General features: G+C 32.5%; 1 long non-coding RNA gene across 1 annotated transcript; it reads right to left on the reverse strand.

The window, feature by feature from the left end:
* Positions 1-4,124: 4,124 nt before the first annotated feature.
* LOC124368896 lies at positions 4,125-40,192 on the reverse strand. The gene is made up of 4 exons (XR_006923019.1): positions 40,073-40,192; positions 37,889-37,998; positions 27,723-27,832; positions 4,125-5,626 (listed from the first exon to the last, which is right to left on the reverse strand). It is a non-coding gene; the product is annotated as an uncharacterized LOC124368896 (long non-coding RNA).
* Between the last annotated feature and the right edge of the window lie 20,756 nt (positions 40,193-60,948).

Genomic DNA, 60,948 nt, shown 5'->3' on the forward strand with positions numbered 1-60,948 from the left:
ACATGGAGGTTGCACTAACAATATTTTGCAAGGAGTTTTTTTTGTTTACATATATATACATACCTGTAACATTCATACGATGAAAATATTGCTTTAACTACTAACATGGTCAATATTTTTTCCGTAAAATGTAAAATTCATTAAATATCAAGCCATATAGTTTTAAATTATTGTTGTAAATATTTTAACATGATTGAAATCATTTAATTTACAACACACTTACATTTGTAAGTTAATAATAATTCTGTCTAGTGTTAGTTTGACCTATATTTTATTGCTAATCATTCTTGATGTTGAATTTTGTTTAAGTTGAACAAGAGATATAAAGAGCATAAATTAAATATTTATAGTAATATTTATAACGCATTTATGTTATAAAACGAAATTGAAGCAGAATAAATAAATACACATGTCAAAATGTATACAAATTTGTAGTTTATTCTTATAAATATATATATATATATATATATATATATATATAATTATATATTTAATATATAAATAATATGTATATATAAATCAAATTGCAGTTAAAAACCAGAATAGTTTGAATTTTAGATATCATTAACCTGACATTGCAAAACATCAGCTTCAAACCAGTATAATTTGGCACGTAAGTTACTCGTATAATGCGCAGATTGTACTTAACCTTTATCTTCAAGTTGGTAAGTATGGTAAGGTATGGTTATGTAGAAAAACCGTTGGGGTAAATACTTCTGCAAGAAGCTATACAAACGATAAAGATCCAAATACTGCCACACTCTCTGAAAACCTTAACTTTCTCCGCTTTTAAAAATGTTCAAAATTGAATTTCCATAATGTAATACTTGTGGTAGTCATTGTATCTTGTATTGTGTTAATGCGATTGTTCATTATGTCCACCTTTTTTATGTGTGCAGAAGACAATCAGTGTTGTCACTTCATTGTTATATTGTTCTACAAGCGTCATTCTTTGTACGAACTATTAATGAAAGTTTATTAGTTAAAACTTATGCAGTATGTTTGCACCTGACGATTTGACAACAAAGCCTTTGTTACAACGCTGACAGTAAACAGGCACTTTAAATTATGGTGTCAAAAGCAAATTGAGCAGAGCTGTTAGAGTACAGAAGATAGGTAACCGCTCGTCACAGCAGGAGAGCAGAGTAGATCAGCTAGCTGGTGTTGAACTGACAGCTATCTGTTCGCGACCCAACACTCTGTTCTAGGTATTGGAAGATAGAATGTTCTTAATTTTTAACAGATGTACTGCATAATGTTTTATATATTCAGGCTCTTATGTATTCATATATTTTTAGATGAAACCCTTACTCTTGACTTAGATCTTTTTGTGAACATTTTGTTGTAAATTGATAAGCTACGTATTACGAGCTCGTACATTTTATTTTAAGCCACATATCGATTTGGATATTCATCATTACTCATATTAAAATGTATTATTTTAATTGCGTTCTTTTATATTTGGATTGCAAATATATTGATTTATTTAGTATGGGTTTTATATTTCATACGTTTGTATAGCATGCAAATGTCTGCATGTAAAAGCAAAATTATTAATTATATGTTTTAAATTTTGTTTATGCGTTTTGCATGCATACAGAGCAGCCAACAACATTCGTATTGAAAATCAATGTCCTTTCTTAGACTAAACTTATAGATATTTTCAGCCCTTAAACACGTCTGTGGCTACTAAGGGGCTTTATTTTCTGACTTGTTAAACATTATTCAATTCTTCTTTTACCAGATACAAAGCTGTTTTATCTCTGGAGGATCCCAATTAATGTTTATATTTCTTGTACATTTATTTAAACTAAAACTGCGTCAAAGTTTGAGTCTTGGATTCGCTCTGTATCACAGTTCATAGCATTTTAAAGTTTAACTGAGTATTTTAATTTTTTCCATAAAATAAACATTAGTCTTGATTTTACTCTGAAAAGTTATTGCAGTACAATGTATTGTGTTTACAAACATATCGACATTTACATTTTACACAACAAATTGATATTACATTTTCTAAATATGATCTGTTTGTATAGTTTCGTATGGTTTTACGCATTACAAAGCAATAAGATTATTTTTGGAGGAATTAAAAAAGTGTGTTCATTAATGTAAAAAAGTCACATCTTTATGTGACATAATGAGGAATAAGTCTGAATTGGTTGTAAATTTACTAGTTTGTCCACTTATTGCGCTAAGGAATAAAAAATAATTTTAAAACACTTAACCTGATTTATCCTAGTTTATTCCGTGTATTCTGAGTTAAATGCACTTTTACAGAATTATTTTTATTAATAGGAGGTTTGATGCAAGCAGAGGCCAAGTTTAATTTTGGAAACTATATTAACTCTTATAATTTAATCAATCAGGCAATTTAAATTGATTGTTATAGTATCTCAATTGTCTATTGTAGTAATATAACAAATATGCATTGGTATAAAATATCCAGTGTATATAAATATATTTGGATTTTCAAAAATAATTAGAGCCTGTTCTTTGGCATGTAATTTGTTATATAATATTAATAACTCTTTTTATTTTCCACTGCAAAATTGATAGAGTTAACAAAACAGCAGGGACTAGAATGTATAGATGTGTATACAGGTATAGAGAATTAAACATATTAACCCGTAACAAAAATCACTAACTATTTATTGTGGTCATTTTATCTTTTATCACGAGACCATCTGAGTTTGCTCTTAGAACCTATGCTCTGCAGAAAACGTATATATCTTAAACAAATTGGCATAAATGTGTCATCTGTGTAATACTCATAAACAAGAGAATAAACGCAAGAACATGAACAAACCTTACAAGTTTAGTTTATACAGTTGTTACTCCTTTGAAGCCACATGATCATAGTGTTCCATAAAAACACAAAACATGCCTCTTCTTACTTTGGATTAATGCACACAGTTACAAAGGCAGTCTTCTGAAAGTCGCAATCTCTATTGTGTCATATTATTAGTACAAAACGTAGCACACATGGATTGTTTAGAACAAAACAATTCACATCTTTGGATTTTATTAACACAAGGCCTTAAAACAAATAATGGCGTTTTGAATTGACTAACTTCTAAAACATTATTCTGATACTACGAAAACTAAAATATCCCTAGTTTTGATTGACACATAATCTTGAATCTATAATCACGATCACAGATAATCCGTGCGTTCTATAACAATATTCGATGATTTTCTGTACAAAAACTAAACAGTCAATGTTTCTCTAACAGTCAGTGTTTTAAATAAAAAGGACATTAAAGATTTCGCAGCTCATGTTTAAGTACCATGTCCTCCTAAAGCGACAAGGGAAAAATATTGCAGAGTTTAGATACTCTTGTGGTCAATATGGTACTCTTCAATAATCCCAGTAAATATTATGTTTTTAGTGAGAGGAGAACAATTCCTTTAGTCCAAGAGCTGTCCATGATTTACTTCAGATATCCTACAGCAAATTTTGATTTCTTTATCGGGATTCAAATTTATTCGCTAGGTTGTCGACTGCATAAATTGCCCTAAGAGATAAACTAGACAGAGTAATATATAGATCATTATCCAAGTTATCATGATTTACCTCAATGATGCTGTAGATAATGTTCCTCTTGGAGACCGTGACACCCATCTTGCAGCAGCTAGAAAAGATAGGTGGGAGAGGTGGCACTTCTTGCAATCAAAATGCATCATGCTTGTGTGGGTTCTATGAGTTTTTTTAGTCATTTTACTGTTAGAACATCACTTCAGTGATACGATAGGGTAATTTCGTAATACAACAGCATAGCGTTAGACTTGTGAATTAATTAAATTAAGTTTCCTATAATTATTAAATTATATTTATTTTAAAACTATATATTATAGTTATATCGCATTGTTTGCGTCATATTCAGTAATTTATAATGATGCAAGCTCTATTTTTGAACTGCATTAATTTAATTGGCAGTTTCTAAATTTGTAGTCGCAATTTCAATTACTTAAAAACATTGAGAGTTTTCACCTTGTTAAACTTCATGTTTTCAAAAGTAGTATTATGAAAAAAATAATGTGTTATGTTTCAATTCAATGTTAGCTTACGAATTCTGTGCTAAAAGAGTAAGTTATCAAGAACTGGTTATTAAAAGAACTCAATCTGAACCAAAACATATAATTTACTCAGAACAACTCTTAAACTAATGTTCCATACAAAGTAAATGTAAAGAGCAAATACAAATAAATACCTTGTATAGGTTTATGCATATAATAAAAAATAAATTATAACCTATGATGTAATTAATTTTAAAAAGTGTAAGTAAAATTTATAAAATAGTCCGTTGCAAGGTATAGTCGTGAGTTTCGTATTCATATTCATATTCATTAGTCTACTTAAGACGTTTTAGGCAAAATCTGTATTTTAGTGGTAGTAGAATGTCTTCACATATTGGTATAGCTGCACTGTAGAAGGAACCAATGTTATAATGTTTACTTAACATCTTGTGTATAAATTAAATACATATGCTCGTACATATATTAAACTACTGCTCCATAACAAAGTAAATGTAAATAGGAAATACAAGTAAATACCTTTTATAGGTCTATCAATATAATATTTAAATAACACATAACCTCATGTATTTAATGTAATAATATTATAGATAATATGTATAAAATAGACAGTTGCAAGGACTCTATTGGCTGACATTCATCAGATTATTTAAGACGTTTTAAGCAGAATCTATTTTTAGTGATAGTGAATATATTCAAATATTGATACAACTGCACTATAGAGGGAACTAACGTTATAATGTTTAACCTAATGTGTATAAATCCAATACATATATATACTCGTAGTTAACTACAATTTTATATTCACATTTCAATCAGTACGTTTTGCTGTAAAGTTGATAACAAAATTCTAGTTCAATTTTCAGTAGAATTCGAAATTTCAAATTGTTGTACTCCATTTACGCATCACCAGTTGAAAACTTAATATTTTCACTATATCTTATTTTCTTCCAAGCCTTGCTATAAATCAAACAACTGTACAGTAGTTAGTAAATACGATAATTAAGTGAAAACTGCTTACTCGTAAATGTTCATGTTGAAAATTTAAGTTAACAACTGTATACTATACACATAACTAACATAAATAATACATAAATAACATAACAGTCTGTTTTCAATTTGAAGTTTGTATCACTATTCTCAACTGTAATTTTGGACTTTATCACATTCCCTTGCATAAGATTTTAATAACTATTTTACTCAAACATGATAACTCTCATAACAGCAAGAATAAAGGATATGCAATAATTCATTAATGTATATTGTATAGCATTTTGGAATATTTTATCCGTACCAAAAGCTGCATGCCTTAATATACACGTAGACTAAGAACTGAATACAGAGTTCAACGCTGATCACGACCACCGCCATGAAAATGAGTACCGGAAAGTAGGTTATGATCACGGCTATCACCCCTACCATGATGTTGCTTTTATACTTGACGACCAGCGATTTCAACAAGGTAAGGATAAAGACCACCAGTTCGTACAGGTATACGAGCGCAAGCCAAAACCAGATGCCGATCAATAAAATCGTCAGCAACATTGATAGAGCTGCGAGTATCAGCATCTTGCCAAAGTCTCGCAGAAACCTGAAAGGACATAATTCATTAGTCAAAACAAAATACTAATTTTCTATGAATCTCCTAATGTTCCTTCATTTATCATATTGGCGGCATTTTTGAGCTTAGACTCATGAGAGCAGTGTTATTTGAGATCCCTTACTTTGGATCTTATAGTTATGGCAGTTTCATTTTTAATATATATATATATATATATATATATATATATATATATATATATATATATATATATACTTAATACGTCTTCAAAGGAGGTTTAGTTTTTCATACGTTTACCAGTATACCTTTCCGGTATATCTCTGCAGGTTTACTTGAAAAGTACAGCGGAATGTGTGTGGCGGGCCTAACTTGTCAGCTCGGCCATTGGTGGTGGTTCAGAAGTCGCCATGAAGCCGTTCAATAAATATTGGATATATTTTTAGCCTGCACGTTACACTATTTCTGTGGTAAAAAGTATTACTTTGGTTTCGAGCGAAAATCCATATTCGCACGGTTAAGTCAAAGGAGTCCATCCCTAAAAGTGTATACACCAGGAAAAGTAAAATGACACCGGTAATCAAATTTATAGATTAATCGATTATGAATTGTAAACACCAAAAAGTACCTTGCTTAAAATACGAATGTAAGTTGGTTGGATACGTTTTTATAATTTTTACCACATAGTTACAAAACAATATGAAGTTAATAAATCCTAGGTTTTGACAGAAAATATACTTTAACACCAACGTCTTGTCCAAGTCTAAGACCACGATACGTCGTGTCTTATATAATATAATACCACGATACGTCAGTATAATATAAATAGTATCTACTTCAGTCGTGTTATTGTCAGTGTAATACCAATATTATCTACGTGGGTCGTGTTATTGCCAGTATAATACCAATATTATCTACTTGGGTCTTGTTATTGGCAGTGTAATACAAATATTATCTACTTGAGTCATGTTATTGCCAGTATAATACTAACAGTATCTGCTTGATTCGTGTTATTGCCAGTATAATACCAATATTATATACTTGGGTCGTGTTATTGCCAGTGTAATACCAATAGTATATACTTGAGTTGTGTTATTGCCAGTCTAATACCAATAGTATCTACTCGAGTCGTGTTATTGTCAGTGTAATACCAATATTATCCACTTGGGTCGTGTTATTGCCAGTATAATATCAATAGTATCTACTTCAGTCGTGTTATTGCCAGTGTAATACAAATATTATCTACTTGAGTCATGTTATTGCCAGTATAATACTAACAGTATCTGCTTGATTCGTGTTATTGCCAGTATAATACCAATATTATATACTTGGGTCGTGTTATTGCCAGTCTAATACCAATAGTATCTGCTTCCGTCATGTTATTGTCAGTGTAATACCAATATTATCTGCTTGTGTCGTGTTATTGCCAGTGTAATACCAATATTATATAGTTGGGTCGGGTTATTTCCAGTGTAATACCAATAGTATCTACTTGAGTTGTGTTATTGCCAGTCTAATACCAATATCATCTACTCGAGTCGTGTTATTGTCAGTGTAATACCAACGTTATCTACTTGGGTCGTGTTATTGCCAGTATAATACCAATAGTATCTACTTGAGTCATGTTATTGCCACAGTGTAATACCAATATTGGCTGCTTGTGTTGTGTTATTGTCATTTTAAATACCAATATTATCTACTTGGGTCTTGTTATTGGCAGTATAATAACAATAGTATCTACTTGAGTCGTGTTATTTCCAGTGTAATACCAATAGTATCTGCTTGTGTCGTGTTATTGTCAGTGTAATACCAATATTACCTACTTGGGTCGTGTTATTGCCAGTCTAATACTAATAGTATCTGCTTGTTACGTGTTATTGTCAGTGTAATACCAATATTATCTACTTGAGTCGTGTTATTGCCATTTTAATACCAATAGTATCTGCTTGTTACGTGTTATTGTCAGTGTAATACCAATATTATATACTTGGGTCGGGTTATTGCTAGTGTAATACCAATAGTATCTACTTGAGTTGTGTTATTGCCAGTCTATTACCAATAGTATCTACTCGAGTCGTGTTATTGTCAGTGTAATACCAATGTTATCTACTTGGGTCGTGTTATTGGCAGTATAATACCAATAGTATCTACATGAGTCATGTTATTGCCAGTGTAATACCAATATTGGCTGTTTGTGTTGTGTTATTGTCATTGTAATACCAATATTATCTACTTGGGTCTTGTTATTGGCAGTATAATAACAATAGTATCTACTTGAGTCGTGTTATTTCCAGTGTAATACCAATAGTATCTGCTTGTGTCGTGTTATTGTCAGTGTAATACCAATATTATCTACTTGGGTCGTGTTATTGCCAGTCTAATACTAATAGTATCTGCTTGTTACGTGTTATTGTCAGTGTAATACCAATATTATATACTTGGGTCGGGTTATTGCTAGTGTAATACCAATAGTATCTACTTGAGTTGTGTTATTGCCAATCTAATACCAATATTATCTACTCGAGTCGTGTTATTGCCAGTGTAATACCAATAGTATCTGCTTGAGTCGTGTTATTGCCAGTTTAATACAAATCGTATCTACTTGAGTCGTGTTAATGCCAGTGTCGTACCAATAAATAGTATCTACTTGACAATACTGCCTGTGTGTCCTTTGTGATCCCAATAATGTTAACGACGTCGAAATTAGTCAAAAGCTTGTAATTCATAGGTCTCCGGTTGTTCCAAATTATCTAAGCAAAGATCGTAATCCAACTTTGATTGGTTCTTCATAATCACTATCCATCACAATATACCGATGCATATTCTATGCGAGAAAATTTGAATTACAAGCAGTTCATACGAAATTAAAATTTGAACATTAAATAATTGCGTAATATAGCTTCTAGATTCTTAACGTCATTATATTACATTATAAAGAAGCGCACAACCACCTATCTTTAAATTTTGAAGTTTAAAGTTATATTAATCTTTGGAAGAAGCTCGCTATACTTTTTTGCTCAAATACAGTGTATTACAATCTTTTCTTTGGAGTATATACAGATTGAAACTTGAACTTTAGTCACGTACTTTCATGTTTAGACAAGCCGAAAACTAGGATAATTCTTAAAAACTTAGACCTGGGGATTTTAAGATAACTTAAATATAAACCCACAAACGAGGTTTTATGACCGGAGACGATGTAAAAATAAGAACATATATTTGATATTTTGATGTTTGTAAATCTAAAAATATAAACTTGTATTGAACAAAAAATAAGGCATGTTGTTTAAAAGTGATATAAAAATAGCAGACAAGTACTATATAAAGTAGGTTTTACTACTGCACTCTACTGGCATAAGCTTATAGAGAATAATTATCGTAGTAACGATAGCCGAAACGATGAGAAACAATAGAGCGATTAAGTAATGCCGGGTTCAATCAGATGCGTAAATAAGATGCGAAACAAATTAACTGATATAAGCATAATTTGATCTTCCAAAGGAAATGAATTGTATAAACTTTTCCATCTAAAAACGTCGCATTGCTTACACAGCTTGATATTGAACACTTTTAGGCAGACTTACTAAAACATACTCTTCGTTAACAAATTCCAACAAGGCAGTATGGCGTTTATACGTTTCAAGTGCTACTTTCACAATATAACACTGTTTGTGTACTTAAAATGCTATATTTGGTCAATATTGAAGAAAAACTAAAGTATTTGACTTTTCGTGAAAGAGTTACACATGTACTTCCAAAATTGTTATGATCAGCAGGTGTAGTCTGAAACGAAAGCGGAATGGGTCAATATTGATAATAAGTTTGTTTATATTCAATTTATTTGTGTTTAACTTGTATGGGATGAAACACTGTATTATTCTTTCCTGGCCAAATACTTTTCCCCTATCTAAGAAAGCCCCTGCCTCTAATCTGCATAATAATTATGTTCAAAATTTCTGATTTTGAAAAGTTCATTAGATTGCACTAGCGCTTCTAAACGATCCGATAGTCAGCAGAGGGGAGATCAAACAGTTTCAACCATTTAACTATTATAGAATATTACAGTTTTCGGCTTCCCATGAGCTTCTATGATTATTTTCTTTAAGCAACTCCTTGATTCCATTGCAACTGCAAATCAGTTCCATCTGACGTGATTTTGATATATAAGAGAACTAGTGGATAAAAGAAACTAAATCACGATCAACATCAATGGCATATTCATATTTTATTTATGTAGTATAAATAAAATTATAAAATACAATATGATTACTATACTATTTTGTAGATTCCAACGCTACAGAATTACCATGAAACGTATAGCTAAATGAAAACTATATGAAAAAGTCTCTGCAGTTGCAATTTTAATGCGTAACACTGCGGATAATATAGTAATAAAATATACTAAAAATGTTTCGATGATTACATTAACACGTGCAAAACAAATAAACAAAACAAGCCGTTAAAATGATTATGAACAAGTCAAGCGTGGGCGGACAGAGTACTAAGTACCATCAAATTGGTATTTACGATAAGCTAAGGGAAATAGCGAGAATCGTTAGTTACTAATCTGGCAATTATCCAGACCTATTAACGTTTTAAAATAGGACAGCATGGATACACAGTACGTATGACGGGCTATTATAAAGTGGCAGAAATACAGACATTACTATGCCACCAGTAGAATATAGAACGCCACTGGAACAGATAACAGATATTGACTTCCAGGAACGTCTAGAAGACTCACTCTTGTCCACTCTGGCGATACTCCTAGCTGTACTTTGTAAATCTCTTGTTTTATTGAGAATACATAAAACTAAACGCATTTCATCCTAACATTTGCATATTGTAAATAATAAAATAAAAACTAATAAATTGAATAGTTCAATATTTCAAATTATTATTTAATTCTATATTTTTGTTTGTATTGATAATAATAAGCTTCTATTTTTATCTCAAACTCAAAATATTTTATGCTTCAGTAACTACAAAAAACATTTTATACAACTGGAATGTTTTGTGATGTCAAAAATTATATTTCAGATGACCGAACTTGAACGAAAACGTTTCATAGAATCTTCACCTTTATAATTAAATAAACCTTAACGTATTTAAGTTTTATATTCTACAAATAATCGTTACTGGAAATTTATTTGTAATGGATAAAGATGCAAAATAGCATTTTACGTTATTACAATCATTATAAATTATATGTTCAAAATTAATTTTCTCTATCAAAAACTTCCAAACATTTTCATTTGACTAGCCGTAACCTACTAATTGGTCATTACGTATCCTCAGATATTATAATACCCTTATGAAATATAAAAGATTATGATTTTCAAAAATGTTTCTATATGACCTGTCATAAACACGTTGTTGTAATACTTACATCAAAAATACAAATTACTTTGTCCAATAACACCTACATTATTGGAACGGTGTTCCACTATTTGACATTTTATACTCGCAATTGCAACATTAGTAGATATTGTTCTGCTTAATTGAACAACTAGTGCCTGTAACTCTTGATTTGCTTTTATGTTTGCTTATATGTACACTTAATGGAATTAACATTGGTTTATTTTCATTATCAAAGTACATACAAACTTTTTGAATCCTTTAATTGGAAAATACTCAAACAGGGGTCGTCGCACTGCATAACTTTATAGAGCTTTCTACAAGTTCTAATGCACGGTTATGCTCCGTATTTGTCATACAACTTTTTTCATATCTTCTACGTTTAAATCTCACTGAAAAGTTATATGAAGTTCTTTTCAAGTGGGAATAGTTTTCATGCCACTTCTTGTCTTTTAAAATCGAATCATATTTAATCAACTATGTTTTTGCATACCTATGAGGGTAAAGTGTCAAAAAGTAAAATTTTGAAAACAAACCAAACTTGATCGAATTAGACTTAGGCTACCTTATAATTTATTAAAAACAGTGTTCGAATTTCTAACAAAGTAACTTAAAATTTCAGAAAAGTCTATCCCGTAAAAAACTTAAAACTATGATTTAGCTCTGATATACCCGCTCCCATCGGTTATGCTTAGTTTTCCATTGTTCTGCTACAGTCTGGGGCATTTTAACGTTGGTTAACACTGAATTTGAAGAAAATTCTGGGCCACAAAATAATTAAAGAGGTACGTAGACCTTTTTAGAATGCAAGGAAACGACTACCACTGCACCGCGTTGAGGCGTTTAGGGAATGGGGCAGCCAGCTTTGGAGAAGTATAATTATATTCTCTGTCCGCCCTGTATTCTTCAACAAGTCCTCCTTCCATCATAGTACCAAAAGAAGAGGGCAAAATTAAATAATAAATTTTGCCTCTAATACGTATAGGAATATAATAATGAAGTTGGCTAGGTATTCTACAATTGGAGGGGTATTGAGTTCACAATGCGTATGCTGCTTTGTCTGTTGGAACAAATTTCTCCCCAAGAGACTATCAGCATGTAACATTACCTTGTTTCAAGTTTGTTACTGATGATATATTGTTCGTAAGTATGGCAGGACAGGAAGGAAGATGGTAGAGTTCAAGCCTCGAAACGTGTTACACGAGATTTGTAACGAATAGCGATGGTAAACGCCTGAAATCGTAAGTACCTGTAACTGATCTAAGAGGACCTTAATCGGCTTATGAGGATTACAAGTCTTATTACAAGTGTAAGATCTGGAGTGGATAATATTTTACAAAATCATAAAATTAACGCATAGTTTTTGTTATTTTGGGAGCGGCATTACTGCGTAGTACTGGAATCTATTTGAGAAGGGCTTTTTATTCGGTTTATTACACTACAAGCCTTGCTCAAGTATAAATCCATGTACTATGAACACTGTTTAAGTAGACGGGACCACAGTATTTAGTTGCAGATTACGTTAAGGATGAATGTGTCAAGTGTAAGAGCCTTGCACTCACTCCCCGATTTAATCCTTTCAATTATTAAACTAGTCTCTAAAATACTGGTTGTTTTAAAGTTTCCATCCGTATATAAACTCTCTTATGCACAGAGATCAATTGATTTACTTTGCGGCATGTTTATACGACTCCAAAAAAATTTCATAGTTTGGAGGTAAATCCAAAAGTTAAGTATGAAGCCATAGCAACTGACACATGATGTTAAATGTATTATTTTAAAAAGAAGAATGCCAACAACTAGAGGGGGGATCAAAAATTGTCATACGTAAAAAAACCTCAATTCCCATAGTAAATCACTTCATATTTAAACATAACAAAAGGTAATGGGGGGGCTTTTATGACACCCGAATGACGAAATGCAAATATATCTTTATATATATATTTCTTGTGTGCGTGTGTATGTTAATGAACTCCTCCTAAACGGGTGGACCGATTTTAATGAAACACACAATAATTACACGATGATACAAAACAACACACAAATTTGATAGCAGCACAAACTGTCGGGAAAACCTGGAATTAAAATAGAAAAACATTTGAAACTGCGATCGTAGCGCATTCTGCTGGATCCAATTTAAAACATACCAAGATAAAAAACAATTTATTTACAAACAAAAAATTAACTGATCAATCGCTGCACACTTAATATTTACGAATTTCAGTTAAAAGTGTATTTTACTAAAACTTCCAATTTTATATCTGGATAACCTCTATTGATATTCCTGATTAGCCTATCTAAACTACCGAATTTCATTATATTTATTTAAAATTACAGTATAGTATAAGAACTGGCCAACAGAATTTAATTTAAATCCAATTAATAATAATAATAATAATTTCTTTATTTCTCTTTCTTTCTTTTACATTTTACATATATATGTATACACAATTCATTCATAATACCAGTCTGTCCTTGATTACAAACTTAAGACTATAGTTTAAAATTAGACAAATAACAAATAAAATAGAAACACTATGTACATTAACCAATAGTTTTGTATGAAAGAGAAATCTCCAAGGCTTAGCCTGATTGGAGAATTACACATTCAATTTACATTGTAAAAGCGGTAGCAGAAAGTTATTACAAAATAATCAAAGAAACAAAATTTATTAAATAATCTAAACTCAGATACAGTTGGTACACCACAAGCTTAAAATTACATCTTGTTATAGGCTAAATTGGTTACAGAATTAAAGATCTATTTGTAGAGAATAATAAACAGGAATAGAAAAGGAACAATGTTTAATTTCGAAAGTACAAAATAAAAGCTTTGTGTGAACATAAATTATAGTTCTTCTACGTAACTTCAATAAGATTTGTTCCCTCCCCATCTTTCCCTGACCATACTGAGAAATCAGCAGCTGATAAATAAGATAATTATTTTGGAACCGTCAACCTCAAACTGTTCACAACCTGTCCTGAGTAGATAATGCATAATAACCTAAAATTATGTGATACATTATATGATTATGTGATGTGTTTTGAGTGTTATAGTGTGTTGTGATTAGTTAAAATTTGGATGTTTGATAAGTGCAGTGGTTGTGCTGTGAGAATTTAGTCTACGGTAAGACGAAGTTTTCTTATTTCATAGTACATACAATTAGTCAATCAATATACAATACAATATACTTATAAACAATCATGATAGGGCTTTAAATAAAATCTCACATACATCATGACTAAGTGACAATATTGAACAAGAGAGACTCAATACTCTCTATTTCCAAAACCCAGTTTTTGACTAGTTTATGAAATAAATTCAAACTATTTACTTCTTTAATATTGTTAGGTAACTTATTATAAAACTTTGGAGCAAGAAAGCAAAATGTTTTAGTGAAAAAGGTCGTTTTCGGCTTCGGAACATAGAGATCATTTGAGCTTCGTAATTTCTGTTTATATACAACCATTGAATTACAGTTTCGGCTTTTAACAAAAAACAATTTCAATACTTTGAAAACATATAACTGCCTCAAATTGAAAATTCTTTGATGACAGAATAAAGGAGATGATGGGTGGTCAGGTGGTTTTTTACATACTATCCTTAAAAACTTTTTTTGCAATACTATCAATGGTTTTAAGTTTGTGACATAAGTCCCACCCCAGCTTATTAATCCATATTGTAGTCTGCTATGCACTAAAGAAAAATACAACATTCTCAAAGTAGCCCCATTGCACAGATTTTTAACAAAATAAAATATTCTCAATATGTTATTTATTTTATTTTTGAGGGTCATAATGTGGGTTTTCCAACTGAGATCAGAGTCAAGAATAATTCCAAGATATTTTATTGACTGACTTCCACATATTTCTTTACAGTACAATGCACACTCATTAGCCTCAGTTAAGCAATCAGGGCACTTATAAGTAATTCCATTGATAAATTCTTCGTTTCCTCTTAGGCCAAAGTTGACGTATTTAGTTTTTTCAGCACTCAGTATCATATGATTTTCAATGAACCACCATCCAAGACAGTCTAAATCAGATTTAATTTGATACTCTATTATATTAATGTCATTAGAAATGTAGGTTAGGGCTGTATCATCGGCAAAAGATATAATTTGCCCTTTGAATTTACCATTGCAGAGATCATTTATATATATTAGAAACAATATTGCACCGAGCACCGAACCCTGAGGAACACCACAATGTATAATTCCAAAACCACTTAAATGGCCATTTACCCTAACACTCTGCCTTCTATTTTTCAGATAGCTTTCAAATAATTTATAGACGATTCCTCTTATACCACAATCATGTAACTTTTTCATTAAAATATCGTGATTAACTGTATCGAATGCCTTTGCAATATCTAAAAACAACCCTGTAACCTTTTCATTATTATTTATACCATGTGAAACTTTTTCCATAAAGTCAACGATTGCTACTTCAGTACTGATTCCTTTCCTAAAACCATATTGATTTTTGCTAAAGAACTGGATTAGGTCTAAATACGAAATAAGCCTCTCTTTAATTGCTTTCTCATATACTTTAGACATTGTGGATAGAAGGGATATTGGTCTATAATTGCTGCACATTGACCTTAAATCTTTCTTATGGATTGGAATTACGACCGCTTCTTTCAGTTTATCTGGAAATACTCCTGTTTCAAAAGTTAGGTTAATAATGTAAACTAGCACATGTACATATTTTTTATAAGTTTCTTTCAACAATTTAGAACTCATTCCATCAATGCCAGGTGCAGTGTTACTCTTTAATGATTGAATGATTTTTGAAAGGTCATTTTCAGTTACAGGCGTCAAAAACATGGAATGAGTCATTCTTGTTTGCTCAAAACTATTCTTCAAAGGACTTTTACTGAAATTATCGGGCTTTTTAATATCATTACACATATTTTTCGCCACTGAGAGAAAGTAGTTATTAAATTCATTTGCAACCTCCTGCGGATCACTTATCTTTAGGTTGGGCAGTTCCAATATAATGGGAGATGGATATTTAGTCTTCTGGCCAGTAATTTCGTTTAAAACCCTCCAAGTCCCCTTGGAATTTCCCTGATTTTCTTCAAACAAATTTTTATAATATCTATCCTTAAGATCTCTTATTTCTATTTGTAAATTATTTCTAAATTCTTTATAAGTGTTGCAGTATTGTTCATTATTTGGATTGTTTTTAAATTTTTTTCCAGAGACGATTTCTAGTGTTGATCTTTTTACATATTTCTGTACTAATCCAAGGTTTTAATCTCTTGATTTGTTTCTTATAAACGACAGAATATTTACTTTGTTCAATTATAGTATTAAAGGTTTCATGAAAATGGTTGTAGGCCACATTGGCATCTCTCGTATCAAAAACATTGCTCCAATTAGCATTATCTAATAATCTAAGTAGCTCATCATTGTTGATGCGATAGGTGGGAGTGTCATTGATCTTGGACTTATCTGCAGCTGGTGCACTGCTAAGTAAACAAACACCTGTCATACAATGATCTGTTATGCCGTTTTCTATAACTTCTGTTGCAATTTCAATATTTTTTCTATTATGTATGCGTATATAAATGTGGTCAATACATGTTTGAGACCGCTCAGTTATGCGAGTTGGTTCGTTAATAAAAGATTCCATTCCGTTCTCCGATAATACTGTTCTGTACTCATCTATGACTAAATTGTTCTTATCCAATAAATTAATATTCATGTCTCCTATCAGCATTAAGTTTTTGCAAGCTCTAATATGGTTTTTTCGTAGGTAAGTTTGCAGCTCATTGACAAATACATTAGCAGTATGACTGTGTAGTCTGTACACAGCAATAATATGAAAATTTGTCCCCATAACATCAATAGAAAAATCAATTACATCAGCTGACACAAATCTCACCGGATATCTTACAAAATTTGATATGCTATCATTAATAAATACAGCTATGCCACCAGACTTAGAATTTTCATTTGCTTGCAAAATTAAACTATAATTAGGAATTGAATACAATGTTTTTTCTGTCTCAGAAATCCAAACTTCTGACAGGATAATTATTTTCGGTAAATACGAAAACAAGGACATCTCAACCAAAAACGAATCAAAATTTGCTCTAAGGCTACGAATATTTAGGTGCAAAACAACTAACCCATTTTTTTGGTCTAAATTACCCAGAACCTAAAAATAAACAAACAATAAAAATTCCTACACTATTAACAATAGTTATTCACACATGTGATTTGTATGCTACTTAATTTGAACTTATCTGACCAATTTTGACTGCAGATTAAAAATGTAAATTACAACAAATTATTTTAAATCCATTAGTTTAAAACTTGATTATCTAAAATGTTAACAATAGTTATTCACACATAGAAACACAACCTTTTGATTTGTATGCTACTTAGGTTATTTGAGGTAATGCGACCAATAATCTCTATTAATGTACTATTACAATTTTAGCACTCACACAATAATTACACGATGTTTTTATTTTTTATTTTCTTCTTTTTGCCTGTTGGCTGGCCTTTATAAACTTATAACGCGGCCACGTAGTACACTTTTTATAACTTCATTCTATTATATTTTAATGTTATTTGCCGTATTTACTTTTGAAACTACAAAACAACACACACACATTGATAGCAGCACAAAATGTCGGGAAAACCTGGAATTAAAATATAGAAACATTTGAAACTGCGATCGTAGCGCATTCTTCTGGATACAATGTAAAACATTCCGAGATGGTCCACCCATTTAGGAGGAGTTCAGCTCCATACACACGCACACAAGAAATATAAATATAAAGATAATGAAATTCGGTAGTTTAGATAGGCTAATTAGAAATATCAATAATTTGATTGCGATGTTGGCCGCTTATTGTAATTTAGCCTTTAAATAACTATAATCTAATTCATTTAGTCATTTTAGTAGTTTAGATAGGCTATTCAGAAATATCTATAATTTGATTGTGATGGTGGCCACTTATTATACTTCAGCCCTATACGGAATACTTATTTAGTATTTTTGATCAATTAAATTCTATTGGCCAGTTCTGATACTATACTGTAATTTTAAATAACTGTAATGAAATTCGGTAGTTTAGATAGACTATTCAGAATATCAATAATTCGATTGTGATGGTGGCTGCTTATTATACTTCAGCCTTTACATAACTATAATCTAATTCGGATAGTAGTTATATTGGCTATTCAGAAATATCTATAATTTAATCGTGATGGAGGTCACTTATTATACTTCAGCCCTATCGGAAAATCATCTAATTTGTTTGTGTATACTCCTGAAGGATTAACAAAAAATATTGTACATTCAATGGTATTACGATACATTAAGTTGTAAATTGAAAAAAATAGACCTGTTATAAAATAGTTTGTTTCAACTTTTTTACCTTCAGATTAAGTAAGTTTTAATTTAAAACATCCTCTACATTTCACATCACTCATGTTATACTCACACACTATCGGTTGGTCGAAGTGTGATTAAATGTACATGTGATGAAGTTAGATATTGTAATAACTTTTTAATAGACATTTTTATCAAAACAGCCCAGTTTGTTACAGATTAATCAAAGTTTAAAATTTTTGAATTAAAGACGTGTGTACAGGACAACGTCTGTCGGGTCTGCTAGTATATATATATATATATATATATATATATATATATATATATATATATATATTTACGGAGGTTCTTATTTAGTAATTTTATGTGCTCTGTCAATTCTAATAGGTTGACAAATATGACACCTAAGTACTAGTAAAGATGTTTTCTATAGATCTAAATTCACATGTAGTGTCGAGATAATTTTCACAGCTGTGAATAACAAGATCTTGAACAAACAAGTTTTTTAGACAGCGAGGTTGGTATATATTATTTAGTTAGTTTTCAGAATTTTTAAAGAAGGAACAATTTATTGATTAATTCATTTTTTAGCATATGGAGATCTCTCAAAGCTTTTATTTGAATTTCTTCTTCTCATGTTTTTTTTTAACGAACAAATAATACAGTTACATCTGCAAATAGAAAAATTTTACTCATTACGTTCAATTTATAGATGTTGTTAATGTATATTAAAAGTAAAAATGGTCCCAGAGTACTGACTTGTACTACGCCGTAAATAACTGGAAGGGGTCCGCTCTCTGCTCTAAAAATGGTCACATACTGTTGCCTATTATTCAGATAACTTTGAAACCATGAGAGGGCCCTGCCACGAACCCCTGTCGTCTCCAACTTACTAGTAATTTATATTTGCGGACAGAATCAAAAGCTTCCTTTATATCTAAGAAAATTAGCGTAGCACGGTCGTCACATTGGATGACATCATTAATTTCTTTATTAACTTCAAATAAGGCTTCTGAAATACTTTTGTCCGGTCTAAACCTATACTGGCACCCACATAAAATATTATCCTGAATAACCTATTCTTTCCAGCACTTTAGAGAATACTCTTAAAAGAAATATAAGACGGTAATTATATATGTCTTTGTGATCGTTGGCTTTATACAGATGAAATACTTCAGCAGTTTTAAAATTTTCTGAGAAAAAGCCGGTAGTACAGGTGAGATTTTATTATGTGTAAAAAAGCTGTAAATTATGTGTTTTCTTTAAGCATAAGACCCCAGACACCGTCACGACCCGGAGCGGATCCGCCGCGCATTCCAGTCAAATATCGTGCGAGATCATGTTCAGTAACAGTGTGAAAGACAAAGTCAGTGTTAAATTCTAAGTCCGAGTCACGCACCAGCGGCTTCCCACTCGCCAAATTGTGGCCTACTGAAGCAAAAAAGTGTTATATTTACTCATGATTTGTGTAACCCGGAAAATATTCATCAGTATGAAAAGGATCTTTATTATTTATGCCTTCAAAGATAATTCGTTTTTGATCATCCAAAACAATTTTGCATTTCCTCCAATTACACTCATCTTTGATATATAATATTGACTCTTTATATTTTTCAAGGTTTTTTTTCAATTTTAATCTATAATTTCGGTAGTCATTTATTAAATTTACATTAATAGGTTGATTTTTTACTGATTTGCTTAGTTTGTCTCGAATTTTTAATCAAGCATATCACACTGGACATTATCCAAAGTTTTAATCTTATTGAAAGAGATGAAATATGTTTTAAAGGTTTATTGGATTGGTGAACTTTGGATTAGCGAGAAAATGTTTACCGAACTCAACAAACTAAAATCGAAATCCAGTCTGAGTGAATAAGATTATCGGTGAGTGGAGTACTATTAACGCAAGTGGCGAGAGTGGTGGCTTTGGTAGTGATAGTGATGGTGGCAGCAATAGTCAGAGCAGTACTGTAGTGGTCAGTAATACTCTTCTGGAACACTGCTGACTTGACGTTGTTCATAACATGGTATCTGACAAATATGTGATCCAGAGAAGACCTGCTGTGATCTGTCACTCGTGTTGGTTTGCCTATACAATGCACTAGTCTTGCACGATTAGAACGTTTAAATATCTGTCAGTTATTATGTAATTCTTTATCAAGTCAATATTTATATCTCCAATCAAAATACACATTACATTTTTAAGTATTTTACCATAATATTCTTTTAAGTTCGCTAAAGATCGTGCAATATTACTCCCAAATGTCCTGTATAACATAGAAGATTGAACAATTTGTTGATGAATGTAGAGTCCAAAGCGAAGCCGTGCACCTTTCCCAAGGTTATCTGTCAAGTAGTTGATAGTCTTTTGTTTATAAATATTGCTCTCTCCTCCCCGCACAACCAGCACTCCGACAACACAATCAATTCGAGTTCTTCCTTAAAAGGATCGACTAATAATAAAATATTAATTAACTAATAAATCATAAAAACCTTTTTTTGACCGTAACCATGCTACCACAAACCACCCGCACTTACCGTAGAATATCCGACATTAACAAGAAAATATATCGTTTTTACAGATTATACAAAATTAAAATAGCTGCAACTATCGACGTGTTATTAAACACCACAACATATCATAAAATTTAACATATAATTGTATTAACGAACTTTATAGATTAATTTAATTTAAGAAACACAAAAAACTTTTTTATAATATTTAAAATGCGTTTAATAACTAAGATATTTCTGTATACAATTAATAAGCTTCAGCATAGTAAATAGATTTATGTCAACAATGTTTTGAATAGTTCGTGGTAAGCGTTCTGAAATCAATTGTTAATGTGCTTCCATTAACAGTTTTTATGCTAATATTTATATAGGGCCTATCACATTTCTGAACATGTAGAGGTAGTTATGGCCCTTATACAAAGTGCTGATGGATTCTCAGTCGTAATACCATCACTAAACATGTCTGAACCCCATACGTAAATAACGAGGACATGGCGGTGTCTGGGGGGGGGGTAAACTACTAGCTCAAACTTCTACTTCAACTTACTCGCAAATACTCCCTTGTACAATTTAAAATCTGTGGCCCAGTCTAGCTATTAAAAATCAGATAATATATATGTGAAGAGTGAGGATATTTATTTTATTTGAAGTTATTATTTATTGCATATTTATTTATTTTAACTATTATTGAATATTTCAATTTATTTTAACTTATTATTGCATATTAAACTTTTTTTAACTTATTACATATCTAATTTATTTTAACTGTTGTAATATTTATTTATTCTGACAATTTCATAATTTTAATATGTCTTTCAAAATTGAACAAACAAAAACTGGCCGACCATGCATTGTGTTCAATAACTGTAAATACAGACAACAAAGGACATTAAAAAACGGTGACGTTTCATGGCGTTGTCTGGGGAAAAGCTGTGGTGCGATTATAAAGACGGATCCTGACACTACTACTGTTACTGTGTGTAATACAAAACACAGTGGCGCACACCCAGCCACCATGAGACAACTGATGTCTCCACAACACGGACAAGCTACCGCGTCCCCCGCGCCTGTGCCCGCGTGTTCCACGCCTAGTCTCAGCATCTCAACGCCACCTTCGCCTGCACCATCCAGTCTACCGAGCAGTCCTTCAACACCTGATTACTCCTCACCTAGCCCAACACTTTCGGATGATTTGGCAGTGGAAAACAAGTTACTGAGGGAGAAAATAGCTGATCTAAACATACGAGTAACGGTTTTACTGGACCACTCAATCGAATCGGATATTCGTCTTCTCCAGTACACTGACCTAGTGTTTGTCTCCAACAACTCCAGTTCCGCACATATTACCGCGCCGCGTGCCGCCATGACTGTAGACTGCGCCACACAGTGTGAACCTCCGATATATCTCGGTAATCCAGACGATACTGTCGTAACAGTGGACACCTGCGTGCAGTACGAATCATTGGCAATCCCGGCCGTGTGTGACAGCGAACAGTTTTGTGTGAATCGCGATCTAGTTCACAGCCTCAAAACGACAGTTGAGGTTTTAGAGGCAGAGATTGTAAGCCTTAAATATGAACTAAACCTATGTAAGCGTGAGGAACGTACTAATGAAGATACCTGGACAAAAGTACAAACCAAAACTTCGAAAGTGCCAGCTAATTCTAAAAGTAAGTACGATGATGTTAAAAATAAGAAAGCTATTATAAAGGCGTCAAACAAAAAACATACCTCACAGCAAAAAACGATTAAAAAGCAATACATTGGCTTCAACACGGTGGTAATTCGGGGGGATAGTCATGCACGCTACATCGCCGGACTGTTGGGGGAGATGGTTAACTCCGAGGTGACGGGCGTTTGCAAACCTGGAGCGAGACTCTGCGACGTCATCGACCACAGCCCGACTCCACCGGTGGCCGTTACCCGCTGCGAGTTACTGATAGCGGGTACCAACGATCTGGCTTCAGGTGAATAGCAGAATATATACCGCCACCTGGAGAATTATATGACTACCAGACCCGCCAACACTAGCATGGTCATCTCTACTCTGCCATATCGCCACGACCTGCCCGGAGATGAAGGCATAAATCAAGATATCGGCCTCGTGAACGCTTACATCCAGGAGTTGGCCGTGAGACACGACACTCGATTCCTGGATTTTAACCAGTTAGACCGGAAGATGTTCACGAGGCACGGCATGCATCTGTCCCAGCGAGGCAAGAGAAAACTAGCTGGTTTGATACAGCGAAGCCTCGCCAAGATGCAGAAGCTCACCTCGAGGCCTTCTCCTAAGGTGCCACCTCCATCCTCGGGTGAGCCACCTTCATCAACTATGCAGTCTCCAAGCGTCGCCACCGCGGAGCCGCGATGTCTGCCGATGACCGTGGTCCCCTGTGTGCCGCCCAGCCCGGCTACACCCTGGACATCACCCCACAACAGCTACGCGGAGGCAGTGAGATCTCCACCTCCATACGAACGCTCTACAGTTGTTGTTGATGAAAAATCGAACTCTGTTTTTTTAGGGACCCTACTTGGAAACAGCGGACAAAATTGACAGACAAAACCCAATTAAAACTAACTAACACTAAAAAACAAACTAAAGTAAGACTGCTCCATCAAAATTCTCAATTTGCAACCAACAAACTGGATCAAATCCAACTTATGTGCGAGTATCTGAAAACCGATCTCCTTGTATTAACCGAAAGTGGTTTCAACATGGAGAACGTCGCACTGTGCAAAATTCCGAATTAAAATTGGCTTCCGCGTTTTGTCAAACTCACTCCAAAGGAGGAGGCGTTAGCATTTTTCTTAAACAAAATTTCTAGTTAACCCCCTTTCGATCCAAGAATCAATCGAAAAAGATTTTGAAGCAGTCGGGATCAAAATTCAAACGCATCAATCAAAATTAGTCGTGATCTGAATTTATAGGTCTCCTAGTGGGAATGTAGACACTTTTTTTCTAAATTCGAATAATTATTGACATGCCTGACTATCCAACGTCAGGAATTTGTCGTGATGGGGGATTTAAATATTGACGCGTTGGACAACACTCACCATTCCACAATTCGATTAGTCGATTTACTTAGGTCATTTGACCTGGAGTTGCTAGTCAGAACTCCGACGAGAGTGACGGCTACAACACAATCTGCTATCGACAATATCATCACCAACCACTCAAGTGTCGCGGTGTCTGTAGTGAATACAGCTGTCTCAGACCACTATGCCCAAGAAGCCGTCATTAGTGGGGTACAACTCAAAAGGGAGCCCAAAATTAAACAAAGAGTAAGAGACATAAGGCCAGAAAACATCGCTCATCCCAACACTTCTCTTTCTAAAGAAAGATGGGATTTTATAAATTCATTTCAACCTGTAGAGCAGCAGTTTATATTGTTTAACAACACTCTAAATTTCCACATTAACATTTGCTGCCCTACAAAAACTATCAATGTTTGCGAAAAACTTCCAAAAACAAATGGATCACAGCGGGTATTTTAGTTTCTAGAGAAAAACTAAAATGTTTTTCGAAATTTACAAAAACACTTCAAACGAACAATTTAAAACTTTTTTCAAGAATTACAAAAAAAACATACAGGAAAGTGATCCAAGCTGCAAAAGCATATGATGTCTTAAAATCTATTCTCTCTTCCAAAAACGTTTCAAAACAACTTGGGGCATCATTAATAATAAAACGAAAACTCACTAATCAGTCAAAATTAAAATTGGGTCTAGGCTTGTGGAAGATGAAACGGAGATTGCCGATCAGTTAATAACTTTTTTGCATCCGTTGCTGATGGGTGGGGTCCTCGGCCATCTGAACCTCAAGTACGCCCCTTGAGAAGACAGAGCCCCACATTGTCAATGGTGTTGTCGCCCGTCCGCAGCGCAAAATTCCTGACAGAACATTCACTATCGCGGCCCGTTATCAGCTGTTCTACGAAGTAAGAAAGTATTTACTGGTCTGCTGAGTGATCATTGCAGAAACTCGCTTGGTTAAGTTTCGGTCGAGAAACACGTCAACGATAGTTAAAACAAAATGTCATATTCTTTATTCTTACATTCTATGGCTGATTCTCAACTTACCTTTTTATACTAATTTATTATTTGATCACGTCAAGATAAATGTACTGTAATAAAGTACAAGATAGAGTAGTGAAATGAATAATTATTTTGACAAACGGGTTAGCTCATTCTTAATTTTACCCTACACTTATGTTTATTAATTTATCACTCGTTCCTATATCATTAACCTATTGAAGACTTGGCTCAGCGAATGGATAAAATTGAACTGGCAATCTTTGGGATCTTTATCCCAACATTCTAATCACCGAGCTGAGGAATCCCGAAAATTTTATAAGCAAAATAAATATCCCTTACAAAATCTAAAGAACATATACCAACAAAAAAATTAAATGTATATCAGTAGCTCATATTACCTCATATTTAGTGTTTGTTTTATCTAAGTACAACAATTTTAGCAATCATATACTCTTGTAGCCCGCTTTGATGGCCGGAGGAATTCTCATCACAGAATCCTCTGAAATTTGATCTGTTGCCTGATAGGTACTATTTCAAATAAGTTTTTGTAGGAGTAGCCATAGACCGCACTGATGGCCAAGAGCATTCGTGATCAGATCTTATTGAATTTTAATTTGATGCAAAATAGGTACTATCTAGATGGATATTTATTGTTCATTGCCATCAAGGGTGGTAGACTTGGTAGAGTTAGTACGTTGAGAATAATATTTTAAAAGATATAAAAATTGAAAGAAGTATTCTTTCAGTACTTGCATTCTTCCCGTATTCGGACAATCCTTCTTCCCATAGTTTAAAAACTACGAGAAAAATACATTTTAGCTGGAAACAAAAGCACTATTCTCTTGAAAGTGCCTAAAAATTAATCTCAATTATATAAATATCGGTGAGTTGTCGGTATATCAGGAAGGAGTTAGTACATACTCAGAACTGATAAATACACATTATTCCCGTCAGAAGATCATAGAATATGAAACGCATAGCTATAACTATGTAGAGTAGTAATATATTTTATGGTATTTAAAAAGTTTGTGTAATGAATAACCACAATATTGTAATTTAAAAAGAGCAAACACTGCAAAAACCGTTACTTCCATACTTAAACAGCGATAAAAGCAGTGGAACATATGTTGCCGCTGAAAGCAAACAAAACATTTGTCTCTGTACCAAACTATTGCTAAAATCTATTAAAAAAATTTTTTTTTAATCAGAGAACAGTAAAACAAACATACTCAGAACAAATTGACACACATAAGGTAAAGCATTTTAGTAATAACCATTTATAAAATAGTAATATAGTTTTTGATGTTCCAAACAGATAATTAAAAGCAATATAATAATTAAAGCAATATATATACATATTCAAAACAAGTGGCCAAAGAAAGAATACCTTTGTACAAGATCTGAAATTAATTTCTTGCTTACAAGCTGAAAGACAATATGTATTTGTATTGTAATTATCTTTCAAAATTGTATTCCTTCCTCAAAATACCATCACCATTGTTTGATTTTAAAGTTTTTTTATAGTCCTATATAGCTTTGCCCTGTGTATTGTCTTCATCCTTATAACACTCTTGATTAGGTTGGAGGGGTCCAATTTAAGGCATATTCAAAATAATTATTACATCGTATATAAATATAGATGAATGTAGTATGGTTAAAATGGATCCCTTAAAACCTGAATTAAGTTGCATTTAAGGTATGCCTTTATAAATTAAAAATATATTTAGTTTTTAAAAAAGTTTTAGTTAACAGTGTTAGAGAAATTCGAATTTAATTTATTTCAAAATATACTTCAGTGAAAGAGTACCATATTAAATTAATTTTTTTGCTAATCTCAAAATGTTATAGTTTCAGAATTAATATAGTCCACTTGGCTGAGTATATTTGTATTATATTATCGTTTCTGTAAGTATATAGATAGGAAATACATATCTAAAAAGGCACACTTAAATATAAACAATAAAAATATACCTTACTGATTGACAGTTGAGAGATGAATAGTCCACATAATTGCTTTTTCATACTTACTTGCACGTGGTGTTGCTAAAAACTGTCTCTTAAATTTAAAAATTTACTCAAATTAATCATACAACAAACTATGCTTTATTAATGTAATCAAAAATATTCTTTCTTCGGTAACATATGTTAATTAATTCCCAACAAAATTAATTTCATACCATGTGCTGCTCAGTCATCAGGCCTTAGGATACCTACTTTTCAATTTGCATCTTGAAGGAAATAATTATTTATTTAAGTATGACAACGTTTTACCAATAAAACTGTGCTCTATCGTTTGAATGGAAAACTGTAAACTTTTTTATTGCCAATATATGATATTTTAAGATTACTTCTAATAATAATACAAAAAAGTTTATCTAAATGCTTAGATTTTTTGGTTAAAGAATAAAATAAACGGAAAACCAGAAAATCGGAAGTCAACACCTGTAAAAAGGCGATTTTTATTCAAAGCTCCCAGGGGCAACAATAGAGCTTACAACCAGAGCTTGGAATATTAAAGTCTTTATTTTACATTTACGAATTGCTTTTCAAGTTTAATATTTCCCTTTTAGATTGCAATATTTCGGTGTGTTTAATCTGAATAAGATATTGTTATTAGCATTATTGCAAGTGCTGCCAGTTTAAAATTTATTTCAGATTCGTTATTTTAAATACAAGGTTAATCAAATAAGAATATATGTAGAATTAAATAGTAAAGTCTCTTATTAGTTAATTTTGTTTAATTTTTGACACTAAGATTATAATTCAATATCATTGGGAGCTAGGCGCACATACTTAACCAATATCACAACATTATAAATAACCATAACACAAACCCTCTTAAAACATATTGAGAAAAAAATGTACGTACTCGTGAAATAACTGTGAGAGATCAATTTTGGCGAAAGGCGAAGAACTGAGGAAGTCAAACCGTAGATTCAAGCTTGAAAGTATTCTGCTCGTCAATCTTCTTCCAACTGCCTGAAAACATAGAAAGTGTAGATAAAAAATAAATACAGCAAATCATTTGTTTTCTGTTACTGCTAACAAAGGATCTACAAAAAGCTACCGCTGGAAAAAAGAATAGCTATGTACGAAAACTCCTTTAATTAATAACCGTTCAACATTTTTCCAGATAATTAGAGAGCAAATAATGTCGTTATCTTTTTTTATATTAAGTTAAAAATACTATTAAGATATTGGTTACAATTACACATTTGCTGACATTTCATGTCATATAGCAAAAATATATTGCTGTATTTTTTAATAATCGTCTTTTTTAAGTAAATTACATTGAAGCCTACTCAAAAATACATAATTCTTTTCGATTGTAACCGACCAAGAATTTTCTGGACAGTTTTCAGAGCAAATCACATGTAATGAAGTGCACTTATTTAATATATTACATTATAAATTATATCAAGGGAGTACAAAAGTCTCATACGAATACATATATTATTTCCATCATCAATGTTATCCTTAAATTGATTAAGATCAGAAACGGGATTAAAAGACTGCCATCCTCCATGATGAGAGTTCGTTACAAGAACACATTTACCGCTATTTCATATCAGATAGCAAATAAACTGTTGAATTATCTATTAACATTCTTTTTTACATAAGGCTTGAGAAAATTTCATCAAGCATTACTAAAAAATACATAATTCTTTTCGTTTGTAAACAACCAAGAATTTTCTAGACAGTTTCAGAGCAAATCACATGTAATGAAGTGCACTTATTTAATATATTACATTATAAATTATTTCAAGGGAGTACTAAAATCTCATACGAATACATATATTTCCATCATTAATGTTATCCTTAAATTGATAAGATCAGAACGGGTTAAAAGACTGCCATCCTCCATGATGAGAGTTCGTTACAAGAAACACATTTACCGCTATTTCATATCAGATAGCAAATAAACTGTTGAATTATCTATTAACATTCTTTTTTACATAAGGCTTGAGAAAATTTCATCAAGCATTACTAAAAAATACATAATTCTTTTCGTTTGTAAACAACCAAGAATTTTCTAGACAGTTTCAGAGCAAATCACATGTAATGAAGTGCACTTATTTAATATATTACATTATAAATTATTTCAAGGGAGTACTAAAATCTCATACGAATACATACATTTCCATCATTAATGTTATCCTTAAATTGATATAAGATCAGAACGGATTAAAAGACTGCCATCCTCCATGATGAGAGTTCGTTACAAGAACACATTTACCGCTATTTCATATCAGATAGCAAAATAAACTGTTGAATTATCTATTAACATTCTTTTTTACATAAGGCTTGAGAAAATTTCATCAAGCATAACTAAAAAATACATAATTCTTTTCGTTTGTAAACAACCAAGAATTTTCTAGACAGTTTTCAGAGCAAATCACATGTAATGAAGTGCACTTATTTAATATATTACATTATAAATTATTTCAAGGGAGTACAAAAAAATCTCATACGAATACATATATTTCCAATCATTAAATGTTATCCTTAAATTGATAAGATCAGAACGGGTTTAAAAGACTGCCATCCTCCATGATGAGAGTTCGTTACAAGAACACATTTACCGCTATTTCGTATTTTCATATCAGATAGCAAATAAACTGTTGAATTATCTATTAACATTCTTTTTTACATAAGGCTTGAGAAAAATTTCATCAAGCATTACTAAAAAATACATAATTCTTTTCGTTTGTAAACAACCAAGAATTTTTCTAGACAGTTTCAGAGCAAATCACATGTAATGAAGTGCACTTATTTAATATATTACATTATAAAATTATTTCAAGGGAGTACTAAAATCTCATACGAATACATACATTTCCATCATTAATGTTATCCTTAAATTGATAAAGATCAGAACGGATTAAAAGGACTTCCATCCTCCATGATGAGAGTTCGTTACAAGAACACATTTACCGCTAATTTTATATCAGATAGCAAATAAACTGTTGAATTATCTATTAACATTCTTTTTTACATAAGGCTTGAGAAAATTTCATCAAGCATAACTAAAAAATACATAATTCTTTTCGTTTAATAAACAACCAAGAATTTTCTAGACAGTTTCAGAGCAAATCACATGTAATGAAGTGCACTTATTTAATATATTACATTAATAAATTATATCAAGGGAGTACAAAAAATCATACGAATACATATATTTCCATCATTAATGTTATCCTTAAATTGATAAGATCAGAACGGATTAAAAGACTGCCATCCTCCATGATGAGAGTTCGTTACAAGAACACATTTACCGCTATTTTCATATCAGATAGCAAATAAACTGTTGAATTATCTATTAAACATTCTTTTTTACATAAGGCTTGAGAAAATTTTCATCAAGCATAACTAAAAAAATACATAATTCTTTTCGTTTGTAAACAACCAAGAATTTTCTAGACAGTTTTCAGAGCAAATCACATGTAATGAAGTGCACTTATTTAATATATTACATTATAAATTATTTCAAGGGAGTACAAAAATCTCATACGAATACATATATTTCCATCATTAATGTTATCCTTAAATTGATAAGATCAGAACGGGTTAAAAGACTGCCATCCTCCATGATGAGAGTTCGTTACAAGAACACATTTACCGCTATTTCATATCAGATAGCCAATAAACTGTTGGATTTTTCTAATAATATTCTTTTTTACATAAGCTTTGAGAAAATTTCATCAAGCATTACTAAAAAATACATAATTCTTTTCATTTGTAACCGACCAAGATTTTTCTAGACAGTTTCAGAGCAAATCACACGTAATGAAGTATACTTATTTCATATATTAGATTATAAATTCTATTAAGGGAGTAAAAGGTCCCCACCCAAATACATATTTTTTTCATAATTATTGTTATTCTTGAATTGATAAATTCAGAACGGATTAAGATAAGAGACTTCCATCCTCCATGTTGAGGGTTGGTTACAAGAACACGTTAATTGATATGCCATATTAGATAGCAAATAAAATTTTCAATTTTCTAATGGCCCTCTTTTGTATAGACGCTCTTAGTAAAGTGTATTCAAGTATTGTTAAATGAATCAAGGATTGAAACGGATCTACAGGGACAATAGAGAATACTTACAATTGCTCCTTCGGGGTGCTGAACACAGATTTAGTAATGGAGGACACTTCTAGAACGTCGTGGTACACCGCACGAGAGGAATCACAGAGCATACGAACTTGACCGGTGAACCGGTGTGTGGTTACTGGCGACGACTGATAAGACCGTCACCGGTGCTCGCTGCTTGCCCGAACGTCCTTGACTGACTCACTCAATGCTCACGTTCGTTCTTTTCACCGGTTATTAGTTAGTCGCTTTAACTAGATATTTCTGTATACAATTAATAAGCTTCAGCATAGTAAATAGATTTATGTCAACAATGTTTTGAATAGTTCGTGGTAAGCGTTCTGAAATCAATTGTTAATGTGCTTCCATTAACAGTTTTTTATGCTAATATTTATATAGGGCCTATCACATTTCTGAACATGTGGAGGTAGTTATGGCCCTTATACAAAGTGCTGATGGATTCTCAGTCGTAATACCATCACTAAACATGTCTGAACCCCATACGTAAATAACGAGGACATGGCGGTGTCTGGGGGGGGGGGTAAACTACTAGCTCAAACTTCTACTTCAACTTACTCGCAAATACTCCCTTGTACAATTTAAAATCTGTGGCCCAGTCTAGCTATTAAAAATCAGATAATATATATGTGAAGAGTGAGGATATTTATTTTATTTGAAGTTATTATTTATTGCATATTTATTTATTTTAACTATTATTGAATATTTCAATTTATTTTAACTTATTATTGCATATTAAACTTTTTTTAACTTATTACATATCTAATTTATTTTAACTGTTGTAATATTTATTTATTCTGACAATTTCATAATTTTAATATGTCTTTCAAAATTGAACAAACAAAAACTGGGCCCGACCATGCATTGTGTTCAATAACTGTAAATACAGGCAACAAAGGACATTAAAAAACGGTGACGTTTCATGGCGTTGTCTGGGGAAAAGCTGTGGTGCGATTATAAAGACGGATCCTGACACTACTACTGTTACTGTGTGTAATACAAAACACAGTGGCGCACACCCAGCCACCATGAGACAACTGATGTCTCCACAACACGGACAAGCTACCGCGTCCCCCGCGCCTGTGCCCGCGTGTTCCACGCCTAGTCTCAGCATCTCAACGCCACCTTCGCCTGCACCATCCAGTCTACCGAGCAGTCCTTCAACACCTGATTACTCCTCACCTAGCCCAACACTTTCGGATGATTTGGCAGTGGAAAACAAGTTACTGAGGGAGAAAATAGCTGATCTAAACATACGAGTAACGGTTTTACTGGACCACTCAATCGAATCGGATATTCGTCTTCTCCAGTACACTGACCTAGTGTTTGTCTCCAACAACTCCAGTTCCGCACATATTACCGCGCCGCGTGCCGCCATGACTGTAGACTGCGCCACACAGTGTGAACCTCCGATATATCTCGGTAATCCAGACGATACTGTCGTAACAGTGGACACCTGCGTGCAGTACGAATCATTGCAATCCCGGCCGTGTGTGACAGCGAACAGTTTTGTGTGAATCGCGATCTAGTTCACAGCCTCAAAACGACAGTTGAGGTTTTAGAGGCAGAGATTGTAAGCCTTAAATATGAACTAAACCTATGTAAGCGTGAGGAACGTACTAATGAAGATACCTGGACAAAAGTACAAACCAAAACTTCGAAAGTGCCAGCTAATTCTAAAAGTAAGTACGATGATGTTAAAAATAAGAAAGCTATTATAAAGGCGTCAAACAAAAAACATACCTCACAGCAAAAAACGATTAAAAAGCAATACATTGGCTTCAACACGGTGGTAATTCGGGGGGATAGTCATGCACGCTACATCGCCGGACTGTTGGGGGAGATGGTTAACTCCGAGGTGACGGGCGTTTGCAAACCTGGAGCGAGACTCTGCGACGTCATCGACCACAGCCCGACTCCACCGGTGGCCGTTACCCGCTGCGAGTTACTGATAGCGGGTACCAACGATCTGGCTTCAGGTGAATAGCAGAATATATACCGCCACCTGGAGAATTATATGACTACCAGACCCGCCAACACTAGCATGGTCATCTCTACTCTGCCATATCGCCACGACCTGCCCGGAGATGAAGGCACAAATCAAGATATCGGCCTCGTGAACGCTTACATCCAGGAGTTGGCCGTGAGACACGACGCTCGATTCCTGGATTTTAACCAGTTAGACCGGAAGATGTTCACGAGGCACGGCATGCATCTGTCCCAGCGAGGCAAGAGAAAACTAGCTGGTTTGATACAGCGAAGCCTCGCCAAGATGCAGAAGCTCACCTCGAGGCCTTCTCCTAAGGTGCCACCTCCATCCTCGGGTGAGCCACCTTCATCAACTATGCAGTCTCCAAGCGTCGCCACCGCGGAGCCGCGATGTCTGCCGATGACCGTGGTCCCCTGTGTGCCGCCCAACCCGGCTACACCCTGGACATCACCCCACAACAGCTACGCGGAGGCAGTGAGATCTCCACCTCCATACGAACGCTCTACAGTTGTTGTTGATGAAAAATCGAACTCTGTTTTTTTAGGGACCCTACTTGGAAACAGCGGACAAAATTGACAGACAAAACCCAATTAAAACTAACTAACACTAAAAAACAAACTAAAGTAAGACTGCTCCATCAAAATTCTCAATTTGCAACCAACAAACTGGATCAAATCCAACTTATGTGCGAGTATCTGAAAACCGATCTCCTTGTATTAACCGAAAGTGGTTTCAACATGGAGAACGTCGCACTGTGCAAAATTCCGAATTAAAATTGGCTTCCGCGTTTTGTCAAACTCACTCCAAAGGAGGAGGCGTTAGCATTTTTCTTAAACAAAATTTCTAGTTAACCCCCTTTCGATCCAAGAATCAATCGAAAAAGATTTTTAAGCAGTCGGGATCAAAATTCAAACGCATCAATCAAAATTAGTCGTGATCTGAATTTATAGGTCTCCTAGTGGGAATGTAGACACTTTTTTTTCTAAATTCGAATAATTATTGACATGCCTGACTATCCAACGTCAGGAATTTGTCGTGATGGGGGATTTAAATATTGACGCGTTGGACAACACTCACCATTCCACAATTCGATTAGTCGATTTACTTAGGTCATTTGACCTGGAGTTGCTAGTCAGAACTCCGACGAGAGTGACGGCTACAACACAATCTGCTATCGACAATATCATCACCAACCACTCAAGTGTCGCGGTGTCTGTAGTGAATACAGCTGTCTCAGACCACTATGCCCAAGAAGCCGTCATTAGTGGGGTACAACTCAAAAGGGAGCCCAAAATTAAACAAAGAGTAAGAGACATAAGGCCAGAAAACATCGCTCATCTCAACACTTCTCTTTCTAAAGAAAGATGGGATTTTATAAATTCATTTCAACCTGTAGAGCAGCAGTTTATATTGTTTAACAACACTCTAAATTTCCACATTAACATTTGCTGCCCTACAAAAACTATCAATGTTTGCGAAAAACTTCCAAAAACAAATGGATCACAGCGGGTATTTTAGTTTCTAGAGAAAAACTAAAATGTTTTTCGAAATTTACAAAAACACTTCAAACGAACAATTTAAAACTTTTTTCAAGAATTACAAAAAAAAACATACAGGAAAGTGATCCAAGCTGCAAAAGCATATGATGTCTTAAAATCTATTCTCTCTTCCAAAAACGTTTCAAAACAACTTGGGGCATCATTAATAATAAAACGAAAACTCACTAATCAGTCAAAATTAAAATTGGGTCTAGGCTTGTGGAAGATGAAACGGAGATTGCCGATCAGTTAATAACTTTTTTGCATCCGTTGCTGATGGGTGGGGTCCTCGGCCATCTGAACCTCAAGTACGCCCCTTGCGAAGACAGAGCCCCACATTGTCAATGGTGTTGTCGCCCGTCCGCAGCGCAAAATTCCTGACAGAACATTCACTATCGCGGCCCGTTATCAGCTGTTCTACGAAGTAAGAAAGTATTTACTGGTCTGCTGAGTGATCATTGCAGAAACTCGCTTGGTTAAGTTTCGGTCGAGAAACACGTCAACGATAGTTAAAACAAAATGTCATATTCTTTATTCTTACATTCTATGGCTGATTCTCAACTTACCTTTTTATACTAATTTATTATTTGATCACGTCAAGATAAATGTACTGTAATAAAGTACAAGATAGAGTAGTGAAATGAATAATTATTTTGACAAACGGGTTAGCTCATTCTTAATTTTACCCTACACTTATGTTTATTAATTTATCACTCGTTCCTATATCATTAACCTATTGAAGACTTGGCTCAGCGAATGGATAAAATTGAACTGGCAATCTTTGGGATCTTTATCCCAACATTCTAATCACCGAGCTGAGGAATCCCGAAAATTTTATAAGCAAAATAAATATCCCTTACAAAATCTAAAGAACATATACCAACAAAAAAAATTAAATGTATATCAGTAGCTCATATTACCTCATATTTAGTGTTTGTTTTATCTAAGTACAACAATTTTAGCAATCATATACTCTTGTAGCCCGCTTTGATGGCCGGAGGAATTCTCATCACAGAATCCTCTGAAATTTGATCTGTTGCCTGATAGGTACTATTTCAAATAAGTTTTTGTAGGAGTAGCCATAGACCGCACTGATGGCCAAGAGCATTCGTGATCAGATCTTATTGAATTTTAATTTGATGCAAAATAGGTACTATCTAGATGGATATTTATTTTTCATTGCCATCAAGGGTGGTAGACTTGGTAGAGTTAGTACGTTGAGAATAATATTTTAAAAGATATAAAAATTGAAAGAAGTATTCTTTCAGTACTTGCATTCTTCCCGTATTCGGACAATCCTTCTTCCCATAGTTTAAAAATTACGAGAAAAATACATTTTAGCTGGAAACAAAAGCACTATTCTCTTGAAAGTGCCTAAAAATTAATCTCAATTATATAAATATCGGTGAGTTGTCGGTATATCAGGAAGGAGTTAGTACATACTCAGAACTGATAAATACACATTATTCCCGTCAGAAGATCATAGAATATGAAACGCATAGCTATAACTATGTAGAGTAGTAATATATTTTATGGTATTTAAAAAGTTTGTGTAATGAATAACCACAATATTGTAATTTAAAAAGAGCAAACACTGCAAAAAACTGTTACTTCCATACTTAAACAGCGATAAAAGCAGTGGAACATATGTTGCCGCTGAAAGCAAACAAAACATTTGTCTCTGTACCAAACTATTGCTAAAATCTATTAAAAAAAATTTTTTTTAATCAGAGAACAGTAAAACAAACATACTCAGAACAAATTGACACACATAAGGTAAAGCATTTTAGTAATAACCATTTATAAAATAGTAATATAGTTTTTGATGTTCCAAACAGATAATTAAAAGCAATATAATAATTAAAGCAATATATATACATATTCAAAACAAGTGGCCAAAGAAAGAATACCTTTGTACAAGATCTGAAATTAATTTCTTGCTTACAAGCTGAAAGACAATATGTATTTGTATTGTAATTATCTTTCAAAATTGTATTCCTTCCTCAAAATACCATCACCATTGTTTGATTTTAAAGTTTTTTTATAGTCCTATATAGCTTTGCCCTGTGTATTGTCTTCATCCTTATAACACTCTTGATTAGGTTGGAGGGGTCCAATTTAAGGCATATTCAAAATAATTATTACATCGTATATAAATATAGATGAATGTAGTATGGTTAAAATGGATCCCTTAAAACCTGAATTAAGTTGCATTTAAGGTATGTCCTTTATAAATTAAAAATATATTTAGTTTTTAAAAAAGTTTTAGTTAACAGTGTTAGAGAAATTCGAATTTAATTTATTTCAAAATATACTTCAGTGAAAGAGTACCATATTAAATTAATTTTTTTGCTAATCTCAAAATGTTATAGTTTCAGAATTAATATAGTCCACTTGGCTGAGTATATTTGTATTATATTATCGTTTCTGTAAGTATATAGATAGGAAATACATATCTAAAAAGGCACACTTAAATATAAACAATAAAAATATACCTTACTGATTGACAGTTGAGAGATGAATAGTCCACATAATTGCTTTTTCATACTTACTTGTACGTGGTGTTGCTAAAAACTGTCTCTTAAATTTAAAAATTTACTCAAATTAATCATACAACAAACTATGCTTTATTAATGTAATCAAAAATATTCTTTCTTCGGTAACATATGTTAATTAATTCCCAACAAAATTAATTTCATACCATGTGCTGCTCAGTCATCAGGCCTTAGGATACCTACTTTTCAATTTGCATCTTGAAGGAAATAATTATTTATTTAAGTATGACAACGTTTTACCAATAAAACTGTGCTCTATCGTTTGAATGGAAAACTGTAAACTTTTTTATTGCCAATATATGATATTTTAAGATTACTTCTAATAATAATACAAAAAAGTTTATCTAAATGCTTAGATTTTTTGGTTAAAGAATAAAATAAACGGAAAACCAGAAAATCGGAAGTCAACACCTGTAAAAAGGCGATTTTTATTCAAAGCTCCCAGGGGCAACAATAGAGCTTACAACCAGAGCTTGGAATATTAAAGTCTTTATTTTACATTTACGAATTGCTTTTCAAGTTTAATATTTCCCTTTTAGATTGCAATATTTCGGTGTGTTTAATCTGAATAAGATATTGTTATTAGCATTATTGCAAGTGCTGCCAGTTTAAAATTTATTTCAGATTCGTTATTTTAAATACAAGGTTAATCAAATAAGAATATATGTAGAATTAAATAGTAAAGTCTCTTATTAGTTAATTTTGTTTAATGTTTGACACTAAGATTATAATTCAATATCATTGGGAGCTAGGCGCACATACTTAACCAATATCACAACATTATAAATAACCATAACACAAACCCTCTTAAAACATATTGAGAAAAAAATGTACGTACTCGTGAAATAACTGTGAGAGATCAATTTTGGCGAAAGGCGAAGAACTGAGGAAGTCAAACCGTAGATTCAAGCTTGAAAGTATTCTGCTCGTCAATCTTCTTCCAACTGCCTGAAAACATAGAAAGTGTAGATAAAAAATAAATACAGCAAATCATTTGTTTTCTGTTACTGCTAACAAAGGATCTACAAAAAGCTACCGCTGGAAAAAAGAATAGCTATGTACGAAACTCCTTTAATTAATAACCGTTCAACATTTTTCCAGATAATTAGAGAGCAAATAATGTCGTTATCTTTTTTATATTAAGTTAAAAATACTATTAAGATATTGGTTACAATTACACATTTGCTGACATTTCATGTCATATAGCAAATATATTGCTGTATTTTTTAATAATCGTCTTTTTTAAGTAAATTACATTCAAGCCTACTCAAAAAATACATAATTCTTTTCGATTGTAACCGACCAAGAATTTTCTGGACAGTTTCAGAGCAAATCACATGTAATGAAGTGCACTTATTTAATATATTACATTATAAATTATATCAAAGGAGTACAAAAATCTCATACGAATACATATATTTCCATCATCAATGTTATCCTTAAATTGATAAGATCAGAACGGATTAAAAGACTGCCATCCTCCATGATGAGAGTTCGTTACAAGAACACATTTACCGCTATTTCATATCAGATAGCAAATAAACTGTTGAATTATCTATTAACATTCTTTTTTACATAAGGCTTGAGAAAATTTCATCAAGCATTACTAAAAAATACATAATTCTTTTCGTTTGTAAACAACCAAGAATTTTCTAGACAGTTTCAGAGCAAATCACATGTAATGAAGTGCACTTATTTAATATATTACATTATAAATTATTTCAAGGGAGTACTAAAATCTCATACGAATACATACATTTCCATCATTAATGTTATCCTTAAATTGATAAGATCAGAACGGATTAAAAGACTTCCATCCTCCATGATGAGAGTTCGTTACAAGAAACACATTTACCGCTATTTCATATCAGATAGCAAATAAACTGTTGAATTATCTATTAACATTCTTTTTTACATAAGGCTTGAGAAAATTTCATCAAGCATTACTAAAAAAATACATAATTCTTTTCGTTTGTAAACAACCAAGAATTTTCTAGACAGTTTCAGAGCAAATCACATGTAATGAAGTGCACTTATTTAATATATTACATTATAAATTATTTCAAGGGAGTACTAAAATCTCATACGAATACATACATTTCCATCATTAATGTTATCCTTAAATTGATAAGATCAGAACGGATTAAAAGACTGCCATCCTCCATGATGAGAGTTCGTTACAAGAACACATTTACCGCTATTTCATATCAGATAGCAAATAAACTGTTGAATTATCTATTAACATTCTTTTTTACATAAGGCTTGAGAAAATTTCATCAAGCATTACTAAAAAATACATAATTCTTTTCGTTTGTAAACAACCAAGAATTTTCTAGACAGTTTCAGAGCAAATCACATGTAATGAAGTGCACTTATTTAATATATTACATTATAAATTATATCAAGGGAGTACAAAAATCTCATACGAATACATATATTTTCATCATTAATGTTATCCTTAAATTGATAAGATCAGAACGGGTTAAAAGACTGCCATCCTCCATGATGAGAGTTCGTTACAAGAACACATTTACCGCTATTTCATATCAGATAGCCAATAAACTGTTGGATTTTCTAATAATATTCTTTTTTACATAAGCTTTGAGAAAATTTCATCAAGCATTACTAAAAAATACATAATTCTTTTCATTTGTAACCGACCAAGATTTTTCTAGACAGTTTCAGAGCAAATCACACGTAATGAAGTACACTTATTTCATATATTAGATTATAAATTCTATTAAGGGAGTAAAAGGTCCCACCCAAATACATATTTTTTCATAATTATTGTTATTCTTGAATTGATAAAGTCAGAACGGATTAAGATAAGAGACTTCCATCCTCCATGTTGAGGGTTGGTTACAAGAACACGTTAATTGATATGCCATATTAGATAGCAAATAAAATTTTCAATTTTCTAATGGCCCTCTTTTGTATAGACGCTCTTAGTAAAGTGTATTCAAGTATTGTTAAATGAATCAAGGATTGAAACGGATCTACAGGGACAATAGAGAATACTTACAATTGCTCCTTCGGGGTGCTGAACACAGATTTAGTAATGGAGGACACTTCTAGAACGTCGTGGTACACCGCACGAGAGGAATCACAGAGCATACGAACTTGACCGGTGAACCGGTGTGTGGTTACTGGCGACGACTGATAAAGACCGTCACCGGTGCTCGCTGCTTGCCCGAACGTCCTTGACTGACTCACTCAATGCTCACGTTCGTTCTTTTCACCGGTTATTAGTTAGTCGCTTTAACAGTTATTATTTAGTGTAAGTTATAAGTTTCTCGAATAAGTTTATGTTCAAGGCTTTTTATCGGGTTCCTGGAAAAAAAATTAATCACATTGCGTATCGATACCAAAAAGTAAAAATAACATACGAACTAGACCGTTGAACCGGTGACTGGATAATAACGACAGTTTATAAGATATAATACTTTGTCACCGGTACTCACTGCCTGGTCACCCTTGACGGAACTCCCTAAACTTTTTATCCTATCGGTGGAAACAAATTTATCACAGAAAATGAAGTACACAGGAAACACGTACCGGAGAACATCCTACTTGTGTAGTGGACAGGTGACAGACTAACAGAAAAAGGATTCATTCTGTCTCCGAACGGCCTCCTTGGACGTCTTTGACGGAATTCCCAGAAGAGTATGCTTATTCTTCCCGTAATAGACCGAGTAAAAATATTACAAATACGTAAACATATGGCACAATGCAGTGCTCTTCAGTTAACCTACCAATTCTTATTGCATGGAAAAGAGTTTAATTCAGTAATTTATATGCACGTTTATTTAACGAATAATTATGGCTCAATCAAACAGATTTTGAATACCTATTGTTTTATGAAACTCCAAGTGTATAATGAGTTTCCGACTAACAACGCAAACAAATAGAGATTAAAATATTTAAATTTCGGTTCGTCTTATGTTTCTGTGGCAATTATAACCAAAGCTTAGCAATGTTTGATTATTTTACAAAACTTACAGGGCAATATAAAAACTGGATTATCTCAGGATTTTTCGTCATTTTGAAAGAAGCCTAGTGGGATTTTATTATTTTTTTTATGTTTCGTATATTATACGTAACTAAAAAAGTAGAGAAAGGAGTTTATAATGCCATTTGTTTTATATTTATGTGTTAGAAATGTATAACTTTTAGTTGTTTACATTTTTGCTCGATACAGCCTATATGACTTTTCACAATCATAATTACCAAGTTTTAATTTATGTTGATGTGTCAATAAAAAAAACTCTTTAGTTTGAAATTAAATTCCCTGTACCCTTTTACTTTTCATAGTGATACATTTTTAATGGTTCAAAACCAATTATCGACTGTAACACGTCATTGTGCCGTGGATATGTTTTCATAGTCGGCACGTTTATTAAATCAGATTTTTATTGCTATAGTAAATCATATATGTTGCAAAAATAAACATTAACAAAGAGAAGTAAAAAATAGATGTAACTGTAATATCCATAACAGAGAGTTAAAGTTAAAGGCCTTAAAATGCTACATATACGGTTTAGTCTCTTAAACAACAAAATGGTGGATTTGTAGTCAGACATCTACCTAATTATCTCAAAAACTATAAAACTAAATAATTAATACTTGTCACAACCTCTTACGAATTCAAGTTAGAAGAAAATATTTACTGAAGGTCGAAGAAAGGTTACCTGGGTTACATAAAAACACAATATAGTAGTACTATGCATTTCTACTTATCTGAATATCTAAACTGAAGTTAAAAGTTCGGTCTGTCCTAAAAGGTGTCATAGGACATTCATTGTAAGCCATTCAATACGTATAAGAGTAATTCAATAATGAGAATATGATTTCATTCATTTTATACCCTATTAACAGGATACTTTATATAGCTCATTTGTAATATACGTTAATGAGATCTTTTATCATAATAGTAATTACGGCATATTACAAAAATATAATTACTGGAGTGATTCTGGCTCTAGTCTGAAAATATATAAAATACATATTTTAGTCTGCTCTCTATTTTAATTACAATGTCTTTTAATTTCTTTAATAATAATGTAAAATTTAGTTGTTGTTTGGTCCATTTTAACAGTGTATTTCTGATGAATAAGTTTCCCAAATTGTCACTAAACCGTAATCGTTTATATTTACAAAATAAACAATTAATAATAACAAGACCTGGAAATTAACAACACGTTAGTAAAGTATGGCAATTGAAAGGAGTTACCATCTCCGCAATTCACTCTATATCACTGTCCGACAAAGGGTTTCACTTAACATTCAGCAAAGGATATCATCCTTGTGTCATCTTCAATAACGGTTATTTAGATGTACCCTACTCTCTTGTCTCATATAATTGCTTCAGGCCTATTTCACATAACCCCGAGCATAAGTACTTGCAGCCTTTTCTGTCTCGTTACTACAGGACAATTTCTAGAGGTCTCGAATATGAACATTAACGGGAGGCCTGAAATGAACTAAACATTTTCCCACCGCACCACAAAGATAATATGTGGTTATTGTTTAATTTTAACCACATATTTAAAACTTCATACCGACAACTTATTCTGTCTCGCTACTTCACAACAGTCTCATGCAACATGTAACCAGACGAGGATAATTATCGCACCGCATCATATATCCATGCTATAACACTAATATCCGCATGATTTTGTTCGCTAAATAAATAACTTATAAACCTTTCTCTGGCAATAGTGACAATATCCATTTTATAGTTTTTTGGTTAATTTGGCAAGCAACTAATCAACAACCATGTTCCACAGCAAAGGTGACAGAACACCTCTAAGGGACAATCCCTCCATTAAATTATTTGAATGGCGTCTCCTTCCAAGCTTCAACTCTTCTTGAAGGCAGAATATAATTTATTCATTTACTCATCCATGTTGTCTACTCTCCCCTACAAATCTCGATTAGCATCGTGTGAGTTTTTAAATGCTCTTGCCACATGCAGGTAGAAGCAAATCAAATTTTCTTTATTTTCAAAAATCTTCTTTATTATATAAGTCAGCTCACACAGAGCGCTTTAGGTGGATCTTCCAGCTCTATATGTATGCTTACTGTGTTACCATGGATTCCTGTACAAAACCCACGTTCCTATAAGATTATCTACTACCTTCTTCCTAGTTTAAAATGCAGTTAGGCATTCTATTTGAGTACACCTTTACCTTCTCAGCGTTGGCGATTTTTCTTAAGCCTTTACCCACGGGTTTGATACATAGTCAAGAGACTCTCTCGCCAACTTAGTCAAATGGGAAGCATGCCTTTTTTTCCTACCCGTACCTGATCAGGAAGATGATCGTCGCTCACTTACTTGAATGGGAGGAAGTTTCTTATTAACCATTCCAACCTTTGTGGTGTCACCATTCAAATAACAATGACGTACTTCTCTTATACCTTGATGTATCACTGTCACAAGAATATGTTTCTGAAATTAAATAAAGAACCACTAAAATTTATTTTACAATGTCATAACTTCATAGCTGTACAATGTGCTTTTTACCATGTAAAAAGTTTCAACTGGGGGGTCAATCATACTGCAATATAAATGGTCTGTTTTTTTATATTATACAAGGTTAAAGTAACTTATAAAAATAAAATTCATTCTTAAAAACCAACTCTATGCTCTGAATCTAACTTATTTATAGTTTCAAATTATTTTCCTTTTAATAACACCAACACAAACCAATATATAAAATCTCCTAAAACCCAACACCCTCCGCCACTAAAACTATTGTCAGTCAAAACGTCCTGCGATGCCTCAGTTATACGTTTATTTCTTAAATAATGTTCTCTCTACTGTATCATGTACAGTAACAAAACAAATATAAATAATTACAATTTAATTTGGAATTTTAATTTAATCAAATATGGGAGACCATAATTTCTTGTATTTCCATCCCTAAATAATTATATTACTGACATGTTTGTTCAACATTCTGTATCCTTGGATACAACTTTCACCTTTGGTACTAGAGTATTCAATCAAGGTTTATACCTTATCTATGTGAGGTATAAACCTCAGATAGAGAAGGTACAAAAACGTTGGATAAAATATTAATGTTATTTTTAAAGCGTATTCCACAATACCCAACTCATTGCCTTCTCGTAAATATTTATTAGTAGTAGAATTAAAGCTCCAATTTCTTTTAATTAAGCCGGAAATTCCTATGGCATATGCTACACATTATACACGGATAATCCCATATCAATATCTAACATCTAGTTAATAACAAATACATCAACAATTATGTTAAATGGGTGTAAATTGTTAAAACGAAGCGTGCGGCTGTGTCAAAACTAATTCTAAAGAAACGCGTCGATTAAAAGCAATCACCGACTACATCATAATCACCGTTGCTCCAAATGAACCCTCTCCCTACCCCACCAACCCTCACGTGACATTTTACACACAGGTTTATTTCAAAACGTTCCCTCTCTGAACCACATTACTCCCATAATTGACCTTTATTCAGATCATCTTTCAGTACTTTTAACATATGTGAACCTACCTAGAGTTCAATTTAAACTGTTGTGGTCTGATATAACTGTTAAAAATGTAAAGTATTAATTCCGTATTCGTTCATCATCTACTCTTCAAACTCGTTAATGCGATACATTGCTTGATTGATTTAGTAATTCAATAATTTACTCGAAAGCTTTTTACAAATATATCTGCCTACTTATGGTATTATTTTTCCCATTGGAGGATGACTGTATTTTTTATATTAGGTATAACATAACACTTAACGTATTTGTATCTTTATTACTTAAAACTTTATGATACTTTATTAAATAAAGTTTTACTTATATTTCTCTCGTTAATATGTATCTAGTTCCTGCAAGGGATTCTTATCATGTACTACTTGTAATGCAAAGCAGAGTTAAGCTATTGCTAGTCCTAATATTTTGAAAGTGAGTTTCTACAACATGTATGCAAGAGTATTATTTAAATTTCAGGACTATATTTACATCTATATAAAACCCATGCATGACTATTTTAGTTACGCACGCACACAAAAAACAAGCTTGTTTTATACTTCTACCTCTACAGTAGTGCTAGATGAGGAAGAACTGTTATTTCCGTAGATAAAAAATACATTAGATTCAAAAGGTACATTAAGGAAAACGAAAGTATTATAAAAATTTCCCTACCAGATACTCGGTTTGAAATTAGGGGCTTTCTGAAGTAAAATGGCGTTTTTTGCTCAATAATTATTCCACGGTGGTTGATAGGAGTTTACACATTCGATTGTACTCTCTATTTTAAAATAGGTCTACAACGTTTACAATTTCGTTCTAAGGGAGCCGGAGGTTTAGTTCTTAAATTTCTTTCAATTAAATGTGCTTCGGGAACTGGTAAAAGGAAAACACTTTTAAAGTCAGTTTAAGTCAATTTTAACCCAACTTTGTTTTTGAATTCTCGACAAAGTAAAATGTTTATGGAAAGAGTTTATTTATCACATAAGATGCGTTGGATGCCCAATAATATGAATACTTAACATTATTCTGGCTTTTTATTACAGCTTTGAGACATAATATTTCAAAGCAGTCCCGTCCTAATGCCACATACTTTGAAATACGCCATATCCAATGATTAAAACTAGTTTTGAAGTAGATTTTTGGAACCTCGAATTATTTCTTTGTTACATTTTGTCTTAGATATTTAGCAGCTGATAAAAGAGCCCCTTTTTGAAAGTGAAAACAATTCCAGGATATTTTTTTTCAGAAACACTCCAAAAATCATTGGTCAAAATTAAAGAACTAAACCAACCCTGATTTCCAAATCCCCCCTGATTTTTTTTCTACAGCTACTTGGTTGTCTTTTATCAGCACTTTTTCATCGTTTTCATCACACTCGTAACTTCCCAACCCTCTTTCAAACGTTCAAACCTCTCATAATCTTAAGTACGACTCATATTTATCGTTAAAAGCACTTAAGAACTTTCATGTCTCTTTACAAGTATTTCCAAGGCCTGGACAAAACTGAATACAAATTCGATTATTGTTTTTTTCTGGCATATCAAACTGCGATCAGATCTCAATACATGTGGAAAAATCTGAAGTTGCTTCGAGGTAAGAAACGAAGTTTCAATGAACCTTAAGTAAGTCAAGTAGAGTACAAAGTGCAACTCTGCCAACCCTTATTGTCCTACTCTGCCAAGACTTATTGTCCTACTCTGCCAAGACTTATTGTCCTACTCTGCCAAGACTTATTGTCCTACTCTGCCAAGACTTATTGTCTTACTCTGCCAAGACTTATTGTCCTACTCTGCCAAGACTTATTGTCCTGCGATGCTTATCAGCTGAGATACAACACAATCCGGACACTTTATTGAATGAACATCCTATATTGTTAAATTCTCTACTAATCCAATTAGTAATTTCGTTAATTTAATTTTCAATGCTAGTTTGGAGAACTTCCTTCCCGCTAAACCCAAAGTTTGGGTTTATATTGCCACAATGGCAAGATATGCGTTCATTAAGTAAACATTTAGAAACATTACTTCATAAGCTGACCTATAGTATAAAAGCGTTTTAATGGTGAAAAACCTTTAGATGTTATATTAGTATCCCTAATTTGTGTAAAATATTAGATGGCTGTGCTTAGTTAGGCATTTGTTGAAGTCAAGTTGTTAGTTAACTTAAGTTGCAAGTTTTCACGTTTATTGATACATTTCCTGGTTGCGAGTCCATAACAATCAGTTCTTTGTATAAACTATTGTCAAGGGTATTGTTGATGACGGATGACTTTAAGCAATAAAAGGATTGTATACACTAGTCACTTTTAGTAGTAAAATTAAAAAATGCAACGTTTTGGGGAATGGATCTTCTCCAGGTGCCAATTACTATCATAAGTTCATATGATGACAACATAAAGCACTTAACAATGCCGAATGTCCTTAATAAAAAGGAACTCTTCAAATAATTTATCGCCAATACCAAATAAAATATCTAGACTTTTCCGTTTTTAAGACAATACAATAAATTGGTCAAGCGCGTGAAAATGGAATCGCTTACCTTCAGATGTTATTCCTAAGTCGAGCACTTATCCAGTATCTCTCGCGGTTACGGTGCTATGTGTGAGCTATGAAACCTTCACCAGAATGAATCACTCTATATCCGTGCCTGCTGTACGTTCCAACTCTGATTTGCTGGAAGTAATAAAGATAAACTTGACAACTGATTGTTAGAGCACGTTCACGGCGCACGTTCACGGCGCACGTTCAACACTAGTCTTGATATGTATGATTCAGCTTGTTAACTAGCCGACAGAATATGCACCTGCCTCTAAAAATGAATATTTTCAAAATTTTTGAATAGAATGTTTTTGGCTTTGAAAGATTTCACTTGAAGATTTGAAATTTATTAAATCTATCTGCAAGATGTTGCTAAAATCCTAAAACTTATATTAAAATCTTAAACTGAAAATATACCTTCAGAACTTCATCTTGAAGAATGACTGAACAAGCTGCAAATGAGAAACTGGAAGAATAATGCAAGGAATGCTGCAATAATGCACATTTTCTTCTGCTTAACAAGTTGCGTTTCAAATGTATTTCGAAGCCTAGATTAATGAATTAATTTCACTGTTTGATATCATACTAATAGTCTATCAATTAATTGTTACGCATCCTCGTTTTTGTATTTCAGGTCTCTGTGTGATAGATAACAAGTGAAAAAGTACTTAACAATGAAATTTTTTTCAATTTTGGGATTAATATAATTATACCTGTGAACGAACTTCTCAAAAATATTTTTTTTTATAAAATTATAGATCGAGTCTTTCTTTTTATTTCATCATAGACTGACATTGTTGGCCAAAACCCATATAAATTCTCACATACACTCCTGTAAACCAAGATAAAGAGAAAAGATGGCTCAAATGAAATTTGTGACTTATAATTTTTCTACAATTTAAAATATATTAATTTTATTAAATATGACATCAGTTTTTTTTTTTTTACTTTACTGTAACTATATACAATTCAGTTCTTGATAGTTAGTATACAAACTTCTAATCACATTGTATTTCGATGGAATACTTGGCCCGCCTGCCTTTGAAGATCATTCAATATGGACCTCGAACGAAAAAGTTTGGAGACCACGATACTTGGAACAAATATTTATTAGACTTAAGAAAGAATCTTGCAAAACATAGGCCCGTAAGAATGTTAAATATTACAAAACAAAGTTGGTGAGCATTTAATAAAAGAGTTGGCCTACTATTCTTCACAATATCTCTTAACCCACGCACTAATCTAACTGATTAGATATTTGAAATTTTTTACATATAATATTTATGGGTTAGGTAATGTTTCATAAGTTATTAGTTATTTAAGATTCAAAATCATTATTCATCACTAAAACTCTCTTGACTTACTGAAAAGTCCTCTTCAAACTTAAATATTTAATACAATATGGCTTTTGTATTTTGCGATATGGCATATTTTCTTTAAACGAAGAAACGCTCGGAGTTTATGGCAAAAAAGGTCCCATCAAAATTTGGTTCCTGGTACCTAATTGTAGAAGAATACTTTGGCATACATATACAAGTATACTTCAACCTAAAAATCCATTAATTCTTACAATTATTTTTTGAAAATTTACAATTAATATTTTGTTAATGCTTGCAAGCCCAAAGAAAGAAAAATGCATAGCAACACGTAATTTGAATAGCAGATATATTTATTGGATTGGGGAAAACTGCACGTTCAACATTTAAGTTACCCCTTAACTTAAACATTATTGACACTATAAGGTACACGATTTCAAAACAATCCTAATCAACCCAATTTTTTCAGAATTATCGTGTGGAATAAGGGCGCAGTGAGGATATGAAGCTTTAAACAAGAGTCTAAAAGGGCATACGAAGCTGCGAATAAATTACAGGGGTTAAGGATAATATCTAATAATGTTTCTAAGGGACATAATTTATCTTAAAATATGCAATGATGCAATAGTGCAATTTAAAACTTTTTACCGAACTATCATAGAGGTACCATGTCCACTGGCTGTGGTGCAGTGAATAACGCGCAAGGGCAATTGTTAACAATGGCTGGAGAGGATTTAAGGAGTTCCTACCACGGCAAGCTGTATATGGTCTCTCGAGTAAGATCTGGCAGTCTCATGATCCTGTAATGCGAGTTATGTACTGGGAAGTTTTAAGACGATAAGCTACTCATGAGTGACATATTCGTTTATTATCCACGTATTAATCGTGTAGAAAGCACGGATATTCAGCTATTTCCTTTATAATACACGTTGAATATATTTGATAGTCTGTATTAAAAACGAAATTGTTCAGTGAGGAGTTTTAAGGTTGTGGCGATATTCTTAAACATCATAGAATGTTATGCCAGAAATTAAATTTTATTTCCATGATAACGTAGATTATTGTTCTTGGTATTAGTTTAAAATAATGATTTCTACAAAATAACAAAGTAAATGTCTGATTTTAAATACTGTAAGAATTATGTATAACTTATTAGAATTACATATTCAAAAATATAAAATTATATTGTAATTTATTGAATGTTGATAATAATTACAAGAGTTTGAGACTTTGTTTATATTTAAAATGAAACTTTTTGTTTCAACTATAAGAAAGTTCTCTATTATTGATTATAATATAATTTAATACTGTAAATTCTGAGAAAATTGTATGTTTGTAAATATGAATGAGCAATTTAGACGAAGTACAGATTTTAAGAAATGAGTGACTTTATTAATTACATATTGACATATCTATTTAAAAGTATAAAATGTAGGATGTAAAAATTGCAGATTCTAAAATAACCTTACCTTATCTTTTTAAACTGTTTTGTATTCCAGAGAAAGTTGTTATACTCAGGAGCAAGTTAAACCTGTAAAGAGTTAGTATTTAATATTAAAAATCTTCGTGCTTTTGCATTTTACTTAAAAGTCAACAATTCTGAATTTTAATTCTAAAACCAACAATTCTAAAAACAAATTCAGTGTTTTTGTTTTGTTTAAATTAATACGTAAAATTCCCATTGTAATTATTCACATATCATATTTCAAAAATGTCGAGCATCTAAATTTTGTACAGATCATATTAACATCCCCAATTTTGAAATGAGTCACGTATGAAATTTATATTTCTTCCGATTAAGCTTAAAGTAGTAATTTGCATTGCTGTAACTTCTTATTATTAATCTCCAGAAACCAACAGATCTACAATTATGTAATACACTTTCTGAGACTGTACCAGGATATAACAAAACACACAACTATCTATAATATAATTTGATAATTTGTTAGTACTCATTTTTCGAATGAATTCATTAGGATCAGTGTAAAACCATGATACCTTATTTATTATGTATTAAAGTATGTGAATGTTTTTCCAATCTGTCAGCCTTTAAATTCTGAATAGTTACAAAATTACAACGCTTAAACTTTACTCATATGAGTATCACACAATGTCGGTTCCACCAGACACAATGTTGTGAGCTCCGGAACCGATTACCGAACAGGTTATACAGATAGCTAATAACTTACACTGTAGTGCGTAGTTCCCATATAAACTATTACCTAGTGAAGTCTCTTGTGAGTCCATATATGTTTTACAGTATTATAGGCCAGTTATGGAATAGGGCCCTCGGAAAGCTATCCCGGATAGGACCAGCCAACTTCGGATATCAACAGCAAGTCGAATACCCAAGTCAACAACGCCATTACACTACCACGTTAGAGCCGAGCTGAGCTGTTTCCTGAATTATTGAGATTTTGAACTTTGACGGAGATTTTTGTTGAAGAGTGGTTTTTATGGAGGGAAAATCGAATTTAATAATTTAAATTAATTTTAAAAATCAATAGAAAATTTATGGTTTCTTAGGTGGTTTAATTAATTCTTAAATCATTTAACGTACTTGAGTGCGCACCCCTCCTAAAAGCCCAGCAAACATGAATTCTATCACTCGGAAAACCAATGTCACGTACATGAAGGTTTGGTGTAAAACGTTTTTATAAAGTTTTGTGCTACAGAGAACTCAGAACAACAAATCAGGATACTTTGCTATTTAAGAATTGTGAAATATACATACACAAACAATATAATGATTCCGTCATACGGTATCAAGAACTATTATTATTAACATTGTTATTATAATCAATATTGTAAATCATAATAAGTTTATTTTATGAAATGTGACGTAAAATCATATATTTCATATATTTGAAATTAAAACTAAGTTTTTAAAAGAAATTGTGAATTTAGTTACCTTCTGACGAGAAGCCATATATTACTAGCTAATTTCCAAGTGGAGAATTTTAAAATAAGGAATATTGTAAAGTATAATGAACTATAAAAGTATTGTGAAATTACTAGGGTATTTCTCAGTAAGTAACCGTTAGTACCAAACAACTGAGGAACTAGGCCTTGATATTATACATTATGTAATTGAGACATTGGATTCTTGTCTGCACCAATTTTTTAGTTTTTCAATGACGAACAATTCCATTTTCTCGCGACCCAGCAGTGACCTTGTACACTTTTTACGGAATTTATGCAACAGGTTTTGTATTGTTGAATTTATGTTTCATGGAAATTACCAACCCTCGACGGAACAAAACAATATAAAATTATATTTTAAAATTATATATAAATCCTGACAACTACTAAACCACAATTATATCTCGCAAACTATACTTTTTAGAATAAATAAGTTCATAGACATTAAATTTAGGATAATTACTTTATAATTTACTAGGGTAACAAATCAATGAAATGAGCAATACACTTGCAATTTGCATGCAATATCAGCTAAGTTTGTCAAGCCACAAGTGATCTGGCGTACTTTGTATGTACATGTTCAATACTATTGTAACAATCTCGGCTAATTCATTCCCATCCATGACAGTGAAGTTTCGTTTACTTTTAAGGAAATTAAGATTAGAGAGGGATGGTAAAGTTACATATCTTCTTTGCACTGACAGCATTCATTTAGGATAATACTCGGTTATAACAGCTTTCATTTACTCCTAACTTGTATTATATGTTTGGTTACATTGGAATATATAAAAGTATTGGATGCGTAAGCGTAAATTTTCAATTAAAATTAAGTATATTACAACAATTTAAGGCCGATAATAAATGAGTGAAAATATTTCAGCTCATTGTTCGTTCATCATAATAGCCAGCCACTAAGGCAGTATAAAGTAAAATAATTAAAATCAATATCCAACATCTACAGATTGCTAACGATTCTCAACATTTTTTTTTATTACATATGTAATTCAACGATTAAGGATGAGTCCTGTTAAATAATAAATACGTGTACTTTACAGTGTCATCTGAATTACAGGCATTAGATTATCTCAGACTGTAATAACAGTTCCGAAATGAAACTGAATTAGGTAAAAGTGTTAACGCCTTTATCTTGGGGTTCCTAAAATCTGAAATCGGTTTTTCTACGAAGAATTTTTTTTCTTTTGCAGAAACTACATATTTTGGAAAACGGCTGTGAATGTACTAATAGTAACAGAAATCGTTTCCAAATAAACTGCTTTGTCATCAAAAATTTCAGTTAACAAAAACACAAGTATTCTGAACAGTATATTATTAAGAAGTAACCATCCATCGGTGCTTTCTACCTATATTAATTTTTCGTATTGTTCGTTGTTTTGCAATGCAATAATAAGTTATTTTAATAATTTATGTACATATTTTAATATTCTGTAAGAATGTACTGGAATTGGTTTTTAGATTACCTGTAAGTATTATTTGAAATAATAATCTTTATAAGCGCTAGGCAAGAATTATATAAATTATATTAAATGTACCAAGTATACCAAACTAGTAATTTCATTGTAAGAACAGTATTATTATTTATTTGTCATGTAAATGAACGAAAAATGGAGTGAATACTTCTCTGTTACAACTGTTGACTGTATAACAAAATATAAATTTTAGAAATAGTCGTATTCCTTGAGTTTTAAGTGTGTCCAGTGAAGGGATCTCGGCCCCTTATACATGGATACTTACAGATGCAATCACCGAAATGAGAACTGTTTTTATGAACACTTATTCTCGCAGGCAGACGTTCACTTCATTGACAGATTGCCAGAATGCCAGACACCACTAAAAAGCATTAACTTCATCTTCAACTCTATTAAACGTCAGCGGCATTGGGAAATGGTGTCAGTTTTAAGCAAGTAATTTTGAAAACTACACTCACGTTTGAAATAGATGGAATTATGAAAATTGGTGTGATGTATGAGTAAAAGAATAAGTTGTTTGTTGTATGAGTAACAGATTAATTATAATATAGGATTACTTAGTTTTTGTATTTTTATATTCAATTTTAATTGTTAACGTAAACAAAACGATTTATTTAGAAGAAATTGTTGTAAAATAAAATTATTTTTGTTCGAATAAAAGAACTATGTTCTATTACATGTAAAATGTTCAATATAACCTAAACAATTATTCAATATACTAAGTATATAACATATAAAATTTTAATTGTAAATAAAAATCAGTTAAATGACGTGCTCTACGCAATACTAATCAATTACTAACCAATAAATCTTCAAAAAACATTGCGTAATATATAACTAGTATATAACCTACACACTTAAGCTAAATTTTTAATCCGGAAATGTTATTTACATGGATAAGCGTACGTGAGATTTTATGAGAGTTGCGCAAACATCAGTAAAATTGTTTACGCTAAGGCTCAGGTAAGTTCTGTGGTCTCCAGAGTGCACTTTGGATACCAATCCGATCCTGCAGTTTTCGACGCTAGTCCGGCAAAACACATTTCAACGGTAATACCATTCAACGCCATAAAACAGGAGTTTTTTAAATAAATAAGTTTTACCGCTAAAACAAAGAAAATGCGTTTCTTTACTAACCCGTTATAACCCCGTCCCCTGCTAAGGAAGGAAACAAGATTTACCAATAAGGACACAGGACAGATTGCAGCCAGGTCTAAATAGGAGGGGAAATTATAAAACAAAACCAGAAACTCACCAATGGGAGGCAATAGGTAATGTGTCCAGAGGCGGTATCTTCGGCGCCGAGGAGGGAGACTTCCGACCAGCAGGGAGGTCGAGAGGAGAAGTGGAGAATCCACATCGATCCGGAAGGTGCGCGGAACTAAAGTGAGGTGAAGAGCGTGAGGGGAGGCCGGAATATACAAAAAATTTAAAATAAGAAATTAAGTTTATGGAATAGTTTCGGTCTTTGGTACAGTTTTAATTATACCATTAGAGTATTGTTCATATAAAACTAAAACAAAAAATGGATTTGTTAAAGAAAATTCTAATTTTCATATTTTTGTTAACTTAAAACTGTGTTAATCTCACATTTATATAATACTTAGGTAGCTTTTAACCAAAGGAATAAAAGAAATAAAAAATAAAAAACTTCATTGAAGTAATGACCTTCGAGTATAATGAGTAGATTGAGTGTAATAAATATTGTTTAATATTTATACATTAACTATGCTGATCGCGATAATGATGGTGCTGAAGGGTTTTATTCAGTTTTTTTAAAGCTAAATCAAATAGCAGAAGTAGACGATAGAAGGATTTTGTAAATCAGTAGTTCTTTTTATTAGTAATAAAATAATAAAAAAAGGTGTTAGTCACTCTCATTTTTGTATTATTTAAGTGAATAAACTTTCACTTACTCGTATTTTGCTTTCAAAAAACGAGTATTATGAAACATTCCTACGCACCTAACTATTAACTTATCTCTTGGTGATTTTTTCCCATCTAAGCAAATTACATTTCGTCAAATTATCCGTAATTATATACGCTCAGCTTTAGTGTCAAACCTTATAGAGTATTAGATAACACGCCTAACTGGAATTCCTATGTTAACAAAAACGTAACATGGCCTATACTCTCCTTGCACAAGTATATTCGTCACTGAACAAACCGCGTTTACGATCAAATTAACGCTGGACCTGTCGTATACAAATCTGTGAATATCTGCCATTACAAGAATTAAAGAGACTTCTATCTTGTTTTTAGCCCGATAAGAACAGTTTTTAATCTTTACCACTTCACCACTCTTATGTTCGGTCATTTAGTTATGGAAAATATATTATTATAAATATATAATTAATTCACATCCAAAAACTTCCATTGATATAGGCGGTCAAAATTTATCAAAAATTGTTTATTCATTTTTAAATTTAAAAAGTACACACCTTAAAGGAAAAGCGTTTGGATGTGTAACACATCTGTAAATTAAAGATGTTCTACAGTTCTAAGACAAAAAATAACAGTGTAAAAGAAGTTGTACTCGAGAATTGTTCTTATAGGGTAAAACTCAAGGTATTTTCACTTCAACCAGCTCTTAAGCTTACAATTTATTTCACAGACAACCAATGAATTTACATACAATTACTTTTTATACTGGTTGAGCTTCAGTTATGATCATCTTCCAGTTGGCTTTATCATATACTAGTTGATTACCTGTGCTTAGCCAGGGATCAAACCACACACTTGTTTCATTTAGTTATGTGTTAACTGTTAGCTGTGTATCAAATACTTATTAAATGAGTCAGTAATTAATATTTATAACCACACACCTGTTTCATTTAGTCTTCTCTGTAGACGACATTCATTGTGTGACCTTCACACTGCAGAATCACCAGATCTAATCACTCAAAGCACCTAATTAATCGTGAGAAGACCATACACAGCTCGCCGTAGGAGAAATACAGACTCCTTAAATCCACTTCAGTTATTATTAGCGATTACCCTTGAACCTTATTCACTGTCACACGAAAAACTGAGTTTGACTGGGAACTGCAGCCTTCTAAATTGAAACTGATAGTCTGAAATAATCATGGGAAGTCGGGGTATAAAGACTGTTGAATAAGGCAGGCTGTATGATAGAAAATTCAGTGAAAGTTTTAACTTGCAGTCTTGTGCCATTGCATAGTTTAGGAGTGATCAGGTAGAGTAGCATTATTATTAAAGATGTAGCTTTCAAGCACAGATTGTAAGGTGAAATTCTTGAAGGGTTGAGATACTGAACTTAATGAGATAGTAAATAGCGTCTTCTGGTTCTACAATTGAATTGTTAAATTGTTACTTCACAACATCAGTGCGAAGTTCACTACTTTGTTCTATTAAATTGTTAAAGAAAGCCGGTCAGTCAATGGGCATTTTTTCAATTTAGTCCGATGATATTTGGCAAATCCAATCATCTCTCTAGCTCCTACCTTCTTCAGCTGTAAATTGCCATAAGACTATCGCGATTATTAGCGAATTTCCGCGGTTAGAATGTGATATTTACAACACCGTTTCTAATTGAGCACTTAAACATTTAGACGAATGTACAAAGTTCCATTCAATCCGGTCTGTTGTATCGGAGATTTCGTAATGAATTTCGGGCTTTGGTATTTATATAAATATAGATAAGATGAATTAACTTGTACAGTTATTTTTCGTTTTTAACCCAGCGCCTTAATACAATATTATGCAACAAAACGTCCTTGTTTATAAATTGCATAGCTGCAGGTATTATGTCCATTTTAATTTAAAAGTGGCAATATTATAATTATTTGTATTAATAAGGCCCTGTTTAGATATTGATTGTATGTTTATAAATACACACGGGATGTCACAAACGAACATAAATCAGACATAATTGAGATTTAATATAAAGTACAGTAGAACCTTTTCCTTAAGTTGATAATGCTTAGCCAAGAAATCTAAAAAGAAATCAGAGAATAGATCATTCTCATTATTTCACCTCTCTGAGATTTGATTTTATTAGCAAATTTTACTGTGTATGAGTTTGAAACTATCCACAAGATTCGCAAGACAACTAACTTTTTCTTTGTGCAATGTCGTTGACTTGTTATTGAATTATTTTATACGTAAGATGAGCTGTGGCTCCTTCAGTCAAATCTTGAGCTGCTTTTACTAATTTTTGTGAGTGGTGAACATGTGTTTACCGTGTCAACCTACTCTACTAGGATCACACGTAGTTATGAACAGCTATGTTCTCTTCAGTTGTTGCTTTGTAGGCTTTTCTGTGGCATGGAGGTTCTGGCGGCCCTTCTTAGTTACAGTGGTCCACGAAGCAGGTTCACACCCTGAGTTCTTGTCTAGTAAAGATTTAGAGGCGTAAGCATTATTTTATTTGCTTTCCTCCAGTAGAAAAGCGTCTTGGAGGTAAAACCTTTAGATATTACACGTATATCCCTAAATTGAGTAAAAAACCTTACAGCATGGTTTTGGTGCTTAGTTTACTTGAAGTGCAAGTTTTCAAATTGATTGAATTCTTTTCTGGTTACGGTTATCGCAATATAACTGAATGAAGCAACGTCGAGCGTAGCTGCTGCTTGGATGGGTGACCACTGAGCGATCCTGTATTTGCAAGCAGTCTGCCTGCCCGGGCATTGGTGGTGGTTCGGAAGTCATTTCATCCACATTGGTAAAATTAGACATTCTTTGTCTTTGATTTCTAGAAAAAATGTTTTTGTTTTGTTAAAACGAAACCAAAATACATTATTAACCACTATCCACTCATTATAGAGAAAAATTGGAATTGAAATAAATAAAATTACCAAAAATTACCAACCTGTGGTGAAGAAGCCTCATTGATCAATTTTTGACTTTATTACTGAATTACTGCTTAAGTAATCCAGTCACGAGAAGAACAACACTTGTGTTATAATCTTAACAAATAGTGCTCAATAACTTCTTAATATTTTGTAAAACCATAACTATAACAAGTAAGTAATTTTAATACACCCAACAAACAAATAAGCAAAGTTTTACAAACAACTTTAAAAAAATAATAATAATAAAAATAAAACATATAATATGGAAGAAATGAATGGAACTAAAACAAATTTTTTTAATGTAGTAAATTAATTCCGTTGAAAATTTTTAGATACAGTGGATCGCAAAGCAGGTTCACACCTTGATCTCTAGTCCAAAAGTTCAATATGTAGTTCAAGGTACAAAACAAATCACGCAAATTTACTTTCTTTAAACAATTTTGGTGCATAAGTATAATTTTATTTACACACCATTTTACAACTGCATTGGCTGGTGTATCTGCAATTCGTTGTCGATGACCGCAACTCAGAAAAGATGGCCAGTTGCGAGTAAGATATTGAAGGCGCAGCAACAAAGTAGGAAGCGCTAGATTGCGCAACACCAGAATGTGCAAGAACCAAACTCGTTAGCGGTGCGCAGATAGCGTAATGGCCGCCATCACTGTATCTTCTGCGCTTGGACAAGACTACGTTTGATGTTACCCTGGACCACACAGCCTTGTTGTTCCAAGTTCCATTAGAAACATTTTGCACAGTAAATTATTTATAATTTTATTATGAATATTTAGTATTATTTACAATGTTCCACAACAATGTTTAAGAAATCCCAAATCGTCTACAATAGTAGTATTTTATAAATAGAATTTTCCTGAACGTGACTCATAAGGGTTTCTTGCTCTACAGCGATTAAATTCATCACTGTAACCGCGAATTGCCAATCCTGCTATACATTCTTTTTAACTAAATCTATAATAAAGCATACGCAAGACTATTACTCCAGCAAATACTAACATTATTGATTTAACGTGAATAATTAATTGTGCACTGGAGAGACTGCTAAGTTTTGGTTGTATAGAGTCCCCTCTCATTTTGGTTATTTTAAAATATTGCTAGAGTAAAAAAGGCACCTCTTAACACAGTATTTATTTTCTCTTACCAACATCTTTATAGAAAGAGATCTGGAATTAATGAATTTTAACCAACCCAATTTTCTAATTTGGCATAAACAATTATTACTCAACAAATGGCCTATACACAAAATCATACATAATTATTCTGTATAAACATTTCATTAGGTTAGCTTCCTTCTCCATTAATATAATAAAGAAACTATTATGTCTATATATTTTTAACACAACACACCTTGTATTTCCACTACAATTGATTCTCTTCACAACAAATTTTATATTAATTAAGCATTTAGAATGATTATCTTTGTTATTTGCATACCCATTATATCAATCTGTTCTTTGATAATTTTACTACTGTTTGGAGTAATAGATAGTTTGATCAAATCAATTAAAATTTTCTTCCCTTAAGCTTTAATGGAAAATGGCATAACTAAAATCTAACGTGTATCGAAACGTTGTTAACGCAATTAAATTATTAGAATATTTTGGTCTCGCTGTGGAGAATCTTATTCAGTCTACAGATGTTAAGACAAAACTGTATTTAGAATTCGTTCGCACTGTATCGAAACGTTGTTAACGCAATTACATTCTTGGAAAATTTTGGTCTCGCTGTGGAGAATCTTATTCAGTCTACAGATGTTAAGACAAAAGGGTATTTAGAATTGGTTCGCACTGTATCGAAACGTTGTTAACTCAATTAAATTCTTGGAACATTTTGGTCTCGCTGTGGAGAATCTTATTCAGTCTACAGATGTTAAGACAAAACGGTATTTAGAATTCGTTCGCACTGTATCGAAACGTTGTTAACGCAATTACATTCTTGGAATATTTTGGTCTCGCTGTGGAGAATCTTATTCAGTCTACAGATGTTAAGACAAAACGGTATTTAGAATTCGTTCGCACTGTATCGAAACGTTGTTAACGCAATTACATTTTTGGAATATTTTAGTCTCGCTGTGGGGAATCTTATTCAGTCTACAGATGTTAAGACAAAACGGTATTTAGAATTTGTCTGCACTGTATCGAAACGTTGTTAACACAATTACATTTTTGGAATATTTTAGTCTCGCTGTGGAGAATCTTATTCAGTCTACAGATGTTAAGACAAAACGGTATTTAGAATTTGTCCGCACTGTATCGAAACGTTGTTAACACAATTACATTTTTGGAATATTTTAGTCTCGCTGTGGGGAATCTTATTCAGTCTACAGATTTTAAGACAAAACGGTATTTAGAATTGGTTCGCACTGTATCGAAACGTTGTTAACGCAATTACATATTTGGAATATTTTAGTCTCGCTGTGGGGAATCTTATTCAGTCTACAGATGTTAAGACAAAACGGTATTTAGAATTTGTCCGCACTGTATCGAAACGTTGTTAACCCAATTACATATTTGGAATATTTTAGTCTCGCTGTGGGGAATCTTATTCAGTCTACAGATGTTAAGACAAAACTGTATTTAGAATTTGTCCGCACTGTATCGAAACGTTGTTAACGCAATTACATATTTGGAATATTTTAGTCTCGCTGTGGGGAATCTTATTCAGTCTACAGATGTTAAGACAAAACGGTATTTAGAATTTGTCCGCACTGTATCGAAACGTTGTTAACGCAATTACATTTTTGGAATATTTTAGTCTCGCTGTGGGGAATCTTATTCAGTCTACAGATGTTAAGACAAAACGGTATTTAGAATTTGTTCGCACTGTATCGAAACGTTGTTAACGCAATTACATTTTTGGAATATTTTAGTTTCTCTGTGGGGAATCTTATTCAGTCTACAGATGTTAAGACAAAACGGTATTTAGAATTTGTTCGCACTGTATCGAAACGTTGTTAACACAATTACATATTTGGAATATTTTAGTCTCGCTGTGGGGAATCTTATTCAGTCTACAGATGTTAAGACAAAACGGTATTTAGAATTTGTCCGCACTGTATCGAAACGTTGTTAACGCAATTACATTTTTGGAATATTTTAGTTTCTCTGTGGGGAATCTTATTCAGTCTACAGATGTTAAGACAAAACGGTATTTAAGAATTCGTTCGCACTGTATCGAAACGTTGTTAACGCAATTACATTTTTGGAATATTTTAGTCTCGCTTTGGGGGGAATCTTATTCAGTCTACAGATGTTAAGACAAAACGGTATTTAGAATTCGTTTGCACTGTATCGAAACGTTGTTA

This window comes from Homalodisca vitripennis, chromosome X (genome assembly GCF_021130785.1).
Source record: "Homalodisca vitripennis isolate AUS2020 chromosome X, UT_GWSS_2.1, whole genome shotgun sequence".
Classification (NCBI taxonomy): Eukaryota; Metazoa; Arthropoda; class Insecta; order Hemiptera; family Cicadellidae; genus Homalodisca; species Homalodisca vitripennis.